The sequence below is a fragment of the Apium graveolens genome, chromosome 4 (genome assembly GCF_009905375.1).
Source record: "Apium graveolens cultivar Ventura chromosome 4, ASM990537v1, whole genome shotgun sequence".
NCBI lineage: Eukaryota > Viridiplantae > Streptophyta > Magnoliopsida > Apiales > Apiaceae > Apium > Apium graveolens.
The window spans coordinates 52,573,371-52,645,459 of NC_133650.1; the positions used below are offsets into that span (position 1 = coordinate 52,573,371).

Here is a 72,089-nt window from a genome sequence, read left to right on the forward strand (position 1 = left end):
AGATCTTACTTAACAGGTCAAATCAGTACTTAACTGGGAATTAGTACTTATACTGGAAGTCAAGATTTAAGGATATCAGTACTTATATTATCAGGAGATAATCATCAGAAGTTGGATATCAGAACTTAAGTGCTGAAGGACGATTAGATAAGGAAAGTAGATGATTAAAGGAAAGAAGATCAAGATAAACATAAGAAGAGATATGCATGAAGAAGGAGTTCCGTGAAGAATGGAATACTTGGAAGAAAAGATATCTGATTGATGTATTTTAGGAAGCAGAATTATATTCCATATCAATTAGCGATTATCTTGTAACTATGTAGTATATAAACACAGACATAGGGTTTACACTATAAGTGTTATCATATTCGAGAAGATTATTCATTGTAACCCTAGCAGCCCTCGTGATATTTGTTCATCACTGAGAGGTAACAGTTCCATACTGTAACAGAGTTTATTGTTTCAATAAAGTTTGTTTTCTGTTACTTAAGATATTAAAGTTCGATTTGATTGTATTATACACTATATTCACCCCCTCTATAGTGTGTGTGACCTAACAGATCACCTTCATTTATCACCTCTCACATACAATAGGATCCGCAGATTAAAACCAATGGTACTCCCCTTTAGGTAAACAGCTTCTCCCCTTATAAAAAATAGTGATGAATCAAATCATTTCTTTTGATCTCGAGGAAATTACCTTCGTGTTTACCACCACTCCCGTACAATAGGATCCGTAGTTTCAAACAAAAATGGTGTTGTGTGGTGTACATATGCTTTACCTTTTTCCTTCCACTTTCCATTTATCCCCCTTAGTTGAGGAATCCTCCAAACTTTTATCCAAACTTTTATGTAACACTTCTTCCCCTTGGAATAAAAGAAGGAATGTATGCTGTTGTCTAAGAAGTTCTCATATTTCACTTTGTTGGAAAAGAAATAACAAGTCATAGTCTGATCAATTATGTCCCTTTATATGCTGCAAGAATGGCTTTACCATTGATCATCCTGTTAACCAACCTTCCCAACATCCTTATACCTCTCAACTGTTAGATCACAATTGTTAGGCCCCAACTATTCGATGACAATCTGTTAACGTTAGATCCCTAAGAGTTAGGTTCCAATCATAAACAAATTTGAGGCGAACATTGTTAGTTCCCGAAGTATCAAGTTGGATCGTTAGGAATCATCTTTCGAAAGATTGAACAATACGAACCATATTTAGGGATAGGGAATGGGATTTGGTATTTCTCTTTCTTTCTCACTGTGAGTGTGTGATTCTGTTTTGTGTACCTCATAAGTGTTTCATTCTTCTCTCCACCCATGTTTATACTCATTCTCACAAGTGTATCACTCCTCTCATAGCTCCAAACTCCAACTATACCTACAAGGAAATGACCTTAGCCATCCGTAAGGAGGTCACATGTGGTGCAATGTGAGTTCGCAAATCCCCATCCTTGTTAGACTCGTCAGATGAATCTGAGTCATAATCTACAAGTTTCTAGTTTCCCTTTGAGGGTTCCACATTTGAACTCTGGGAAGGTAAATAATGATACAAAATTTTTAGCATAAAGATCGAAGTTTCCTTCTAATGTCTATAAAAACATTTCCTTGCGACTCATCAGGTAAATCTGAATCATTGTCAAATAGCTACCGATATGCGCCTATGTCAAACCCATTTAAGAACCTTGAGAAATCAAATCTAACCTTAAAATGGTCAAAACTTTTATTTCCGTCAACTCTTTCTTTGTGTGTGTAACTTCACCTTGTGCATCATGAATTGTTTGTGTTTAAGGTGGTGTCACTATATCGAATACCCTGGACGACAGGTAAATTTCAATAGATGCACCCTATTGAGATGATGAATCTAGTAACTGTTTTTGTGCCTTTTCAGCCATTACATCTTTTTGAGAAGATGTATGGGGGCTAGAAGTTGCCTCAGTTTTAATATTACCTAACTTTTTAGGAGACAGAGCTGCTGGGTTGACTTCAGAACCTTCCTTATATGGTGCACTAAAGCACTTTCTCCCTCACGCTTATTCATACTTCATTTTAGGGATAAGAGAGTGTTGGTTGGTTCTGTTATGTGTTTGTCTTTACAGCCTGTGATAGAAGTTTTGTGTTTTCAACCTCATGACTATCAAATGAGAGAAGGCCATTGGAGGCTGAACATGCATTACAGAACATATGGCAATGTAGAGATAAAATGCACTTAAAATCTATAATGAATGAAAATTATGCGTATAATCTTTGAGAAAAATGATGTACAATAGTGATTTCAAAAAGATTTTCATGAAATAAGTAATCACCATTGTAGAAAAAAGTTTAATTTTTCTCTTAAAACTGCTTGTGTGCAAAAGTATGTTTTTATGCATATAAAGATAATCATGTCTTTGATACAAGACACAGACTGATGACATAGCAGTATTAAAAAAAGAAAGAGAGATTTTGTCTTTCAATATGAATGAGTTTTTGTAAAAGCATTGACCACTTAGGGTAAAGTCTAAGCAATTCTCATTCATGTCATCCAGGATATATATTGTAATTATTTTTGTCAATAAATAAATGATTTGTGATTATTATGTGAATTTTTGGTGAATTATGTGTTGAGTGGTAATTGTGTTTGGATGTTTAAATGTGATAAAATTTGAGTATTTTAATTTTAATATGTCCAAAATAAAGTAGAGATAATTTTGATAATTTTATATTAAGTTTTATGTTGTTATATGATTTTATAAATGATTTATGGATTTAATAAATTATTTTTCCGAGTATTTATACACTATTTTTTATAATCGGGAATCGATCGACTTCAATCATTTTTGCGTTTTTGCAACCCGGAAGTCTCGATAAAACTCTTTTCTAACCTAATTTGGATATTCCAAGCATTTTCCATGTTTAGACTTTTTCGATTTGGAGTACAGTTTTGCCTATGCGGGTCACGGTGCAAAATTTTCGATACAATATTCGTTTCGGTAAATCGATAAAACCCGTATTTTCGAGAAACGAGATATTTTGATTAAACTATTATATTATCTTCTCATAATTCCTGTAACCAAAGCGCTGAGACCAAAATCGTAATTACAAAAAGCCTATTTTTGAAAATTATCCCAAAACCAGTACCGAATTGGATTTGTTCTATTAATACTTAGCGATTAAGTATTCTATTTTTATATCCGATATGATCCAACGGGGTACCAATATTTCGTAAATATAAATAGCCCTTACCGTATTTTATTTTGTACAGATAATCATTTGCAAACAGTAAAAATATTAAATTTTAAAACAAAAATCATAATATTCATAGTGTTCTTGAGAATCAAACAAACATTTGAAGGTGTTATCGAACTCGGAGTTCTGTGTTCTAGTAATCAAAACGAAGGTCTTGGAGAGCAGTATCAAGTTTCATAACCTATTTCACTGCAGAATCAACAGGTTAATTTATGTATATTTATTTATTTTCAAATTTATTTGAGTTTAATTATGAATTTTTTATTTTGATGTTGTTTGTATAATTTGAAGCTTGTATGTTGTAGATAATTTGATTCTGGTCATTCTGGTATGTCATAATAACAATTTGGAGTTCAATAATATGTTCAAAACTGGGTTTGATTTTCGAATTTAGGAATTAGGGTTGTTAATTCGTATGAATGTTTTTAATTGAAATTGGGGGTTTTTGACCAAGGGGTTATTAGTATGATTGGTTGATACCAACGTGTAGAGCTTGAAAAGAGAAATCAATTGGCGGTGGTTTAATGTACAGACGGTACCGGAGTCGAGCTGGCCGGAGCAACGAAGAACTCGCCGTCCAACGAGTTTTCTTCAAGTTTTTCAGGCCAACTCAGGGGTTATTTTACTGATTGGATTGCATAGTTAGATTCCTGGTGAATTGTAGATTATATCCGGAGCTTTTGGTGGCCGGAGGGTTCTGGGATCATGTTCTCCGGCGAACCCCGTCGTTTTTCCGGCGAGGGAGTGTAAAAATTGCAATTAGGCACTTGTACTTTTAAGAACGAAACAAATTGGTCCCTGTACTTTTTGAAAATTTCAAATTTTGGATTCCTGTTTTAAAAATTAATAAAAATCATATTTTATATTTATTTTAATTTCTGAAATTCATTTTTAATTATTAAAAAATCCAAAAATTATTTTTAATTCAAAAATAAATTTGAATTATTTAATTAATTAATTTTAGGTAATAATTAATTATTTAATTAGTCAATTAATTTAAATATTAAATTATTAATTGATTTAATTAGTTATTAATTAATTTTAATTAATTATTTAATTAGATTTAATTATTTCTTATTATTTAAAAATTCTGAAAAATAGTTTCAAGTTTTAAAATATTATTTTAAATTATGTTTAAGTCTCGATAATTATTATTAAATGATTTTAAAGTCAGATTCGGGTATTCGAATGCTTTTAATTGTTTACAAATGATTCATTGACCCGTTTTAATTTCAAAAAATGTTCAAAAATTCGTATTAAATACCTGAAAAATCATTTTAACCCCGAATCTTCTTTGAAAAATTAATTTACCAAATTTCTTACGTGCTATGTGTTATCTGTGATCTAATTGGTGAATAATATGCTTATATGTACATGTTTGATGGTTTTATTGTATCTTTTAATCCGTACATCGGATTTGGGTGAAACGAAGGGTACATAGAAACTTGTAATAAATAGAATAAAGTGAGAATGAGTATTGATAGATACTTGTGATGTCTAGCAGAGGAAGCGAGGAGTAGAAAGGGAAAACATATAGTCAGTGAATAAGACTTGGTGAACGAGAGCAAGTAAAGTGTTAGCAAAGTGAGATGAGGCAAGTGTTCTGAACCTTCTCAAATTATGTTTCAAGTAATTGAATAGTTCTGTTATATATTACAAGTGTTTTGAAGTATTCAAACCTAAACTCTGATTATTTATGTTGATCTTGAGCCATAAACTTTGTTCCTTGTAAACCATTGAACGTTGAATACCCAGCTACGAACCACAGATATACAATACTACTCCACAAATACGTAAACACCCTATACAGATCATTGCTTTTGATTTGCTTAACATACAAACCTTTATACCTAGTAATCATCAAACCGTTATGCTTCTATTATCTGATTCTTTTATAGACCGAAAGCCAGTCCTTGTAAACATCTTGTTATACCTTTATGGTGTTATGAATCACCGTATATTTTGAGATGAATGTTGTTTATGATTCTGTTTTTTGATTTACATTATTTATTATGTTATTGTTATAGAATTGGATTATTTTATAAATGTGGACCAGATTTGTGGTCAGACCAGATTCGTGGTCGTATTAGGCCAATGTGTGCCTTGGATCCAGTATATAGAGCAGAGCTGTGTGCCTTACTCAGGGTTAGTGCATGACTGATCAGCAGCCTAATCTTGGTTTTTAAAATAAAACTGAATATCCAATTATAATCACTGCTTATCAAGAAACTTAATTCCTTAAAAACATTTCATTTGATCAATATTTAATCTAAATATTGTCACTATGACTTGCTGAGCTAGTTAGCTCACTCTTGCGAATCTTTTTATGTTCTTTTCCAGTTAAGAAGGAAATCGTTGGTAGCAAAGATCCCCAAGCAAGTGTTCGAGCTAGGATTCCAAGTTGAGATGGAATAAGCTAGCTGAAGACTTTTGTTTTAGTTTGAGTTTGAGAGTTTGTAAGAATTTTTTACTTTCAGATGTAAGTTAAACTAGTTGGGGTTTTGTACGTTTGTAATATAAGTAAGGTTGTGGCTTGTGTGCAAACTTCAACCTGTTGCGATTCGTGGTTATGGTAAGTAGGGTCATTGTATATATATTATTGTTATAAGCAGGTTTATATATTGTGTGTGTGTGTGTTGTGAACCCCAAATTTCTGACCCGGGTTTGGAGGGCGTCACAAAAGCTCCATAATCTATCTTTATAAAATTATTACCAACAACATTGATTATTGATAAAAAAATCTTAATAAGAATGATTATGCTGCTTATTTTAAATTGTAGTGAATCTTACAGATATAGCAACATATATAAATTCACTAGAACTTAAAATCTCACAATTATCTACAATAAAATATTAACAATATATCATTATTTGATTCTTGTCAAGTACTTTAGATACCAATAATTATGTTGCACCTTATTTTAATATAATTTAAATCATGAAACTGATATGACATGGAATTGTCTAACATCATAATTCAAATATATTTAAAATAAGATATAATTGAATTAAATACTAACTATCTATCAGATAAGCATTAAGCATTCAATTTCATAAACTATACAATTATTAACTCCTAACAGTTGTAATATCTCAAAAAATATTGGTTCGATAAATAAAGCCACATTAACCAACATTGTCTTATTTTCAATCTTACAAAAGCATTCTAAGTTCCTTATACTTTGATCCACTGAGTATTGCATCTATATCAAAGTATTCAGGAATTTGCAGATAAGAGAGAGGAAAAAATTATTCTAATTGGACAACATATGGTTACTTTTAATACAGTATTATCCACATTGACCATAGTTGTACTTAAGAGAGATTTTTACACTTAATTTATTAGTATAAGTGATTGAGGATAAGCATTGATTAATTAGAGGAGTTCTAAGTAATGTCACAAATACTAATACTTCACAATTAGTTCATAGTTAAACTCTTAACTAAATATCATTAACTGATATATGCAAAAATTAGTACACAACTAATCATGCTGCAGTCATGATTTTGATTTCAGTGAATTCTTGAGATGTACACATTGCTAAATTCACTAAAACCAAAATCTCATAATTAAACTATAACACATAAGTTGCATTCAATATACTAGATATCAATTATTTATATATTTAGTTATAATTAATCATGTTGCTTATTTATTTTAAGTTAGTTTGAATTATGGAGCAAATAAAATCATTAAATTTCTTCAATTTCCATAATCCAAACTACCAAAAAGATAAATAATAAATAAATACTAAATATCTATGAGTTAGATACTAGCACTTATATACTTATAATTATCCTTAAATAATTACCAATAAAATTTATGACTTATACACATGGCAGTTATTCTACAAATAATAAACATTTAGAAATATTGAAGGTTTTGTACACATAACTTAGAAAATACTTCAACTTCTAATATTAGTGATTTTAGAAATGATCAATGATTACTCAGTAGAAACAGAAAGAAATGACAAGTGAGCCAACAAATCATCTATAAGATGATGCTCACTTGCTTTAGATTTTGGCTCTTCCATGAGTGTCAAAGATGGAGAATCGGGAATTGATGTATTTATCATGTCCACATCTAGTGAGTTTGTGGGAGAATTATGTATGTGAGGTGTTTCAGTTGTAAGAGATTTTGGTTGTGACTCCACATTTATTGGAGCCATATCAACCTGACTTTGTGATGGTGTGGTAACTGAGTCTTTGACTGTAGTTGGCACTGTGTGTGCACCCTGTGACTCCGCCATAGGTTTAGAGTTCTTCTTTCTAATGTAAGTTTGAGGTTGGTCTCTGTCCCTTCCCCTTTTGGCCTGTGCTCTGGGTTGAGAGCTTGTTTCAATAGTCACATCCTATTGGAGGATGCAACTAGTAATGAGCTTGTTTCCTTATTAAGCACCACAGTTTGTTGAGAAACTACAGTGTGGCTGGTTTGGGTCACACAAACATCACTCTCCTTATCCTTAGGGTTTTTTGGATGTTCACCCTGTCCCTCACCTGTCTCACCACCTTGCACAATCCCCTCTTATATTTTTGTAGTTTTTAAAACTAGTTTCTTTTGAGAGGAACTAGAGTGGGCTTTCTTTGACTTGGATTTAGAAATTTTTGATTTTGTGGCTTGGGTAGGCATCTATTTGGTCACTATCACAGATGTCATAGCCACAGTAGGTTGCAAAGAAACTAGAGGTTGGGAAATAGCAGAGACATAAATATTTACCTCACTTACCTGAGGTGCCTCCATGATTGGCAAGTAGTGGAGAGGCACTTCATTGTGGAGATTATTCCTGTTAAGATCAGCAAGAACCCTCTTTTCTTAAACCCAACAATCAAGCTTATTAATTGGGTTCTCAATTAAGAGGTCTTTAGAAACATGGTTTGCTATTATCATAATAAATCTAGCATAGTATATATTCTTAGACCTCTTCTTAATGTCTCCTAACTTATAACCTAGTTCATACATGACAAAACTACTGAATTTAAAGTATTTATCACTTAAAAGCATGTAAAGCATTTTAAACATAGAGTAACTAACTGAGCAAAATTGCAAATTTTTCCTGAAAATGCTTTAATAAAAGAGTCACAGAGAAAGCTCCACTATTTTCTAAGGCCCATTCTCCTAACCTCACCTAATTTGGCAGGGTTTAGAGAATAACCCATATACACAAGCATGGTGCTCACTTATGTGTCTGTGTATGGGACAAGTGTGTTGTTTTCAGGCAGTTTAAGCATGCTTGGATTTCATCATATTTAATGCAATATTCATTACCTTTGAGAGAGAAGGCAATGGTCTTATCTTTGGAATTATACACTGCAGTAGTCCAAATCTCTTACACAACTTCACAGTAGATGACCGGAGATTCAAGCATAGTATAACTCAGTTTGCAACTTCGAATGAAGTCCATCATCTTGTGATAGTCCTCGGAAGCAATAATATCTTTGTTCACCAATGCTACAAAGTTATTCTTTTCATACAAAATTCCAGATTGACACATGATTTTGACTACAGGTGTCATTGCTGTGATTGATAGTAATTACAGAGATAGGGTTTTTGCTTTGGAGACGAAGAGAGTAAAATGCATTGAGAAAGATAAAAGTAAAATAAAAAATGAAAGATGGCCTTTATACTTCTCAGAAATAAATAAGTAAAAATTAAAAATTACAGTAAAGTACCCAAAATTTTTTGCCCAAAATAGCTGTTTAAAAAAAAATAAACTGTAGAAATTTTAAAGATTATCCATCGACATATACTTACATACTATAAGTAAATTTGATGGATAAGGTATAGAATTAACGGCTATGATTAAAGCAATTCAATGGATATATATTAAACAGATATCCGTCGAGATAAAATGTACCCAAAAAAATATTTGATTTTCAATAGATAATGAAATTCAACGGATATTCATTTTCAATGGATAATGAACATCCGTCGAGAGGTAAATTTTGACTAAAGCCAAAATTTCATCTTTTTAAGAAAAATCAAATTTGTTTCTAGCTGCATTACAAATTGCTTAAACATCAAAACAATTTCAGAAATAATTTAGCATACCTAACTCACTTACCAACCTAGTGAAAGTTGACTAATAAAGTGGCTTGGTAAATATGTCTACAAGTTGCTTCTTGCTTGAAACAAAATAAAGTTCCACTGTACCATTCATGACATGTTCTCGAATGAAGTGGTACTTGATGTCAATGTGCTTTGTCCTTGAATGCTGCACAGGATTTTCAGTAATGGCAATGACACTTGTGTTGTCACAGAAAATTGGGAACTTGTCCACATGTAGACCAAAGTCCAATAGTTGATTCTTCATCCATAAAATCTGTGCACAACTACCAGCAGCAATATATTCAGCCTCAGCTGTAGACGTAGAGACTGAATTTTGTTTCTTACTAAACCAGGATACAAGCTTGTTTCCTAGAAATTGACAGGTTTCTGTTGTACTTTTTCTATCAATTTTACAACCTTCATAATCTGTATCTGAATAAATAATTAGATCAAAACCAGAATCTCTAGAATACCAAATGCCAAGTTTTGGTGTTCCTTTGAGATATCTGAAAATTCTCTTAATAACTACTAAATGAGATTCTCAAGGATCAGCTTGAAATCTTGCTCAAACATAAGTAGCAAACATTAAATCTGGCCTACTAGCTGTTAAATATAAAAGTGAGCTAACCATGCCTCTATAACTTGAAATGTCCACAGACTTTTTAGTAGAGTTCAATTCTAGTTTAGTAGCAGTGGCCATAGGAGTTTTTGCAGATGTGCAATCCATTAAGTCAAACTTCTTTAAAAGATCATAAATATATTTGGTTTGACTAATGAATATTCCATCACTCTTGTAAACCAAGAAAGTAAGTTAGTTCTCCCATCATGCTCATTTCATACTTACTTTACATCAATTTGACAAACATTTTGCAAAGTTTCTCATCCGTAGAGCCAAATATAATATCATCTACATAAATCTGAACAAGTATACTAGAGCCCTTAATATTTCTAAATAAAAGAGTTCTGTCAACAGTACCTCTTGTGAAATAATTTTCTAAAAGAAACTTTGATAAGGTGTCATACCAGTATCTATGTGCTTTCTTCAAACCATATAGTGTTTTCAAAAGATAGTAGACATAATCTGGAAAGTTGGGGTCTTCAAAATGAAGAGGATGACTGAATAGACTTCCTCCTCCAAATCTTCATTCAGAAATGCACTTTTGACATCCATTTGATAGACCTTGAAATTGGCATGAGCTGCATAGGCTAGAAAAATCATGATGGCTTCAAGTCTTGCAACAGGAGCAAAGGTCTCATCAAAATCTATTCCTTCTTGTTGACAATAGCCCTTAGCAACCAATCTAGCTTTGTTCCTGACTATTATGCCATTTTTATCCATCTTGTTTCTGAATACCCATTTGGTGTCAATAGGATTCTTTCCTTTAGGTTTGGGTACCAGTTTCCATACCTCATTTCTTTCAAATTGGTTTAGCTCTTCCTACATAGCTAAATCCCAATCAGGATCCAACAAAGATTCTTCTACCTTTTTGAATCTTCCTGTGATATGAAGCTGCTGTATAAACATTCTTCTTGAGTTGATTTTCTAGTTTACACTCCTAAAGTTGCATCACCAATATTTAGTTCAAATGGGTGATCTCTAGTCCATTTCCTTTGTTGTGGTAGATTAGTTTTAGATGAAGTGGCATCAAAGTTGTCTTGATGTGTGACTCAGTTTTGATTAGAAGAAACTCCCCCTGAGTTTGTGATTTTTGAATTGAAGTTGGGGTCCTTTCTGTATGTGATCTATATTGACTTTCAACTCCTATAGATGGCTCAGCGGATGTTGTTGAGTGTAACCTGTAGTATTTACAGATTCTGCCCAAAATTAAGTTGGTAACTTTGATTCTTCTATCATTGTTCTTGCAGCTTCAATAAGGGATTTGTTCTTCCTTTCCACCACTTCATTTTTTTTGTGGACTCCTTGCTGCTGAAAATTCATGCATGATCCCATTTTCTTCACAAAACAACCTCATAACATAATTCTTGAACTTAGTTTCATTGTTACTCCTGATTCTTCTAACCTTGAGATCAGGATGGTTATTGACTTACCTTATATGATTAATAATGATTTCACTAGCTTCATCTTTAGATTTGTGAAAATATGTCCAAGTGAACTTTGTGAAATCATCAACAATCACTAGGAAATATCTTTTCTTTGAGATTGACAATATATTGACTGGTCCAAAAATCCCATGTGCAGTAGTTGTTGAGGTTCTTCAATTGTAGATTCAAGCTTCTTTTTGAATGATGCCTTGATCTGTTTTACTTTTTGACAGGAATCACACAGTCCATCATTTGAGAACTCAACTTGAGGAATGCCTCTTACAAGATCTTTCTTGACTAATTCATTCATAGTCTTGAAGTTCAGATGGAAAGTTTCTTGTGCCATAGCCAACTTTCATCTTGACTTGCTTTGCTGAAAAGACAAGTAATATAATTTGCACTTGATGAGTTGAAGTCATCTAAGAACACATTTCCATTTCTCACTCCACTGTGAACCACTTTGTTGTCCTTCTTGTTTGTAACAACACAGGCTAATAATTGAATGTTACTAAGTTACCCTTATCACAAAGCTGGATAACACTAAAATGATTATGTTTGAGTCCATCCACTAGAGCAACTTCTTCAATGATGATATTGTCTTTAGAAATCAAGCCATATCTCACATTATATCATTTGTTATCATCTCCAAAAGTGATACTTGGGCCAGCTCTCTCCTTGAACTCAGTGAGCAGGGTAGAATCTCCAGTCATGTGCCTTGAGCAACCACTATCCAAATAAAAAATATTCTTTTTGTTTCCCTGCACATATCAAAACCAAATCAAGTTGATTTTGGTACCCAAGTTTCCATCGGTCCTGCCTTGTTAACCTACTTTTTAGGTTTCTTAGGCTTGTCCCCATTTGACTAAGGTGATTGAGATTCAACCTTGGTCAATAGAGTAGGGCTTTGAAAACCATTCATAATTGCAGAATTATCATGCACAAGTTGATTAACATGAAATGGCATATTATGTACAAACATGTTATTCCACTAACGCATGTTAAATGACATTTGAGGCATACTAAATGCATCATAGTAAATATTTTGTGCAAATGGCATATTAGTAAATTGTGCATTCAAATTCTATGCTGGCATAACATTCATAAGAATTATGGGCAAGCTAGAAAATGAGGGAGGTGCAGACATAGATGTAGGCATAACAGATTTGCAATTAACAGACAGATGATTAACACTACCACACTTAACACAGATTTTTCTAGGTGCATATTTATCAGGTGTGTCGTTTTTGTGTTTGTTAATTCCTACATTTCCATTCCTGTTATATTTCCTTTTAGATTCTGCCTTAACCTTAATTTTCTCCAATCCATCATTTAGTTGCTTCATTGATAGATGCCCCACATTGACTCTTTTGTTATCCTTGATTTGACTTGAGGTGCCTCCATGATTGGCAAGTAGTTGAGAGGCACTTCATTGTGGAGATTGTTCCTGTTAAGATCAACAAGAACCCTCTTTTCTTGGACCCAACAATCAAGCTTATTTATTGGGTTCTCAATTAAGAGGTCTTTAGACACATGGTTTGCTATTATCATAATAAATCTAGCATAGTATATATTCTTAGACTTCTTCTTAATATCTCCTAACTTATAACCTAGTTCATACATGACAAAACTACTGAAATTAAAGTATTTATCACTTAAAAGCATGTAAAGCATGTTAAACATAGAGTAACTAACTGAGCAAAATTGATAATCTTTCCTGAAAATGCTTTAATAAAAGAGTCACAGAGAAAGCTCCACTCTTTTCTAAGGCCCATTCTCCTAACCTCACCTAATTTGGCAGGGTTTAGAGAATAACCCATAGACACAAGCATGGAGCTCACTAATGTGTCTGTGTGTGGGACAAGTGTGTTGTTTTCAGGCAGTTTAAGCATGCTTGGATTTCATCACAGTGAATGCAATAGTCATTACCTTTGAGAGAGAAGGCAATGGTCTTAACTTTGGAATTGTACACTACAATAGTCCAAATCTCCTCCACAACTTCGCAGTAGATGACCTGTGATTCAAGCATAGCATAACTCAGTTTGCAACTTCGAATGAAGTCCATCATCTTGTAATAGTCCTCGAAAGCAACAATATCTTTGTTCACTGGTGCTACAAAGTTGTTCTTTTCATACACAAATCCAGATTGACACATGATTTCGACTACATGTGTCCATGCTATGATTGATAGTAGTTACGGAGAAAAGGGTTTTTGCTTTGGAGACGAAGAGAGTAAAATGTTTTGAGAAAGATAAAAGTAAAATAAAAAATAAAAGAGAGCTTTTATACTTTCTCAAAAATAAATAAGTAAAAATTAAAAAGTACAGTAAAGTACCCAATAAAATTTTCACAAAACACCCGTTTTAAGAAAAAGAAATAAACTGTAGAAATTCTAAAGATTATCCATCGACATATACTTACATACTGTAGTAAATTCGACGGATAAGGTATATAACTAACGGCTATGATTAAAGCAATTCAATATATATATATATTAAAAAGATATCCTTCGAGATAAAAAGTATCCAAAAAAATATTTGATTTTCAACAGATAATGAAATTCAACAGATATTCATTTTCAACGGATAATGAACATCCGCCGAGATGTAAATTTTGACTTAGCCAAAATTTCATCTTTTTAGGAAAAATAAAATTTGTTTTTGGTTGCATTACAATTTGCTTAAACATCAAAACAATTTCAGGAATAATTTAACATACCTAACTCACTTACCAACATAGTGAAAGTTGACTCATAAAGTGGCTTGGTAAATATGTCTATAAGTTGCTTCTTGCTTGAAACAAAATAAAGTTCCACTGTAACATTCATGACATGTTCTCGAATAAAGTGGTACTTGATGTCAATGTGCTTTGTCCTTGAATGCTGCACATGATTTTCAGTAATGGCAATGACACTTTTGTTGTAACAGAAAATTGGAATCTTGTCCACATGTCGACCATAGTCCAAGAGTTGATTCTTCATCCATAAAATCTGTACATAACAACTATCAGCAACAATATATTCAGCCTCAGCTGTAGACGTAGAGACTGAATTTTGTTTCTTACTAAACCAGGATACTAGCTTGTTTCCTAGAAATTGACAGGTTTCTGTTGTACTTTTTCTATCAATTTTACAACCTGCATAATCTGCATCTGAATAACTAAATAGATCAAAACCAGAATCTCTAGGATACCAAATGCCAAGTTTTGGTGTTCCTTTGAGATATCTAAAAATTCTCTTAAAAGCTACTAAATGAGATTCTCAAGGATCAGCTTGAAATCTTGCTCAAACACAAGTAGAAAATATTATATCTGTCCTACTAGCTGTTAAATATAAAAGTGATCCAACCATGCCTCTATAACTTAAAATGTCCACAGACTTTTTAGTAGTGTTCAATTCTAGTTTAGTAGCAGTGGCCATATGAGTTTTTGCAGATGTGCAATCCATTAAGTCAAACTTCTTTAAAAGATCATAAATATATTTAGTTTGACTAATGAACATTCCATCACTAACTTGCTTAACCTGTAAACCAAGAAAGTAAGTTAGTTCTCCCATCATGCTCATTTCATACTTACTCTACATCAATTTGACAAACATTTTACAAAAAATTTCATCTGTAGAGCCAAATATAATATCATCTACATAAATCTGAACAAGTATAATAGAGCCCTTAACATTTCTAAATAAAAGAGTTTTTTCAACAGTACCTCTTGTGAAATGATTTTCTAAAAAAAACTTTAACAAGGTATCATACCAGACTCTATGTGCTTGCTTCAAACCATACAGTGCTTTCAAAAGATAGTAGACATAATCTGGAAAGTTGGGGTCTTCAAAACCAGGAGGATGACTGACATAGACTTCCTCCTCCAAATCTCCATTCAGAAATGCACTTTTGACATCCATTTGATAGACTTTGAAATTGGCATGGGCTGCATAGTCTATTAAAATCCTGATGGCTTCAAGTCTTGCAACAGGAGCAAAGGTCTCATCAAAATGTATTCCTTCTTGTTGACAATAGCCCTTAGCAACCAATCTAGCTTTATTCCTGACTACTATGCCATTTTTATCCATCTTGTTTCTGAATACCCATTTGATGTCAATATGATTCTTTCCTTTGGGTTTGGGTACCAGTTTTCACACCTCATTCCTTTCAAATTGGTTTAGCTCTTCCTACATAGCTAAAACCCAATCAGTATCCAACAAAGATTCTTCTACTTTCTTTGGCTCTTCTGGTGATATGAAGCTGCTGTATTAACATTCTTCTTGAGTTGATTTTCTAGTTTACACTCTTAAATTTGCATCACCAATAATTAGTTCAAATGGGCGATCTCTAGTCCATTTCATTTGTTGTGGTAGATTAGCTCTAGATGAAGAGGCCTCAAAGTTGTCTTGATGTGCGACTGAGTTTTGATTAGAAGAAACTCCCCCTGAGTTTGTGGATCTTTGACTTGAAGTTGGGGTCCTTTCTCTATGTAATTTATATTGACTTTCAACTCCTATAGATGGCTCAGCGGATGTTGCTGAGTGCAACATGTAGTATTTACAGCTTCTGCCCTAAAGTAAGTTGGTAACTTTGATTCTTCTAGCATTGTTCTTGCAGCTTCAATAAGGGATTTGTTCTTCCTTTCCACCACTCCATTTTTTTGTGGAGTCCTTGCTGCTGAAAATTCATGCATGATCCCATTTTCTTCACAAAATAACCTCATAACGTAATTTTTGAACTTAGTTTCGTTGTTACTCCTGATTCTTCTAACCTTGAGATCAGGATGGTTGTTGACTTGCCTTATATGATTAATAATGATTTCACTAGCTTCATCTTTAGATTTGAGAAAATATGTAATGTCTGGGAAATTTACGTTTGTATTATATCATATTTATAATAAATAAGGTGTGTTGATGTGTCATTTATGTGTGATTATCTGTCAAACCCTAATTGTTACGTGTTATGTACATTCTGTGTCATTTCTGTATTTTTAGGATATTTTTCAGATGATTTATTTTGCATTCATCGCTTTCATTTCAAACGTTTTACGACCCAAACCATGATTTTAAAGCCAGTATTTCAAATAAAATAATGGGCCTTATTTTTCATCAAACGGCTTTTACCATCACATTATTCTGAACATCTAGACATTTTATAAATTTTCTCGTTTACGAAAAATGACTTTTCCAGGCTCCATTGGGTGTTAAAACCCCCACAAAAATCACATTTTTATTTTTATAAAATTATAGGACTTTCATTTATATTATTTGTTTGCATTTTTGCATTATTCACAATTTTCGGGAAATTTTGGCATATATATTGCATATATAAAATATTTATAAATTAAATTTTAATACTAAAAAATTATAAAAATTAGGGCCAAATATTTTTATTAGATGTATAATTAGCCCCTTAATTTTATTTAGGAGTATTATTTTTACTACTATAAATAGCCTAATTATTATTTAATTATAATTAATAAATCATTAAAAATCAGAATTTTCTCTGAAATTCGGGTCGGGAAGAACTTGAATCGGGTCGAGAATCAAACCGTGATTTCCAGCTGATTTCTTCATCAAATCGTGTAATTCCAGTAACCAAATCGAAGGTTTTGATCTGTTCTTTCCATTTCTAGCATCAATTTCACGTTTTAATTCGTAGTTTTTAATTTGCAAATTCTAGGGTTTATGTTCGAATTAGGACTTTTTGATTGCAGGGTTATTTTGATGTTTTGATGATTGATATAGCTTTGTTAGATGATTTACAGCCGATTCATGGTGTTTAATTGAACGAACGATGTCTGTATAGTGATTCACGATTTCTAGGGTTTATGTCAGATTTTCAAAACACAACTCGATGATTTCTGTGCATATTTGATTCTTGATATGTTAGGGCTTTGATTGTATGAGTTCATAGCTTTAATTTCCACTATAGAACGTTGAGTTTGGTTTACAGAATAAAAAGATAGGTTTTTGGCCGGAGTTGAGTTTGATTTTGATCGGAGATGAAGTTTCAGGGATGTTTTTGGTTTGTTTTGGCCGGGAACAGATTGAGGTAGTTGCCAGGAATTGAAACCCTGTGAAAAACGAACCAAACGGTTCCGTTTTTGGCCTGAAAATGGCTCACCGGAATCTGCACCGGTGGCCAGATTCTGGGCAAAATCAGGCGTGTTCTTCACGACCCGGATTTTGACTCGTATAAAATATCCGGTTTTGATGTGTTTTGTCAGATGTTTGGTTTCTGACAGATGTTTCTGGAATTTTAATTTTAATTTTATTTTTATTAATTTAAAAAATCAGATTTATTTATTTTATAAATTGATTAATTAATTATTTAATTAATTGATTTATATTATAAATAATTCTGAATTATTTTCTAAAAAAACATTAGATTGAATTATTTTCTTAATTATTTATTATTTATTTATTATTTATTAACTATTTATTAATTATTTAAAAATGATTAGTTATTTTGATAATTAATCAAATAATTTTCAATAAATCATAATAAATTTATTATAATTTCAAAAATTAAAGAAAAATCATTTTTACTTCTGATTTTTCTTAAATAATGATTTAAAAATTATTTTTGAGTTTTAAAAATTAGTAATAATTATTTATAGTGAATAATAAATTGAATTATCAGTGTTTAATTGATAATAATTAGACAGTTAGTCCGATTTGAGTAAAACGAAAGCATGTTGACTCAGAAAAATGAATTCTTTCCATTAAAAATAATATTAAAGCTTAATTTCTTCTAGAAATTAGTTGATTTTGTTTCTTGTTTGATTATCAGGCGAAATACGTGCCGAGACAAGTCCGAAAAATTCCGAAAAATGGGAAACGAGTCAGATGACGATCAGTTGAGCGACCAGCGAGTCGATTTTGGTTCTAAAAATTATTTTAACTATAAAAATGATTGTGTGCTTATGTGCTTATGTGTATTACGTGGTTAATGGAGTCTTATTTGCTAATAAGTAATACATGAGTCAGTCATAAGCGCATGGGTAGATGTTAGGAATGGTGTGAAGTCGATTCAAGATGCAATTGAAGTACGAAATGACGTAATCAGTCTATTTCTCTAACAGAAGCTAAGCCAGCAAGGTAGGTTGAGTCGGTATTAGATGAAGGTGACATATTTGCAGTGAGTCACACATAAGGCAAGTTTTTCCCCTATTCTACTTTCAGAATAGTGACATTTCTTCAAATGCTTATCACATTTGCACTCTTTTGATTCTTGTTCTTAATCACTGATACACACTTGCTATTCCTTTATTCATATTTCATTTCGATTCTTGATTTCTCCGTTTCTTTGGATTCCTAATTCATATTCCATTGGTGATACATTGAGATTGATATATTCTGGTGTTTAGAATATATCAAAGCATACCGATTGTTCCAGTTGCTAAGCGATGGACTGGATAATGATATTTTTGGGATTGAGTGTGTCTTAATCCTGAGGACCGGGATATGACTGGTGCCTCGACATGGGTCGTAGTGCCTGGGTACCTGACTAGATCTATATATTGAGATATATATCTGCATTATATTTTGACTGATCAGCAGAATATAGATACGAACTTGTGTCCAGTTTAGTTCATTTGTACTCGCCAGTAATGGCCTTCTTTCTATTCTCGTGGGGTTATATCTTTGCAGATATACCCGAAATTATGGATTCATTTAAAATGCTTTAACACTGTTTATAATTTGTGGACTTGTTGAGCAATTTTTGGCTCACTGTTGTTATTCACCTTATTATTTTCAGTTAAGAAGGAATATGAAACCCATCAGGACTCGAGTGGTAAAGAAGCGGGTCAAGCCTCGGGATCCTCTCATACCCAAGGTGTTGATCCCAATCCAGGAAGAAAGCTTTGAGTTTCCCGAACAGGTGGAGTGTTGATAGATAGTGTGTTTGAATAAAAGCTGAACTTAGTTTAAAATGAATTAGACAATGGTTTGTTATAAAGAGAGCTTGTGAGATTTTGAATTTGGTTTTTTAATAAAGTAGTTAGTGGTTCTTGTTTTCATACTTCAACCTAAAAAGATCCTGGTTAGTATTAAAGGGGTTTAGTTTCATTTCTTTATTAATTGTTAATCAGATTGTACAGGTTTGGTGATTAGCTAGTAACCCCCAGACTTATACCCCGGGTCTGGAGGGCGTTACAAAATATGTTCAAGTGAACTTTGAGAAATCATCAACAATCACTAGGAAATATCTTTTCTTTGAGATTGACAACACATTGACTTGTCCAAAAATTTATGTGCAGTAGTTGTAGAGGTTCTTCAATTGTAGATTCAAGCTTCTTTTTGAATGATGCCTTGATCTGTTTTCCTTTTTGACATGAATCACACAGTCCATCATTTGAGAACTCAACTTAAGGAATGCCTCTTACAAGATCTTTCTTGACTAATTCATTCATAGTCTTGAAGTTCAGATGTGACAGTTTCTTGTGCAATAGCCAACTTTCATTTTGACTTGTTTTGCTGAAAAGACAAGTAATAGAATTTGCACTTGTTGAGTTGAAGTCAGCTAAGTACACATTTCCCTTTCTCACTCCAGTGTGAACCACTTTGTTCTCCTTCTTGTTTGCAACAACAACAAATGCTTGGGAATTGAATGTTACTAAGTTGCCCTTATCACAAAGCTGGATAACACTCAAAAGATTATGTTTGAGTAGATCCACTAGAGCAACTTCTTCAATGATTACATTGTCTTTAGAAATCAAGCCATTTAATCCGTGAAAATAGCCGTTTAAAAAAAAATAAACTATAAAAATTCTAAAGATTATCCATCGACATATACTTACATACTGTAAGTAAATTCGACGGATAAGGTATAGAATTAACGGCTATGATTAAAGCAATTCAACGGATATATATTAAACAGATATCCGTCGAGATAAAAAGTACCCAAAAAAATATTTGATTTTTAACAGATAATGAAATTCAACGGATATTCATTTTCAACCGATAATGAACATCCGTCGAGATGTATATTTTGACTTAGCCAAAATTTTATCTTTTTAGGAAAAATCAAATTTGTTTCTGGCTGCATTACAAATTGCTTAAACATCAAAAGAATTTCAGAAATAATTTAGCATACCTAACTCACTTACCAACCTAGTGAAAGTTGACTCATAAAGTGGCTTGGTAAATATGTCTACAAGTTGCTTCTTGCTTGAAACAAAATAAAGTTCCACTGTACCATTCATGACATGTTCTCGAATAAAGTGATACTTGATGTCAATGTACTTTGTCCTTGAATGCTGCACAGGTTTTTCGGTAATGGCAATGACATTTTTGTTGTCATAGAAAATTGGGATCTTGTCCATATGTAGACCATAGTCCAATAGTTGATTCTTCATCCATAAAATATGTGCACAACAACTACCAACAGCAATATATTCAGCCTCAGCTGTAGACGTAGAGACTGAATTTTGTTTCTTACTAAGCCGGGATTCTAGCTTGTTTCCTAGAAATTGACAGGTTTCTGTTGTACTTTTTCTATCAATTTTACAACCTGCATAATCTGCATCTGAATAACTAATTAGATCAAAACCAGAATCTCTAGGATACCAAATGCCAAGTTTTGGTGTTCCTTTGAGATATCAGAAAATTCTCTTAATAGCTACTAAATGAGATTCTCAAGGATCAGCTTGAAATCTTGCTTAAACACAAGTAGCAAACATTATATCTAGCCTACTAGCTGTTAAATATAAAAGTGAGCCAACCATGCCTCTATAACTTGAAATGTCCACAGACTTTTTAGTAGTGTTCAATTCTAATTTAGTAGCAGTGACCATATGAGTTTTTGCAGATGTGCAATCCATTAATTCAAACTTCTTTAAAAGATCATAAATATATTTGGTTTGAATAATGAATATTTCATCACTAACTTGCTTAACTTGTAAACCAAGAAAGTAAGTTAGTTCTCCCATCATGCTCATTTCATACTTACTTTACATCAATTTGACATACATTTTGCAAAGTTTCTCATCTATAGAGCCAAATATAATATCATCTACATAAATTTGAACAAGTATACTAGAGCCCTTAACATTTCTAAATAAAAGAGTTTTGTCAACAGTACCTCTTGTGAAATGATTTTCTAAAAGAAACTTTGATAAGGTGTCATACTAGGCTCTATGTGCTTGCTTCAAACCATAGAGTTCTTTAAAATGATAGTAGACATAATCTGGAAAGTTGGGGTCTTCAAAACTAGGATGATGACTGACATAGACTTCCTCCTCCAAATCTCCATTCAGAAATGCACTTTTGACATCCATTTGATAGACCTTGAAATTGGCATGGGCTTTATAGGTTAGAAAAATCCTGATGGCTTCAAGTCTTGCAACAGGAGCAAAGATCTCATCAAAATATATTCCTTCTTGTTGACAATAGCCCTTAGCAACCAATCTAGCTTTGTTCCTGACTACTATGCCATTTTTATCCATCCTGTTTCTGAATACCCATTTGGTGTCAATAGGATTCTTTCCTTTAGGTTTGGGTACCAGTTTCTGTACCTTATTCCTTTCAAATTGGTTTAGCTCTTCCTACATAGCTAAAACCCAATCAGGATCCAACAAAGATTCTTTTACCTTCTTTGGCTCTTCCTTTGATATGAAGCTGCTATATAAACATTCTTCATGAGTTAATTTTCTAGTTTACACTCTTAAAGTCGGATCGCCAATAATTAGTTCAAACGGGTGATCTATAGTCCATTTCCTTTGTTGTGGTAAATTAGCTCTAGATGAAGAGGCCTCAAAGTTGTCTTGATGTGTGACTGAGTTTCGATTAGAAGAAACTTCCCCTGAGTTTGTGGATTTTTGACTTGAAGTTGGGGTCCTTTCTGTATGTGATCTATATTGACTTTCAACTCCTATAGATGGCTCAACGGATGTTGCTGAGTGTAACATGCAGTATTTACAGCTTCTGCCCAAAAGTAAGTTGGTAACTTTGATTCTTCTAGCATTGTTCTTGCAGTTTCAATAAGGGATTTGTTCTTCCTTTCCACCACTCTATTTTCTTGTGGAGTCCTTGCTGCTGAAAATTCATGCATGATCCCATTTTCTTCACAAAACAACCTCATAACAGAATTCTTGAACTTAGTTTCATTGTTACTCCTGATTCTTCTAACTTTGAGATCAAGATGGTTGTTGACTTGCCTTATATGATTAATAATGATTTCAATAGCTTCATCTTTAGATTTGAGAAAATATGTCCAAGTGAACTTTGAGAAATCATCAACAATCACTAGGCAATATCTTTTCTTTGAGATTGACAATACATTGGCTGGTCCAAAAAATCCATGTGCAGTAGTTGTATAGGTTCTTTAATTGTATATTCAAGCTTCTTTTTGAATTATGTCTTGATCTCTTTTCCTTTTTGATAGAAATCACACAGTCCATCCTTTGAGAACTCAACTTGAGGAATGCCTCTTACAAGATCTTTCTTGACTAATTCATTCATAGTCTTAAAGTTCAGATGAGACAGTTTCTTGTTCCATAGCCAACTTTCATCTTGACTTGCTTTGGTGAAAAGACAACTAATAGAATTTTCACTTGATGAGTTAAAGTCAGCTAAGTACACATTTCCTTTTCTCACTCCAGTGTGAACCACTTTGTTGTCCTTCTTGTTTGTAACAACACAGGCTTCATAATTGAATGTTACTAAGTTGCCCTTATCACAAAGCTGGATAACACTCAAAAGGTTATGTGTGAGTCCATCCACTAGAGCAACTTCTTCAATGAAGACATTGTCTTTTGAAATCAAGCCATATCCCACAGTATAGCAATTGCTGTCATCTCCAAAAGTGATACTTGGGACAGCTCTCTCCTTGGACTCAGTGAGCAGGGTAGAATCTCCAGTCTTGTGCCTTGAGGAACCACTATCCAAATACCAAATATTCTTTCTATTTCCCTGCACACATCAAAACCGAATCAAGTTGATTTTGGTATCCAAGTTTCCTTTGGTCCTGCCATGTTAGCCTACTTTTTAGGTTTCTTAGGCTTGTCCCCATTTGACTCAGGTGATTGAGATTCAACCTTGCTCAATAGAGTAGGGCTTTGAAAACCATTTATAATTACAGAATTATCATGCACAGGTTGATTAACATGAAATGGCATATTATGTGTAAACATGTTATTCCAGTAAGGCATGTTAAATGGCATTTGAGGCATACTAAATGCAGCATAGTAAGTATTTTGTGCAAATGGCATATTAGTAAATTGTGCATTGAAATTTTGTGCAGGCATAACATTCATAGAAATTATGGGCATGCTAAGAAATGAGGGAGGTGTAGACATAGATGTAGGCATAATAGATTTGCAATTAACAGACAGATGATTAACACTACCACACTTAACACAGATTTTTCTAGGTGCATATTTATCAGATGTGTAGTTGTTATGTTTTTTAATTCCTACATTTCCATTCCTGTTATTTTTCCTTTTAAATTCTGCCTTAACCTCAATTTTCTCCAATCTATCATTTAGTTGCTTCATTGATAGATGCCTCACATTGACTCTTTTGTTATCCTTGATTTGACTTGAGATGCCTCCATGATTGGCAAGTAGTTCAGAGGCCCTTCATTGTGGAGATTGTTCCTGTTAAGATCAGCAAGAACCCTATTTTCTTGGACCCAACAATGAAGCTTATTTATTGGGTTCTCAATTAAGAGGTCTTTAGACACATGGTTTGCTATTATCATAATAAAACCAAGAATAGTATATATTCTTAGACCTCTTCTTAATATCTCCTAACTTATAACCTAGTTCATACATGACAAAACTACTGAAATTAAAGTATTTATCACTTTAAAGCATGTAAAACATGTTAAACATAGAGTAACTATCTGATCAAAATTGCTAATCTTTCCGGAAAATGCTTTAATAAAAGAGTCATAGAGAAAACTCCACTCTTTTCTAAGGCCCGTTCTCCTAACCTCACCTAATTTGGAAAGGTTTAGAGCATAACCCATAGACACAAGCATGGTGCTCACTTATGTGTCTGTTTGTGCTCACTTGACGGATGTGATTCTTTGTCTTTCGATGTATAACTCCTTTTATCTTTCGACGAATAATCTTCATTATCCGTTGAATTCACATCCGTTGAAAGTCCTTCTACCAAGCTACGATCCAGTTTCTCTTTACTCTTTTTCCAGGCTTCCTCACAGAAAGGCTCTATTCCTTAAACTTTAGTAATTTGAGTATGGATATCTCTAGATGATTTCCAAGCATTAATTACATCATGTTCTCGTTCAAGTTGCTTTCTTAAAATCTCCTCTTTCTTTAAAGATTCAGTAAGTTCTTCTTTAGCAATTCTACACTCTATTTTCAGTTTCTCAAACTCAACAAATTGAGTTTCTACCACATAATTTCTTTCACTTAAAAACAAATTATTTTCCTTAATTTTTTTGTTTTCCTTAGTGAGAGATTTGAGTGTAACACGCAAGTGATACAATTCTGTAGACATGTCATTTATAGCATCATTACACTCATATTTAGAAAGATGTGCTAGGTTAGTGGTGATTACCTGATTGCTTGAAGAACTGACTTCTGCTTCATCTGATTTGGCCATCAGGGCTAGGTTGACATAGCTAGTTTCTTCATCTTCATCTATCCCATCAGTAGCCCAGTCATTTTCCCGAGTCAAGAAAGCCCTTTTCTTTTGTTTGAGCAATTCAAAGTATTTTTTTTTGTAATCCACAGGCTCAAACTTCTTTTTCTCAGAATCAGGCTTTCTGCATTCACTAGAAAAATGACCACTCAAGCCACATTTGAAACACTTGAATTTGGTTTTATCCACCATATTTCTATTTGGCTTGGTTGCTCCAAAATTCTTTTTGAATTTGAGCTTGGAAAACCTTCTTGACAGGAAAGCTAGATGTTCATCTATATCTTCCATTTCGTCTTGACTAAGATGATCTTCATGCTCAGCTACTAGCCCTTTTCCTTTGCCTACACAAACCCTGGAGTTTGGTGCAGATTCCACAACTTCAACCTTCATCTCTTTCACTCTCTCTTGCTCAGCTACCAGAGCTATAGATCCATTCTTCTTTCTTCCTTTCTCTATCTATTCATCTTGTTCCATTTCAATCTCACAAGTTTTTAGAATGCTATATCCTCTTTCCAAAGTAAATTCCTTGTAATCTTGAGAATTTCTGAGAGAGACCGTCATAGGCTTCCACACTTTTGGTAGATATTTAAGGAACTTCAGGTTTGAATCTTTTTTCTGATAGACTCTTTCATGCAGTTTTAGTATATTTAGTATTTTTTGAAATCAACTAAAGATGTCACTCAGAGATTCACTGTCTTCACAATGAAAGTGCTCATACTGCTGAATTAGAAGTTGTATTTTGTTTTCCATCACTTGTTCAGTTCCATCACATATGATTTGAATTGTATCCCATATATCTTTAACAGTCTTGCAGTTGATGACATTGTCAAATATATCTCCATCAAGTTCATTGAACAGAATGTTCATAGCCTTCTTGTCTTTGTGTACTTGCTCAATATCTTCATATGTCCATTCAGCTTGTGGCTTTGGAACAGTTTTCTCATCACCTACAGCTCCTTCAGTATCTGTAGCAGCTTTTCTAGGAACATGAGGGCCTTTCTCAATGCAATCAACATACCTTTCATCTTGAGAGAGAAGATGAAGGTGCATTTTTACCTTCCAATATTGATAGTTGTCTTTATCCAACAACGTGATCTTTACTCTAACATCCTTCCTGCTCATGTTGTTAGTTGCTTTGATCTTTAAACTCTTAGTGTGTCAAGAGCTTGCTCTGATACCAATTTTTAGTCCCAAACAATCTAACAACTAGAATTACAGAAGGGGGGTTGAATGTAATTTTTATTTTTTTTTATTTTAAGAATATCTCACAAATATAATTATATCAGTGTTGAATATGCAAAAGTGTGGAATGAAAATAAAGAAGTATTCAAACATAAAGTAGTTAAACACAAGGATTAAAAACTTTTTGGTGGATTGAAATTACCCACCAGAGATATATATTTATGAGAACTCTGTGTTGCAAAGATGCACACAACTACTTACAAGTATGAAATACTAAGAACAAAGAAATTCTTAACAGATACAGCTTTTTCTATTTCTCAGTTCTTGCTTACTTGCTTAATATTCAACTTGCTACTACACTTGGTTTATATACATGATAAAAAGAAAAACTAATAAGACAAAAGTATCTTGGTCTAATTTAATGCTGCTCCATTTCTCCATCCAGCATATTTGAATATCTTCAATTTAGCATGGAAATAGAAATGCTTATTTGTTCTCTAAAACATGTTAATAGGCTGCCACATTCCATTTGCATACAATCAACCCATGTGACTGCCAAGTCACTATCAACTGCTTTTTGAATTTGATCATCCGTTGAAACTCTATTGGATCATCCGTTGAGACTTTGTTGGATCATTCGTTGGATCATTCGTTGAGAGTCTGGTTGATCATCCGTTGAAACCTTGTGGAACATCCGTTGAGAGTATCTTCAGAGCAGTTAATTCTATTTCACTTATGCAAGATTATAAGGCATCTAATATTTTTGCAATTAGCCAACCTATTTTGCATATCAATCTAGTAGTCAACATAATATAAAATATCTTACATCTTCTAGTTCTCTAAGACATTACAATATGCAGAAATGCGCTACTAAAATTTATTTAAACATAAGCTACTCTCTCACCGGATAACTAATAAAATTTTCTGTTGAGAGCTACAATCACACTTAATCAAATTTAATAAGATGTTTTTTAGCATATCATCATGTCTACATTATATTCCTAACAACAAACGGTTTTGATAGCAGTGTTATTATGCATTCTCTGGTTCTCTATTTCAAAAAACTCTGTAGTAGCTGAAGCCGAAGACATTATAAGAGCCACGCAGATAATTAGAGCTTGGCTTCATTAATATTGGAAGTTGTACAAATCCATACGTTGGAAATCTTGTTATTCTACATCATTTTCTTGAAACTTAAAAAACAATGGAAATCTTGTTATTCTTACTGAATCTGATAATATATTTTGGTCATCAAACTCTTAACAATTATGTGGAGCAGCTGTTGGATTCAGGGAATCTTGTTATAGAGATGAAGATGAGAGTGATTCTGTTAAGCAAAGTTTTGGTATTCCTCCAAATACTCTATTACCGGGTTCTAACTTCTAAGCTCAGCTGGAATTTGGAACCTGGGCTTGAGAGATATCCCACCTCTTGGAAAAGTACAGATGATCCATCTCCAGGTGAATTTGAAAATTGTACTGATCACAATAGATATCCACAGCTTATGCTGAAGAAATGTTCTTCTATACATTAGCCTAATGATGAGGAGTTGTAATTTCATTACAAGTTGTTAATAGATCAGTTGATACGAGGCTTGCATTGGATCCGCTTGGTAATTTGAAAAACTGTGTATGGATTAAAAATCTCAAATTTGGCAAACTTTTCTTTCTTATCAAATATATAATTGTGACCATTATGGGATATGTGGAGCTTATGGGAGCTGTAAGGTCAACAATTCTCTTGCTTGCAATTGCTTTAATGGATTTCGGCAAATTGATTAAAAAAAATGGGATGCTGCAGATTGGTCTAGTGCATGTGCGAGGAAGGTACAATTGAGCGGTGTAATTGGAGAGTGAATTTTTGAAATTCTCCTGGTTGAAATTACCAGATACTCAGTGTTCTTTGTTTCATAAGTAAACGAGCTTTGATGAGTGTAGGAGAGCGTGCTTGAAGAATTGGTTGTGTACAGCTTATGCAGATACAGATATTAGAGGCGGTGGATGTGGATGCTTGTTATGGTTTGATGAGCTTATTAATATTATACATCAGAAAGAATATCTTAACATAAGAATGGCTGCATCTGAATTAGGTAAACTTTATTTGTCTTCATTACTCCCAACTCAGTATGTTATAATCTGTTTTATGGCAATTAGTATATTAATATTACTTTCTGCCTAAATATGAAGCTAAAAATGGGAGATCAAAACTTATAAGGATCATAAGTATACCTATTCTTTTGACCGTGACAATGATGTGAGTATGCCCGTGGGTAATCAGGAACAATAGAGTTCCATTGTTTTACTTCACAACCTTAGCTACCCAACCAATGGGCAATGGCTTCTCAAGAAACTCTCTTTCTTGGAGAAGGTGGTTTTGGACCTGTCTATAAGGTAAGTGTCATGGCTGCACTAATCTAGGTGCAAAGTCTAGACAACTTATAGGCACAGAACGCAAGAGTTAGAATTACTGTTTACACACTTGAAACAGAAATATATCATGTTTGAGTTGAGCACATATGTTCAACACCGTAACCATACATTCTTTTCCCCTAAATGCAAATGGTCAATGGTACATGTCATTTGTTCCTAGTGCAGAAAATGACTCTGTCACATTAACGTATTTTAGGGTATGCTCGACCAAGGAAAAGAAATAGCAGTAAAGAGACTTTCAAAAGATTGGAGGCAAGGGTTGAGATAGTGAATCTTCTTGGCTGCTCTAAATCCATATCACCCTTCCAGGTGCCAACATATAACTAGAGTGCTGATTGTATGGGAAGTGAAGCATTCGCAACCATGACGAATTGACGATTATTCTTCACCAAGCAATCAATTTCCACTGCAAAGTTTTCCATTGCAATTGCTGGTAAGGAAAGTGCCATAACAATCCCAGTCTCGCCCTTTCTGTTCTTATGCGGTATGTAAAAACACATCCCGCAAATGCCATAGCCTATTACACCAGTGGGCGGACCACCATAATCAGCTCTGCCCCACCCGAAATCAATGTCTTCAAATCCGGCATGTGTTAAATCGGATACATTAAAGGTTCGAGCCAGTCTGAAAAGAGGTCGTCCTTTTAAAACCATAAGGTCAGCTACCGATCTCATGTACTCTTCTGTAACATCTTCTTTTATTTTCTTTACAAGTTCCAATGCATATCCAAATGGATTCTCACAAAGTTTTCCGACTGTTGTTACAACTGCTGGGTTCACGAATGCATTCCCATAGTATCCCTTGGGCAGGATGGGAGGATTAAATTTTGTGCGTGCATTGACATGATAAGAAACGCGCACCTCCTCTTGGGGATCAAGCTGCAGGGAACGAGTACGACATCTCCATAAGAAAGCTGTGAGAAGCTCCAAGGAAGAACATTTGCCAAGGTGCGGAGGAACCAATTGACGGAGCACACGAATCTCACTAGGACCAAAGAAAAACGAACGATTAACTATGTTATCAAGATTTATGTTGATGAAATCATCTAACTCATCAAACTGATGATGTGTGCACGTAACACGGGGTGGGTCCCTTGCATTAAGTAGTTCTCTTTGCCACACTGGAAAAACAGAAGGGGCACTTGCACCTCTAGCAATTTCACCTAAAGCAGTTAGAAACTGCACAAGTCCGGAAGCATCACACATTGTATGGTTAATCCTCGAGGCAAATATGAATCCTCCGCACTTAAGTCGAGTTACCTACAGACGTTAATTGTTACCAAACAGCCTAAAAATTATATACACATGTCGATACTGCTAGATCATAGCTAAGCTAACCGACTAAATGCATAGAAGAGAGAAAAAAAAAACCTGAATATGGACAAGAGGAGAATCTGTAATTCCAGAAGAGTGAGGTACTTGAAAAAGAAGCTCCTCAAAACATGGAAATGGAGGCTCAAGTGTATCACCAAATTGGTCAACTGTAACATCTGCATCAGCTTCAACGAATATCACTCCTTCCCCGGTGCATTCTACTGCCAGTTTGCGGGCCGCACCTTCTCGTAGCCGGCCCGCCAGCGGATAGTAGAACACAAGCGTTTTGGAAAGTGCTTCTCTAATGACTTTCACGGGGTCCTTTTTTCGTACATCAATTAAATCATTTTTCTTTCGATAAAATTGGATGTTCGAGATTTGTAAACGGAAACCGTCTTGATCATCTATGTCGGAGAGGAATTTGTACTCGTGTGGAGTCGGTTTTGCTGGAGTTATTAGCTCCGGTGAACGCCTGTTTACTGCGAAAACCAGGGGCTGTTGTGTTTCCATCGAAGATAATTGTGATCAAGTTTGAGAGATAGCTACAAACTAGATAAGTGTACAATACTTGATGTAGTGGTAAGCAGAATATAAGCTAAGCCCATGTATTTATATGTAGTATCTTTTGTAATTAGCGTGTGAGAATTTTAATCGAATTACGACGTTTTGACGCTTGTTTTAGAATCTATACATCTGTCTATACATATACATGATCTGTTTGCCACTGTTTTTGCTGAAAAATAATTAGTATCAATTATCAGCTGATCAAACACATGCATAAGGACATAAAACAAAGTTATAGTAAAAATATTTGATGGGACAGCTTGGATTCTTATCTGTTTTGAAAATGTGCAATAGTTGAATGGACATTTTGACCTGGAGTAGAAATGTCCGGCCATGTAGGGTGACGATGATATTAATAAGTTTTAACTCCAACTGCTTATAGATAACTTCACATATGAAGAAATTAGAAAAATAAAATAAAAAAACTTCACAAATGAAGACAAGATGACGATAATCAGTAATGAATTGGAATCTTGCACACGAATATATTTATGTAAATTCCAGGAATAGATTAGGTCAGAGTTTATACACAGATATATTTGTTACATGACTCATGCATGTATAGAGAGTAGGCCAGCTCCTTTAACTACCAGACTATGATCAACCGAGAAACTCCTGAAACTCCATGTGCTCGTTGTGATCTAGCAGCTACACCATTAATCTATATAGCAAATTGATACATTTAACAAAAAAACAGATCTATCTGCTGTTAGAGATAATGATCCTAAAAGTTATACTCCCTCCGTCTCTTTCAATTGTTTACATTTTTTAGAGAGTGGTCGACATGCATTTTAAAGTGCATATAAACTATATTTCTGTAAATTTTTTTTACAATTTTGTTTTTCTAAATAAAAATTAAAACATTCAACTTTTATTCAGAAAAAGAAAATTATAAAAATAAGTTACATAACTATATTTTTTATGCACCTTAAAATGCGTGCCGGACACTTATTCAGAAATATAAACTATTCAAAGAGACTGAGGGAGTATATATTATGCGTACGTGTGGTCTAAGAGTTAAAGTTTCACCAACAACCTAAATTTAAAATTAATACTCCAACTTAATTAATTCTAACTTAAAAATGAGCATGCTATGGTAATTTAAGTAGTTAAAACTTAAGAATTTATTCTTTATGGTCCACATCGAAAAAATCCAATATATCATCATTTCACTTCATAATGGCCAAATTGTCACTATTCAAAAATATGGTCAATAATATCATTTTAAAATGTCATGTTTGGAATACAACCCAAAAAAACATTTTGTACCTTTTTTTGTCAATGTCCACACGGTACATCATGTAGTGTTGTTTGGTTACACATTTTTTTAAAAATTATATTGAGCTTCTGATTGTCATTTTGGAGGCCGAAAACACCACTTAATATAAAGTTTTCGATATTCCCTTTTCTTTTTTAATTTAAGAGTCTACGCTAATTTAACAAATTTTAATTTTTCAAGGTTCAACAATCACTTTTGGGTTTTAAAAATATTAAAATTTGAATTAAAGGTTCACCGATTTAGGGTTTAGGATTTAGTAAATCGTAAAACCTAAACCCTAATTTAATTCCTATGAACCAAAAATGTAAACTCTAAATTTAATAATTTTAAAATTTAAGGGTGTTACCTAATTTAATTGACATTTAAAAAGATGCAATTTTATATTTTTCTTTTGATCTTTTCTCCTGCAGCTTGATCAGATTTGCAACCTCTCCAGGTATTGACGTTCATTGTTCAAGAGACATTTATTATTTAGACATTCCTAAAAAGCTGTCTTGTCTATTGACATGAGTTATATGGTTTAAGGTATGTCTGTTAAACATTTCTTTCTTTAAGTATTCTTGATTCGCTTTTCATTATTGATATGGAGGACATAACTCATGTCATGAATAACATAATCGAGGAGGAGGAAGACGAGGGGGAGGGGAGGAATTGCTCTCGAAGAGGACAATGGACTCGAGAACATGGATATTACGTATGTATGCGATGCAAAACTCTGTCTTGTTGGTATATTTCTTACTGAAGGTGTTAGATATATTTGATAATGTCATGTGTAATATGATTTGTGTTTAGTTTTCAGATCTTACTTAAACAGGACAAATCAGTACTTAACTGGAAATCAGAACTTATACTAAAGACAGAACTTAAGATATCAGAATTTAAGTTATCAGAACTTAAGATTCAGAAGATATTTATCAGGAGATAATATCAGGATTTAAGATGACTTTCAGATAAGAATCGGGTCTAGAGTAAATCGTGGAAAGAAAATCTTGGAGAGACACGTAAAAGGCAAGAATCTCGTGAATTCAAAGGCCCCAATCATTGGAGAAGCGGGTGAAAAAGGGGGAAACATTTACAATAATAGAAAACAAAAAAGAGGACATATATATGCCAAACATTGGGCTTAAACACGGGGGTGGGAGTGGACTCGGATGATGAGGATTTCACAAACATGGATCAACATACGAATAATGGCCCAGAATACTTATATGTGGCGGGTTTCGGGGATCAGGCCCGCCTAGCATTGTGAGCATGTTGAGCTGAAATTGCCACGGGCTAAGGGTCTCGCGGGCCTTTAATTTCTCAAAAATTTAGTGTCCCAAAATAAACCAAATATTGTTTTTTTATATGAAATATTATGCACACAAGAAAAAGTGGAGAAAGTTAAAATTTTCTAGTGTTTAAAGGCATGATTGCAATTGACTGTCAAGGTCAAAGCGGTACTTTAACTCTTTATTGAAGAAATAGGCATAAGGTTTCGCTCCGCTCTTTAAAGTATAACCACATTGATGCATAGTTAGCATTTAAGGCTGGAGTACGTTTCGTCTTACTGGCATCTATGGTGAACCAAGCAGAACCCGAAGAAGAGCCATTTGGGATCTTATTCGATACCTAGCAATGGATAATTGAAAGGCATATGGCATAGCCTATTTGTATATTCGAGGATTTAACTCAACTCAAATAAGAATGTAATAAGTAAATAGTGGATCTATCGTCAGAGAGATCTCACAAAGTAACATCTGTCAAAGGGTTAAGAAACATTATTCATCTACAGACTTGAAGACTTAATTCACTGGAAGAAGCTCAAGAAATTGATCAAGCCTCAGTGATATAAATCAAGATTGTGGATTTAATCAAGTGACAGAGATCTCGTCAGGGTATCAATTAATTACAAGGATTTAGTCTGAAGAAAATCAAGAGTATCAAGGTCAAGGCTTGATGAAACGTCACGAAAGTTAGTCACTCATGAACCAGACAGTACATCGAGTGTCAACAGTGAAGTGGTGGAATTGATTCATAATTGACAGTAATTTTCAGAAGATTTTCAGAAGAATGGATGCTGCTCAGGGTTAGTGTTAATTCTCTATTAATTAATTAAGTCATATAATTTAATTAAGAAAATAAATTATATCTGCAAAGATTAATTTATTGATTAATTAAATTAATTGATTAATTAATTCAGAATTAATATTAAGGTTTTTCAGAATTTTAATTGATTTAACATCTGTTATTAATTCAAAAAGACAACTGATTGTATTAGTATGACAATCGGTATGACAATCAATAGTCATACCGAAAGTCATGCTAATTCAAAAGGATTGTCTTATCATATTTTTTATTACATTAAAATCTATTATTAATTCAGTAAGACAATCTGATTTTGAACTACTATGACAATCGGTATGACAATTGATAGTCATACCGAAAGTCTTGCTAGTTGATTCTGATTGTCTTGCCAGTTCAAAGAGATTGTCATGCCAGTACATTCTACTCGACTGTTGGATTAAAAGAAGCAGAAAAAGCAGTTCATTCAGATATCATACAGAATACACAAGTCAAGAACACAGCAGAAATAAAAAGCAAGACATATCATTTTTCATCTGCTTTATTCAAGATCAAAATTCTAGATTGTAAAGTTAAATCCAAACCACTAGAATTATTTATCTTGTTCTTGTGTAACAATCTAGCCGATCAAAATCCCTAGAACTTAATCTCAAATCGCTTATAGCATTTGATCTTTTTATTGCAAAAATAGAAAAAGTTCATGTTGAATTTATTCTAGATTTGTGATAATTGATTTGAGATTAATCCCTTGTAAACGATACCGTTGTTGTAACACCTTTCAAGTTTAATATTAATTTTATTTAACTTGAATTTTGTTTCACATTTTTATTCCGCATTTTATTCGATTAAACGGTATTGTTTGTATTCAACCCCCCTTCTACAAACATATTGAAACCTAACAATTGGTATCAGAGCCTTCTGATTAACGTACAAATCAAGATCCTAGACTTTTGTGTTTCTTTCAGTCCTTGATTTTTTTTATTCACTCAAAAAATTCATAATGACTACACAAAAAGTTGGAACCGTTAAAATTCCACTTTTCGATAAAGAAAATTATGTTATATGGAAGAAGAAGATGCTACTGTTTTTACAAGTTGTTAATCACAAATATCTGCAAGTGTTAAAGAAGGGTCCAAAAATTCCTATGGTTATTGAACCAGAGGTAATAGAAAATGATGTGGTGATCACCAAAGCGAGAACTTATGTGAAAGATCCTGAGGATTTCTCTCCTGCTGAAATAGAAGAAGCCTCCCTGGATGCTAGCCTTCAATTAATTTTAGTAGATTCCCTTGATCCCTTGATGAATAGACATGTGATGAATTGTAAAGATTCCAAACATATCTGGGAAACTATTGAGGTTATTAATGAAGGCACAGAGGAAGTTAGGGAGAACAAGTTAGAAATCCTAACCTCTGAGTATGAATACTTTAAATCCAATCCAGGAGAAGGAATCACTGAAGTGTTTGAGAGGTACAATGCATTGATCAACAACCTGAACATTAATGGTAAATACTATTCCATCAAGGAGGTCAACAAAAAGTTCCTTTTAACACTGCCAACTCATCTTGAACATAGAATCACTGCCATAAGAGAAGCAAGAGATCTGAGTGAGATTTCTTTGGATAGGCTCTATGGTGTGTTAAAGACTTATGAGTTGGAGCAGATTCAGCAGAAGGAAGTTTACGGGAAAGGAAGAGTGGTCAGCACGTCTACTGCTCTAGTAGCTGATGAACAACAACAACAACCTCAATATCAACAACAATCTCAACAGTCAGAAAGAATGGTACAGTTTTCCAAGGTTGAAGAAAATGTGATAGTAGCAGAATTTGATCCTCCTACTACAAATCAATCAGGAGATGATTTTTATTCCTTGGAAGAACTGGAGCAATTGGAGGATGCGTCAATGGCCCTGATTGTCAAGAGATTCTCAAATGTCAGATTCAAAAGGAATCCAAAGTTCAAGTACAAGTCCAACTACAACAGATTCCAGAAAGGTGGATCTTCATCCTCTAACACCAACAGTGGTGGGTACAAAACATGGATGGTTGATCAAAGCACCATTCGATGCTTCAACTGTAATGAGTTGGGACACTTTGCCACAGAATGCAGGAAGCCAAAACAAGTTAGGAAGAACTCTTACGATTCTAATCAGAAGAGTAAATCTGAAAAGGCTTACCTGGCAAAGGGAAGAAGCTGGGATGATACTGACAGTGAAGATGAAGAAGTTGGGAATCTTGCTCTCATGGCTAGTGATGCAAACACCTCATCGTCAAGAAAAGAGGTAAAATTTACTGATGCTGAATTAGTTTATCATCTAGGAGGTTCCTTAGATTGTGCTCGTCGTGATAATGAATTGTTAAATCAACAAATCAAAGACCTTGAGAAAGAGGTCAATGAATTAAGACTTGTGCATATTAATCAAGATAAATTAAAAGAACAGGTACCTTTTCTAGAGAATAGAGTTGACTGTTATAGACAACTTGAAACTATTCTCAAAGACAAGATCACCGGTCTTGAGGCTAAGGTTAAAGCTTACTTTAATTCTTGTTCGAAGTCCAAAGAGTTTTACAATAAGCAATCTGTTAATTAAACATCTGGAATAGGCTATGATTACAATGCTGCTATTGGAAAATTAGGCATAAACTCCCCTCCTCATGTCTGTGCTAAAGGCAGGGAAGTACCACATGTGCTTAAGGGTGTTGATGAACCCCTCTATAAAGAATCAATTGCTGAACCATTTGATGAGACCTCATTTATTATTCAAGAAGAAATCCGTGCTGAAGATAATGCTAATGAGAAAGCTGTCTCCAAGTCAAGTGTGTCAAAAGTTCCAGTCAAGGTTGTGAAAGCAACTGAGACTAACTCAGACACACATGAGTTGGATAACACAAATGCCATGTCTACTATGCATAAGTTGACTATTGTTAATCCCTCTCATAAAGCATGTGGTGTTCCTGATTGTATGTCTTGTGCTTTTAATCTGATGTATGCTTATTTTAATGGTAAGCATGTTTCTAATGATAAGACCACTCCTCGTCAGCATGTGAATAATAGAAAGCATGATAGGCCTGAGACTGCTAGTCCTCCTAAAGCTAGAAAGGAGACATTTGTGCCTAAGTCTAAACAGAAATTTGTCAAGGCTGTTCACAAGGTCAAATGTCCAGTCATTGAGAAAGTTGAGAATATTAAAATTAAGAATGTTGTTTTGCCTGATAAAGGCCAATTTTACAAATATGCCGGACCCAGCCAAGCTTGGGTTCTGAAGAAGGTCTAATCCATTTGTATTGCAGGGCATTAAACAGGTACAACCGGTAGTGTGGATTCTTGACAGCGGATCGTCAGGACATATGACCGGAGATAGAGCCCTGCTATCAAATGTGGTTGAGAAAGCTGGCCCAGTGGTTACCTTTGGAGATAACAGCAAAGGTTTAACGGAGGGATATGGCTGTTTGCTAGCTGGAAATGTTATCATTGAAAATGTGTATGTTGTGCAAGGACTTGAACACAATCTGCTTAGCATTAGTCAGTTCTGTGACAACGGCTACAATGTTTTATTCGACAAGATGAAGTGTCAGATTCTGCACAAGAAAAGTGAAAAACCCTCCTTAATGGGAATCCGAAAAGGAAATCTGTTCGTAGCTGACATGAACTCTGGAAGCAATCCTGAAGTCAATTGTTTCTATGCAAAGGCATCGTCAGATGAGAGTTGGCTATGGCACAAGAGACTTTCTCATCTCAATTTCAAAACAATGAATTCTCTTGTAAAAAGAGAATTGGTAAGAGGTCTGCCTCAGCTGGAATTCTCTCCAGAAGGACTATGTGAGGCTTGCCAGAAAGGAAAGTCAAAGAAAGCAAGTCACAGAGGCACTGCCACATCTTCCATAACTGGTGTTCTGCAATTATTGCACATGGATTTATTTGGACCAGTTAATGTCCTTTCGATGTCAAAGAAGTGTTACTGTCTTGTGATAGTTGATGACTATTCCAAGTATACGTGGGTTTTATTTCTTCACTCTAAGGATGAAACACCACAAGTTGTGATTGATCATATCAAGATGATTGAGTTAGATTCTAATGTCCCTGTTGGAGCAATAAGGTCAGATAATGGAACAGAATTCAAGAATTCACTTCTCAATGGATTCTGTACAGACAAAGGGATTACCAGACAATTTTTAGCTCCTAGAACCCCTCAGCAAAATGGAGTGGTAGAAAGGAAGAATTGTACATTGATTGAAGCTGCAAGAATGATGTTAAGTGAATCAGGTCTTCCAATGTACTTTTGGGCTGAAGCTGTCAATACTGCATGTTATACTCAGAATCGAACTCTAATCAACAAAGACTTCATGAAAACTCCTTATGAGATTCTGAATGAACAGAAACCTTCTATCAAATACTTTCATGTATTTGGTGCCAGATGCTTCGTGCTCAAGGATGGAGATGATCGTCGTGGTAAATTCGAGGCAAAGGCATATGAGGGTATTTTTGTTGGATATGGAAGAAGATCATACAGAGTGTATATCATTGATCAACACAAAGTAACTGAAAGTGTCAATGTTACATTTGATGACACTAAACTCCCTAGTATCCAAACTGAAGATCCTTCTGAGAAACTGAAGTTTGATGATATGACAGATTCAGAATCAGAACATGGTCAAGAACCTGAGTTTGTTGCTGGTGAAGAACCTGTTAATCATGATGATACTCAAGGTAATAGTGATGGAAACTTTGGCAACAATGGAGATACCACTGCTACTGACGGAGAATCTTCAAGTCAACATGACAACAACTCAGGGGGAGATGTTGAAGGAACATCTAGTAGGACACAACATCCCAATGAATTTCAAGGCGAATCATCAAGATCAAATCTTCCAAGACAGACTGTCTGGAATAAAGCTCATCCTTTTGAGTTGATTATTGGTGATCCAGATGTTGGAGTCAGAACTAGACGTGCTACTCAAAATGAGTGTCTGTTCTCAGGATTTCTTTCTGAGATGGAACCTAAGAAGATTGAGGAAGCACTGACTGATCCAGATTGGGTGATTGCTATGCAAGATGAGCTCAATCAGTTTGAAAGTCAACAAGTCTGGAAACTGGTACCTAGACCTACACACAAGAAAGATGTTGGTACTAGGTGGGTATTCAGGAATAAACTAGATGAAGAAGGCGTGGTTACAAAAAACAAGGCAATACTGGTAGCAAAAGGGTATTCTCAAGCTGAAGGCATTGATTATGATGAAACCTATGCTCCAGTGGCTAGACTTGAGGCCATCAGGATATTTCTGGCATTTGCAGCATTCTCAAACTTTAAAGTTTATCAAATGGATGTCAAGAGCGCCTTTCTGAATGGAAAGCTGGATGAAGAGGTATATGTAGAGCAACCTCCTGGTTTTGAAGATCCAGATCATTTGGATTCTGTCTTCTTTCTTTTCAAGGCTATCTATGGGCTCAAACAGTCTCCAAGAAAATGGTATGACACTCTCTCTGAATTTCTTTTTGAAAATAGCTTTATTAGAGGTGTCATAGACAAAACTCTCTTTTCTAAAAAACATAAGAATGATACTATATTAGTCTAAGTCTATGTGGATGATATAATATTTGGGTCTACTAATGATAATCTCTGTAAGACATTTGCTAAGTTAATGCACAACAAGTTTGAAATGAGCATGATGGGAGAGCTGAAGTTCTTTCTTGGATTACAAGTAAATCAAAGGTTAGATGGAACATTTATTTATCAGTCCAAGTATCTCAAGGAACTCCTCAAAAAGTACAATCTAGAGGATTCTGCATCAGCAAGGATTCCATCAACTACAGCTGTCAAGCTTGGACCATGTGAAAACTCCATTAAGGTAGATGTCACAAGCTACAGAGGTTTGATTGGCTCGTTACTCTATCTTACTGCAAGTAGACCAGATATTATGTATGCTACATGCTTATGTGCAAGGTTCCAAGCGGATCCTAGAGATATTCATCTCGTTGCTGTTAAACGAATCTTAAGATATCTTAAGGGAACACCAAATCTAGGTATTTGGTACCCTAAAGAATCTGGTTTTAACCTTGTTGGATATACAGATTCAGATTATGCTGGAAGTGTTGTTGATAGGAAAAGTACCTCAGGGAGTTGTCAATTCCTAGGTAGCAGACTAGTCTCATGGTACAACAAGAAACAGCAAACAGTTTCCAAACTGAAGATCCTTCTGAGAAACTGAAGTTTGATGATATGACAGATTCAGAATCAGAACATGGTCAAGAACCTGAGTTTGTTGCTGGTGAAGAACCTGTTAATCATGATGATACTCAAGGTAATAGTGATGGAAACTTTGGCAACAATGGAGATACCACTGCTACTGACGGAGAATCTTCAAGTCAACATGACAACAACTCAGGGGGAGATGCTGTAATAACCCCAATTTTTGAGAAATTTTGAAACCCTTATGAATAGTGTTTTTGCTGAACGAGAAAACTTTTCATGCCACGCTATGTAGGGGTTCTGTTATTGATCTTATGGGATATTATTAGTACTCTATGAAGTATATAAGTGTATGTAAAGATCGTCAGAATCCAATTCCGAACACTTTGGTTTTTCCCGGAAATCCACAAGATACGGAGAGAATTGAGAAAAAGGTAACAGGATAAAGAGGATTTAAATTAAAGGATTATAAGAGAGGATCATAGAAGGAATACAATATATTAAGAAAGGTTAAGGGAACCTAAGTAATAAGATCCCGGGTATGATCCCTCAAACGATAAACGAGAACGAAAGTTAAGCGAACCGTATAACAGATCAGCGGTCATTAGGCAAACAATTAAAAGCTAATCAAAGGGATTAGTGGGGATGATGTCATCCAACCAATAGAAAGAGGACAAAGGAGGGGTGATGACATCACAAAGTGATGTAGGCATGACATGGGAAGGAAGGAGGTGTGGTTGAATGAGAACCACACAAATTCAAGGGCAACAAGGTAATTGACTAAATCAAACAAAACAAAAACCTAGCAACCAAGCAAAACAAATCACAAAACACCAAATCCTCCATTTCTTCATGAAGCTCTCGGCTTCTTTCTTAAGAAATGGGAAGTCCAAGCTCCTCCACTTACTATTTAGCAAGGTAATTATCTAAGATTCCCCATGGATAGTTACATACTTCCTATAAGTTTAAGCTCCTAATTCCAAGCCAATCTTTTTCTATAAATCATGAAAGAAGATGGTGAATAGTGTTTTCAAGAACTAAAATTTGTGTTCTTGAAGTTTTGTTTAGATTAAGCTTGGATAAGGGCTTTAAAGGTGATTCCAAGCCATTCTCTTGATTCTCCACTCTCCAAGGAAGGTATAAACTACAAACCCTAGCTTTAGTTTTGAGTAATTAGGATTGAATGTGTTTGATATAGCATATGTGAAGCATGATGCTTGATTGGTTGAAGTTTGGTTGAGTTTGTAGAGATTAGTTGGTTTTGTTGCATTGTTGGAGTTGTAAATCTTGGTAATTAGTTAAAGAACCTAAGTAAAGCTTTTAGTTCATGTGAGGAATAAGTATAAATGGTCAATGTGGATTTGTTGGGGCTGTTATGATGTGGTTTGGAGGGATATTGGTTGTATGATTGATTTGGGGTTGATTTGTGGTTGGTATTGAATGGTTTAAAATTTGGGAAATCGCGTAAACATAGCCGTCGTAACGTCCGATTTTCTGTAGACTGTTTTTGTGCATAACATTAGGACCCGAGAACCCCCTGCTAGATTATGACCACTGCCATGTTTAGATAGCTCATGTTACGAGCTTCGTTTTGATATGTAGTTCGTTTGATTCCGATGCACGGTTTAGGAGAAACGACCGTTTCAAGTAACGGCATTTCGCGAACGAAACTTTTCCCCTCGCCTTACTTTGAAGCATAGGTTAAAGACCAAAAAGGGTTAATTAATGTATGAAACATTTATGGTAAGTGTTTTAGGCAGTTGGTAAGACACTCGCGAAGGAATCGCTTTAAAACTCGTAAAGGTTAAATTATTAAAAATGGTGGAGCCGAGGGTACCCGAGTGACTTAAGCGAATCAGTGAGCGCAAAACAAGCGTTAGAGTCTAAGTTAGTTAAAGTATAGATTTACAAGTGATTTTGGTTTAATTCCAACTTACTTGTTGTTTATAGGTTACCAGACTCGTCCCGAGCCATTCGTAACCCCCAGTCGCTCAGGCAAGTTTTCTACCCGTTATACTGTTGTTGTGATGTAAATATATGTATATGCATTATCTTGTGATATTGCATGATTGTTATTAGCAAATTTTGCGATATATTGGAGCATGCTAATATGGTATATATGCATGTCTGTTTTGTAATCTGGTTATCTATCTGTTGATTTCAATGCTTATAGTTGCATAATACCTATGCTAGAAATAAGCAAGTAGTTGCGTATACCCTTAGTATAGGGGATAAAAGGTGAACATATTTCTAAACCGGGAGTCGATGTTCCCGAGTATTTTATATATATATATATATATTTATTTTTATATATATATATATATGGATATAGTTTTTAAAACTATTAATCGAATAAGGTTTATTCGATAACTTTAACTTTATTTTATTATTGAATATTATTTTGAATATTATTCGAAGGCCTATGACTCCTTTATATTAAATGAATATTATTTTGAATATTCATTCGGGGACTTATGACTCCTTTTATTTATTTATCTGAATATTATTTGAATATTCATTCGAGGGCTTATGACTCTTTTATATTATTTATTGAATATTATTTGAATATTCATTCGAGGGCTTATGACTCTTTTATATTATTTATTGAATATTATTTGAATATTCATTCGAGGGCTTATGACTCAGTTTATATTATTTAATGAATATTATTTGAATATTCATTTGAGGATCTATGACTCCGATTATTTGCTGAGCTATATTCTTTATTTTATTAAAGAATAAGGTGTCAATAATCAAACTTATTTTCGATTATTCAAATAAAGATAATACTTTCATATAAGTATATCTTTGGTTATTTAATACTCGTTTCAAGTATAAGTTTTAATACTTCTACTTCAATTATTTTTATAAAGATTATTCTTTATGGGAATATTATTTAAATAATAGTATTCAGTCATTTTCTAAATATTCTGGGGACTGATTTACTTCATTAAATCAGCTTTACTCCAAACACTCTATAAAGTGTTTTCGAGTCTTCAAAATGATTTTTAAAGTCAGAGCGGATCCCAAAACTCATTTTTATATTTAAGATCTTCCTTTTTAAGGGGATTTAAATACTCGCTCAAAACCTGGGGAATCCGGCTCTGTGGTGTATTTTATATTCGCAACGAGGTTGCAGTTTTGGTAAATGAATTGATTACTTGCCCAATGTTCGGGAAGTAAGCCCATCTAATTGAGTCGGCATAAGCGACAGGCCGGGGTACGGTCTATGAATTGTGTAAGTGGCTGGGTGGCAGTCCATCAACGCGTAAGAGGCCGGGTGGCGGTCCAGCACAAGGTCCTTATGAGGCCAGGGTGATGACCGGTGGGGGATTCATCCATCTACTAGTAGAAAAGGTTACTTATTGGTATCTTTGCCTGATCAGCAAGATATCTGGTTTATACCAAAATTCTTTTCCTTCCAAATTTATTGGATATTGCAACTCTGTTCATACTTTACATGACAGAGGTTTTCAGGAAATGTATAAAGAAGATGTATATGTGGATATATATATATATCAGAACTTAATGAAGTATATCCTAACTTCATTTCCTTTAATAATATTTCAAAGATTGAATCTATTCAAGTCTTATCTTGTGGTCTCATCAGTGGGATGAACTTTTGAAATTGATTATAACTTGAACGGTGGTAGTTCAAGTAGTATTTGGGAATGATATAAGTGTAGTGAAGTATTTGGTAACTTCATCTTTTAAACTTATATCTAATTAATAATTGTCTTATGTATGACAAAGATTTTCAGAAAAACGTTGAGACAAGGTTAGATATATGAGATCACCTTGCAACGATATTTTTTTTATACAGTTATACACTAGGACTTTGTGTATATTATGCATGGAAGAGGACTTCCAATATTTTGAAAAGTATATATGTATATATACTGAATATTTTGCGACTTCATCGCATTAAGTTATCAACTTGGTTCATTTCTTTTGACCAAGACTTTCATGAGTATTATGAGTAGGCTCATATATTGTAAATCATTATACATATTATTTTGGTGGGCTTGCTGCTCACCCTTGCTTTCTTCTTTCATCACACAACAACAGTTAGGAAAGATGGCCAGACTCCAGCAGACCCAGCGCAAGCGCGTGGGAAGCGTCCCGCGTCTTCCCGTTGATGTTGTAGCTGCTATAGCTGCAGAGGTAGATCTATTGTAGATCAGACCATCTACTTTTGAGAATCAATTATGTATAATTATAACTTGTGGCAGATAATGGCAATTAACTATAAATTTATCAAGTAATCATTTTGGGTTGTAATAACTTTTAAATTGTGGATTCAAAGACTTGTACTTATTTAAATTTCATCTCTGAGACTATAACGGGTTGTGGTGTGTGTTAGTGTGGGGTCACAGCATAAGGTTATTTATTATTAATTAAGTGAAGTGATATTGTGGAAAGAAAGACCGTGACGACCCGGATCCCCGACCCCGGATCTGGGGGTGTTACAGAAATGGTATCAGAGCTAAGCGTTATAAACCTCAGAGATGATGGGACGTTAAGATAATAAGTTCACTAAGATAATAAGAACTCTTGCCAAGTTCATAGTCGGACTACCTAACGTAGTACTGACAGTTAAAACCCTTATGGGAACCCTTATAAATGTAGCGATAGAAGCGTAGTTCGTTATCGTATATGGTAGCGGGACTCCGAACCCTGAAGTTGAGGAACATCAACGCGATGATGTTTTATTACTAATTGGAGATCAGATTGTGGATCCAATAGAGCGTCCTAACGCAGGACCGGATGATGTTGATATTGAGGATGTAGCGGTTGAGGATGTTGTCCTAGAAGGGATAGTTGCTGAGGAGGATCCCATGGAGGATCCTGACGAGATTGGATAAAGGACCACTGATGAATTGATGACCCTGGTTGGGTCGACTACCAGAGGTAGGATTGGCCGGTCACTACCAGAGGTTCGTTCAAGTTTGTAAAGATAGTAGCCCCTTTAACGTGGCTTACTCATAAGACTGAGAAGTTCGAATAGACAGAAAAATGCGAGAACAGCTTTTAAGAACTGAAGCAAAGGTTGGTGACGACCCCTATGTTGGCGTTGCCGGATGGAAAAAGGAGATTTTGTGATTTGTAAGTGACGCTTCGCATAAGGAATTAGGGTGCTTCTTAGCACAGCAAGATAATCGCGTCCGCGTCAAGACAATTAAGGTAATATGAAATTCGATATCCCCGCCCATGAGCTTAGGCTCGTGGCAATAGTTTTACCCTAAAGATTGGAGGCACTACTTGTATGGAGAGAAGTGCGAGAATTACCTAAGCCATAAGTGCTCTAGTACATTCTTACGTAGAAAGAGCTCAACATACGCCAGAGGAGGCGGTTAGAGCTAATCAAGAATTATGATTGGGAGATTCTTTATCATTCGGGGAAAGCCAATGTGGTGGCTGATGCCATTAGTAAAAAGGAGAGACTCAAGATGATAATGTCTTTGGGAGAGTTGATAAGAGATTTTGAGAAAATGGAAATAGTAGTGAAGGTAACCGGAGCCGGTACCGAAAAGCTGTTTGAGATTGCAATAGAGACCGAATTATTGGAAAAGAGCATATTGTGCCAGAAAAAGGTGATGAATGAAGGCAGAGAGCCAACAAATAAATATGAGATTAATACTGAGAAAGATGATAAGGGAATAATGAGGTATTCCTATAGAATTTGGGTTCCGAAAGTTCAAGAGCTTAAGGATGAGAACTTAGATGAGAGCCATAGTTTGAGGAATAGGATTTAGGACAAACCCAGAGTGTGATAGTCAGGGAGGTTGCCATCAAGAAAGAAAGAACCCATAACATAATAGAGTGGAAAACAAGGTTTTTAATGTATAAGATAACCCCGATTATGGGAGAAGGTTGAAACATTTCATACTAAGGAAACAGAAAGTCGAGTAAGGAAAGGAGACCCGAGACGGTACTCCTATATGGTAATTTATGGACCTGTCTAGACAGAACTTAGACTATTATCCCCAACCACCACCCTGAGGGGACAATGCGGCAGGAAATTCTTTCATGACCTTTAAATCGTTAAGCTCTCAGAGTTCCAAGGAACAGGTTGACCTAGTCGAGGCAAGAGCCAGGCTAAAGGAAATATAGGAATCATTTGAGATTCTAAATGATTGACGAATCACAAAAGACTGTTTTTGTCACTTACCCTCCCAAGAGAGAGACCACCCGCTGGTGAAAGGCCAAGGAAGGCACGGAGCAAGAGATTATAATAAACTGATTAAAGTTCAGCCAATTATTTTCGGGAAAGTAATTCCCAAGGTTATGGAATAGTGTAAAAGCTTTAGAGCCAGAACAAAGGCAGACGAGTATGATGAATTATGAATCTAAGTTGTAAAAGTTGTCAAGATTCGTTCTGAGGACACGAATCCAGAATGACGGGATGTTTGAAATCAATGCTTATGTTGTGTTAGTTCATGAAATAATGATAAGGAAGTTGGGTATGAGGAAACCCTAAAGACTCGTAGTAATAGAAATAAAAAAAAGTAAGTAATCGTCAGGATGAGGGCGATTCACCATGAGTTAAAATTGATGGTTGAGGGCATAAGAGATACATATATATTATCCCCTGTAAGTTGGGAGGATTCGAAGAAACCTTGAGATAGTTCGAAGGATAAATAATGAGACGCGGATAGACTGAGGAGACAAGAAAGTAAGAAATTAAGAAAATTGGATGAAGGAAGTGACCTTCAAGAATGTGAAGTGTAAGACCGGTGGCTTGATACCCAGGAAGGGAGACGCCAGGTATGAAAGATATCCCAATATTGAGATGACTGTTGAGATAAACAACAAAAGTAAATAAGGATTTATTAAGAAGAAGTTCACGTTGAACACGACCAATATCTTCCAGATCATCCATGTGATCATTACCAAATCAGGAAAGAAAAGCGGATAACCATTTTTATCTTTTGGAGGCCATGTGGATTGACCTCAATTTGAATAAGGATGCTATTATGAAGTTAGGTATAGACTATCGAGGTGGGAATGATGAATAAGATAATCTATCAAGGATATATGAATTGATTTATCCATGGAAGGATGCATGTACCTTTTTAAAGGTGGAATTAAGAATAAAACATCGGTAACTTAAAATGAATCCTAGGGGAATGCATAAAGGTTGGCATTTCACCCTTAATAGGGATAGTATGAGTTTTGACAGTATGAATTGGAAAGGATTAAGGTAATAATAACCTTTAAGGATCAGTGGAGAAATTTTTCAGAAGTATATAGACAATGGTTCTAGTATTAGTAAATGGTATTTTGATATGCCCTGTATATAGGGAATACAGGAGGAACGATTGAACGATAACCTTAGAGGTTTTACAAGGAGAAAGGAAATATTCGAAGTTCTCAAGAATAAAAATGTTGATAAAGGAAATATGACATAATTATAATGTTGCCAAGTGAGGCACGTGCTAAACCACGAGAAAGTATGGATCGAACCAGTAATGGTCGAAATTGTTCAGGGCAATTAGGACTTAAGATAAAAGATGTTCTAATTATGATTGAGCGTCAGTCATGACAGTGATTAAGCTCTAAAGACTGAGGCAACAACTTATGGAAAAATGGTGATTTTTTTTTACTTATCAGATGTTAAGGAAAACATCTTCACATAAGCTGTGATTGAAATGAGGTAGAAAATTTAGTTGAAGGTGGTTAAAAGACATTGATTATAAGGAACTATTACTATCAGGGAAGGCCAAAGAGGTGGCCAACACTTTAAAGGTAAGAGGATAATTATAGGCGCTGGTGCCAAAGGAATACAGTAATGATGGTTAAAACTATGAAGGTTGTATTGTGGTTTGGAAGATTGACATTCCTTCTGATGACTGTGCAATACCCAACCGTAATAGTAGTTCGGTAAAGGTTTAATTCGTGTAATCACCAGGAGTGGGCTATCTATCTTAGAAGGTACCATCTTGAGAATGAGCCAGGACTATATTTCAAAGAGGACTAAACGAACCTTTGAGTTAAGTCTTCTATTTAAGGCATATGACTAAGAATGGTATTAACCTGCTATCGTTGCTTTGATTGAAACTCTTCTGCAATTTTATCTACTTCATGTCATGAAAGTACGTCAGAGTTTGGAGTGTTCTTCATGAATTGTGATTGGTGGTTATGTTAACTCCTTAGGAGAATTAGATACGAGATGTATGGACTCCGTATGGTTAAATATTAAGATTTTATGGAAAAGTGAATGATGACAGTAGGTCAGTGGTGGACCATAGTAAGGCAGCAATGATTTTGCGAGTAATGAGCTGATTACAACCGTGAGAGTTGTATTGGAATGGGTGTTGAGATTGAGTACCACTAATCGGGTCGTGGTAGTGTATAAGTTATCATTGATAAACTAATTAAGTAGAGTATCTACCTAGTGAATTATTATTCTTTCTTATCAATAGAAAGTCGTATTATTATACGAGGAAGGTTGCGGTGCAAGGATAGAATTCTAGTAGCGATGATGTATAGAATGAGATCCCAGATTCGATTTTCGATGTCGATGGAGTTTCAAAGGTGATTGTGTATAAGCTCGAGGAAGAGCATGGGTCCATAGAATGATGAACGGAATAGAAATATTTAGGCATGTGAAATAGGATGCTATAATACTTGATGTTGATATAAATACATATATATTTTGTTCTCCTATGACAAACCTCTATAGTTCAGAGGTAGGTTCCAAGCCAGATATTTTGTGACAGTATATTTTTTTCATATATACAATTCTCTTCAGTTCGTTCTTTTCTCTTCTTTTCATTTCATGTAAGCTGAGAAGAACAACCCTTCTAGAAGGGGAGGTATTGCCGAATGACTATCTATCTTTGTGATAGAAGCCTAGTAGGATACCACATGTTGTTTAATTGCTTGTCAAGTACTAAAGGCTGGCCACCTTCTGTACTAACTATGCGATATAACAAGTGTTCATGATCATAGTGATCTCTCAACAAATTCCTTTACTTCTATTTGATTGATCAAATTTTGGAAAATAGAAACAACTGAAAAAGGAGTAATAAAGTGGTGGTAGTATGCGGAATGGGAACACATTCGTGATACTAAGGTTGACGTGGTTATTAAAAGGTTATAGAACGCTAACGAGCAAAAGTATAACCAGTATAATATTAGGAACGGAAGGTAGTAGCGATTACGAACTGGAAAAGAATGGGTATTAAGAAGCAAAAGCTATAATGCTAGAAGCTATAATGAGAGTCTGTGCAATAGACTTGAAAAGAATTTGGAATGATCACTTAATTCGGATTGAGTTATCTTACGACAATAGATCATATGTCATTATCGAGATGTCACCTTATGAGATCCTTGAGGGAAGATAATGTCGATCTCCCTTATGTTAGGATGAAGTTGTAGAGCGCAAGATGCTCGGACCCACAGTAGTCCAAAGGACCAAGGATATGATAGATCTAATCAGAGGACGGCTGGTAGTAGCCTAAGATGGACATGATAAGTATGTTGATTTGACACGAAAGGATAAAGAGTATGAAATAGGGGACCTAGTAATGTTATAGGTATCCCTTGGAAAGGATTGATGAGGTTCGGAAAGAAAGGAAAGCTAAGTCTACAATTTGTTGGACCCTTGGATATATTAAGACGTTTGGGAAGTTAGCATATGAGCTAGCCCTAACCCAGAACATGTAGCGAGTCATAACGCGTTTCACGTATCAATGTTAAGGAAGTGTAATTCAGATGCCAGATAAATAGAGGCATATGAGCGCATAGATATGCAACCCGACGTAACCTATATGGAGCAACCAGGAAGGGTTATAGAGTGAAAAGGAACAAGTGCTTAGGAGAAGGATTATCAAACTAGGCAGAGTTTGGTGGTAGAACCACAATGTGGAAAATTGACTCGAGAGTTAGAAAGTGTAATGCTAAGAAAGTATCCCCATTTGTTTTCTATCTGATTCCGGGACGGAATCCTTTTAAGGAGGGGAGACTGTAATAACCCCAATTTTTGAGAAATTTTGAAACCCTTATGAATAGTGTTTTTGCTGAACGAGAAAACTTTTCATGCCACGCTATGTAGGGGTTCTGTTATTGATCTTATGGGATATTATTAGTACTCTATGAAGTATATAAGTGTATGTAAAGATCGTCATAATCCAATTCCGAACACTTTGGTTTTTCCCGGAAATCCACAAGATACGGAGAGAATTGAGAAAAAGGTAACAGGATAAAGAGGATTTAAATTAAAGGATTATAAGAGAGGATCATAGAAGGAATACAATATATTAAGAAAGGTTAAGGGAACCTAAGTAATAAGATCCCGGGTATGATCCCTCAAACGATAAACGAGAACGAAAGTTAAGCGAACCGTATAACAGATCAGCGGTCATTAGGCAAACAATTAAAAGCTAATCAAAGGGATTAGTGGGGATGATGTCATCCAACCAATATAAAGAGGACAAAGGAGGGGTGATGACATCACAAAGTGATGTAGGCATGACATGGGAAGGAAGGAGGTGTGGTTGAATGAGAACCACACAAATTCAAGGGCAACAAGGTAATTGACTAAATCAAACAAAACAAAAACCTAGCAACCAAGCAAAACAAATCACAAAACACCAAATCCTCCATTTCTTCATGAAGCTCTCGACTTCTTTCTTAAGAAATGGGAATTCCAAGCTCCTCCACTTACTATTTAGCAAGGTAATTATCTAAGCTTCCCCATGGATAGTTACATACTTCCTATATGTTTAAGCTTCTAATTCCAAGCCAATCTTTTTCTATAAATCATGAAAGAAGATGGTGAATAGTGTTTTCAAGAACTAAAATTTGTGTTCTTGAAGTTTTGTTTAGATTAAGCTTGGATAAGGGCTTTAAAGGTGATTCCAAGCCATTCTCTTGATTCTCCACTCTCCAAGGAAGGTATAAACTACAAACCCTAGCTTTAGTTTTGAGTAATTAGGATTGAATGTGTTTGATATAGCATATGTGAAGCATGATGCTTGATTGGTTGAAGTTTGGTTGAGTTTGTAGAGATTAGTTGGTTTTGTTGCATTGTTGGAGTTGTAAATCTTGGTAATTAGTTAAAGAACCTAAGTAAAGCTTTTAGTTCATGTGAGGAATAAGTATAAATGGTCAATGTGGATTTGTTGGGGCTGTTATGATGTGGTTTGGAGGGATATTGGTTGTATGATTGATTTGGGGTTGATTTGTGGTTGGTATTGAATGGTTTAAAATTTGGGAAATCGCGTAAACATAGCCGTCGTAACGTCCAATTTTCTGTAGACTGTTTTTGTACATAACATTAGGACCCGAGAACCCCCTGCTAGATTATGACCACTGCCATGTTTAGATAGCTCATGTTACGAGCTTCGTTTTGATATGTAGTTCGTTCGATTCCGATGCACGGTTTAGGAGAAACGACCGTTTCAAGTAACGGCGTTTCGCGAACGAAACTTTTCCCCTCGCCTTACTTTGAAGCATAGGTTAAAGACCAAAAAGGGTTAATTAATGTATGAAACATTTATGGTAAGTGTTTTAGGCAGTTGGTAAGACACTCGCGAAGGAATCGCTTTAAAACTCGTAAAGGTTAAATTATTAAAAATGGTGGAGCCGAGGGTACCCGAGTGACTTAAGCGAATCAGTGAGCGCAAAACAAGCGTTAGAGTCTAAGTTAGTTAAAGTATAGATTTACAAGTGATTTTGGTTTAATTCCAACTTACTTGTTGTTTATAGGTTACCAGACTCGTCCCGAGCCATTCGTAACCCCCAGTCGCTCAGGCAAGTTTTCTACCCGTTATACTGTTGTTGTGATGTAAATATATGTATATGCATTATCTTGTGATATTGCATGATTGTTATTAGCAAATTTTGCGATATATTGGAGCATGCTAATATGGTATATATGCATGTCTGTTTCGTAATCTGGTTATCTATCTGTTGATTTCAATACTTATAGTTGCATAATACCTATGCTAGAAATAAGCAAGTAGTTGCGTATACCCTTAGTATAGGGGATAAAAGGTGAACATATTTCTAAACCGGGAGTCGATGTTCCCGAGTATTTTATATATATATATATATATATATTTATTTATATATATATATATGGATATAGTTTTTAAAACTATTAATCGAATAAGGTTTATTCGATAACTTTAACTTTATTTTATTATTGAATATTATTTTGAATATTTTTCGAAGGCGTATGACTCCTTTATATTAAATGAATATTATTTTAAATATTCATTCGAGGACTTATGACTCCTTTTACTTTATTAATGAATATTATTTTGAATATTCATTCGGGGACTTATGACTCCTTTTATTTATTTATCTGAATATTATTTGAATATTCATTCGAGGGCTTATGACTCTTTTATATTATTTATTGAATATTATTTGAATATTCATTCGAGGGCTTATGACTCTTTTATATTATTTATTGAATATTATTTGAATATTCATTCGAGGGCTTATGACTCAGTTTATATTATTTAATGAATATTATTTGAATATTCATTTGAGAATCTATGACTCCGATTATTTGCTGAGGTATATTCTTTATTTTATTAAAGAATAAGGTGTCAATAATCAAACTTATTTTCGATTATTCAAATAAAGATAATACTTTCATATAAGTATATCTTTGGTTATTTAATACTCGTTTCAAGTATAAGTTTTAATACTTCTACTTCAATTATTTTTATAAAGATTATTCTTTATGGGAATATTATTTAAATAATAGTATTCAGTCATTTTCTAAATATTCTGGGGACTGATTTACTTCATTAAATCAGCTTTACTCCAAACACTCTATAAAGTGTTTTCGAGTCTTCAAAATGATTTTTAAAGTCAGAGCGGATCCCAAAACTCATTTTTATATTTAAGATCTTCCTTTTTAAGGGGATTTAAATACTCGCTCAAAACCTGGGGAATCCGGCTCTGTGGTGTATTTTATATTCGCAACGAGGTTGCAGTTTTGGTAAATGAATTGATTACTTGCCCAATGTTCGGGAAGTAAGCCCATCTAATTGAGTCGGCATAAGCGACAGGCCGGGGTACGGTCTATGAATTGTGTAAGTGGCTGGGTGGCAGTCCATCAACGCGTAAGAGGCCGGGTGGCGGTCCAGCACAAGGTCCTTATGAGGCCAGGGTGATGACCGGTGGGGGATTCATCCATCTACTAGTAGAAAAGGTTACTTATTGGTATCTTTGCCTGATCAGCAAGATATCTGGTTTATGCCAAAATTCTTTTCCTTCCAAATTTATTGGATATTGCAACTCTGTTCATACTTTACATGACAGAGGTTTTCAGGAAATGTATAAAGAAGATGTATATGTGGATATATATATATATATATCAGAACTTAATGAAGTATATCCTAACTTCATTTCCTTTAATAATATTTCAAAGATTGAATCTATTCAAGTCTTATCTTGTGGTCTCATCAGTGGGATGAACTTTTGAAATTGATTATAACTTGAACGGTGGTAGTTCAAGTAGTATTTGGGAATGATATAAGTGTAGTGAAGTATTTGGTAACTTCATCTTTTAAACTTATATCTAATTAATAATTGTCTTATGTATGACAAAGATTTTCAGAAAAATGTTGAGACAAGGTTAGATATATGAGATCACCTTGCAACGATATTTTTTTTATACAGTTATACACTAGGACTTTGTGTATATTATGCATGGAAGAGGACTTCCAATATTTTGAAAAGTATATATGTATATATACTGAATATTTTGCGACTTCATCGCATTAAGTTATCAACTTGGTTCATTTCTTTTGACCAAGACTTTCATGAGTATTATGAGTAGGCTCATATATTGTAAATCATTATACATATTATTTTGGTGGGCTTCCTGCTCACCCTTGCTTTCTTCTTTCATCACACAACAACAGTTAGGAAAGATGGCCAGACTCCAGCAGACCCAGCGCAAGCGCGTGGGAAGCGTCCCGCGTCTTCCCGTTGATGTTGTAGCTGCTATAGCTGCAGAGGTAGATCTATTGTAGATCAGACCATCTACTTTTGAGAATCAATTATGTATAATTATAACTTGTGGCAGATAATGGCAATTAACTGTAAATTTATCAAGTAATCATTTTGGGTTGTAATAACTTTTAAATTGTGGATTCAAAGACTTGTACTTATTTAAATTTCATCTCTGAGACTATAACGGGTTGTGGTGTGTGTTAGTGTGGGGTCACAGCATAAGGTTATTTATTATTAATTAAGTGAAGTGATATTGTGGAAAGAAAGACCGTGACGACCCGGATCCCCGACCCCGGATCTGGGGGTGTTACAGATGCTGAAGGAACATCTAGTAGGACACAACATCCCAATGAATTTCAAGGCAAATCATCAAGATCAAATCTTCCAAGACAGACTGTCTGGAATAAAGCTCATCCTTTTGAGTTGATTATTGGTGATCCAGATGTTGGAGTCAGAACTAGACATGCTACTCAAAATGAGTGTCTGTTCTCAGGATTTCTTTCTGAGATGGAACCTAAGAAGATTGAGGAAGCACTGACTGATCCAGATTGGGTGATTGCTATGCAAGATGAGCTCAATCAGTTTGAAAGTCAACAAGTCTGGAAACTGGTACCTAGACCTACACACAAGAAAGCTGTTGGTACTAGGTGGGTATTCAGGAATAAACTAGATGAAGATGGCGTGGTTACAAAAAATAAGGCAATACTGGTAGCAAAAGGGTATTCTCAAGCTGAAGGCATTGATTATGATGAAACCTATGCTCCAGTGGCTAGACTTGAGGCCATCAGGATATTTCTGGCATTTGCAGCATTCTCAAACTTTAAAGTTTATCAAATGGATGTCAAGAGCGCCTTTCTGAATGGAAAGCTGGATGAAGAGGTATATGTAGAGTAACCTCCTGGTTTTGAAGATCCAGATCATTTGGATTCTGTCTTCTTTCTTTTCAAGGCTATCTATGGGCTCAAACAGTCTCCAAGAAAATGGTATGACACTCTCTCTGAATTTCTTATTGAAAATAGCTTTATTAGAGGTGTCATAGACAAAACTCTCTTTTCTAAAAAACATAAGAATGATACTATATTAGTCCAAGTCTATGTGGATGATATAATATTTGGGTCTACTAATGATAATCTCTGTAAGAGATTTGCTAAGTTAATGCACAACAAGTTTGAAATGAGCATGATGGGAGAGCTGAAGTTCTTTCTTGGATTACAAGTAAATCAAAGGTTAGATGGAACATTTATTTGTCAGTCCAAGTATCTCAAGGAACTCCTCAAAAAGTACAATCTAGAGGATTCTGCATCAGCAAGGACTCCATCAACTACAGCTGTCAAGCTTGGACCATGTGAAAACTCCATTAAGGAAGATGTCACAAGCTACAGAGGTTTGATTGGCTCGTTACTCTATCTTACTGCAAGTAGACCAGATATTATGTATGCTACATGCTTATGTGCAAGGTTCCAAGCGGATCCTAGAGATATTCATCTCGTTGTTGTTAAACGAATCTTAAGATATCTTAAGGGAACACCAAATCTAGGTATTTGGTACCCTAAAGAATCTGGTTTTAACCTTGTTAGATATACAGATTCAGATTATGCTGGAAGTGTTGTTGATAGGAAAAGTACCTCAGGGAGTTGTCAATTCCTAGGTAGCAGACTAGTCTCATGGTACAACAAGAAACAACAAACAGTTTCCAACTCAACGGCCGAGGCTGAATATATTGCTGCTGGAAGCTGCTGTGCTCAGATCTTGTGGATTAGGAACCAGCTACGAGACTATGGCTCTGTATTGAACAAAATTCCTATTTTATGTGACAATACAAGTGCAATAGCCATCACCAACAACCCTGTGCAGCACTCGAGGACATTGACATCAGGTATCATTTTATTAGAGAGCACGTCATGAATGGTACTGTTGAACTATTTTTTGTTCCAACAGAAGAATAAATAGCAGATATTTTCACTAAACCACTTGATGAATGCACATTTACCAGATTAGTTGGTAAATTGGGCATGTTGAATAGTTTTAGTGATTAATTTAGTTAATATCTGAGATCTGTTCTTGAATGAATTTACAAATGAATTTTTCATAAATGAAAAATTCATTTGCAAATTTATTTTATCATTTTATCATATTTCTTGCTTAATTCTATGTAATTTATATTATCTTATCTGTTTTATTTACTCTTCTTGTTAATTTCAAATATCTCAGAATATTTTATTTTCTCTAAAAATATTTTATTATGAATTTTATTTGCTAAAATTCAACAGAAATCTATTTTTGGAACAAAAATAATTAATTCTGAAATACTGTCTTTGTTTTTATAAATATTTTCTATAAGTATATAATTGTCTTTCTACTGGAATGACAATCGGCAAGACAATTAAAATTGTCTTGCTGAAAATCATTTCAGTATATATTTATATATAAATAGGTTAATACTAATTCTGCTTATAATTGCTTTATTTCCAGAATGACAATCGGCAAGACAATCGAAATTGTCTTGCTGAAAGTTATTTCAGTATATAATTGTGTTATTTTGGTTATCAGTATAGTTTTATACTGGCAAGACAATCGGTATGACTATCAATTGTCTTGCCAGTTATAAACCTTATATATAAATATTTTCCTTTTATTTTATACTGGTATGATAATCGGTATGACTATCAGATTGTCATACCAGTTATATATATTTAGTGTTTATTAATTTTGTTTCAATTATTTTTTTGTCTTTAAGCTGGTAGGACAATCGGTATGACAATCGGTATGACAATCCGATTGTCATAACAGTTATACTACTTAATCATTTTTGTGTGTGCTTTCTTTTCATCAGTTCAGTTCTATAGTTTTTTTTTAAATTTTCAACAGTCTTTCAGTTTTTTTTTCTCCCTTCTCTCTCTCTCATATTCGAATCAAACTCAACTGCTTCCTTGTCTTCCTTGCTCGAGTTTTTACTCAGCATACAAAAATCATCACTCCTGTGATATATACATACAGAAGTGCTGTTGGATTTTTGTTAAAAAAAAATCAGTTTGTGTTTGGTGTTTTTGGATATTTTTAATTTTAATTTTAATTTCTGTTTTGTGTCTTTTGGCTTTTCAAATCTGCGTTTGTGAGTTAAGAATTTTAACGAGATACATTTCTGTCTAAATTTTTTGATTATAATTAATTTAATTCGAATTATTAAATTAATTTAATTAATTCGAATTTTCTTAATATTATTCTTAAAATTCTGAAAGTGTGTGTCTTATTATTATTTTAAATGGCTCTCAATTTCCAAATTGTTGCGCATAATCAGGTTGGTTATTTTAATCCAGAAAAATGTGATGTGGAAATATTTAAGCCATGGATTAGATTTTTAAATGACCATTCGATTGTTAGCTCTGCTATTAAATCAAATGTGATTTTAAATGTCGATCTGCTTAGACTGATTTGCACAACCTCTACTGTGGCCGATGATTCAAAATCTTTTTCATTCACAGTGGAAAACACACATTATGTAGTTGATGAAACAGTCGTCAATCAAGCGTTAAATTTTCCATTGAACAATTTCTGTAATTTACCCTCTGAAAATGATATCACAAACTTTTTCCATGCTATTCACTATCAGGGGGTGATCAATTTAACCAAACTTTCAAAATCCAATTTGGTGTCTGAATGGGACATTTTCTTCGATACACTTTCTAAAGTGTTTGCCAACTGCACTAAATCCAACTTTCACAACATCACTTCCACTCTGCAGTATATTGGTCTTGCGGTTGTTTTCAATCAAAGGATCAATTTTGGCAAACTACTTTTTCCCATTCTCTTGAGACGTCTCACTACTGCTTTACGTGATCATTCTACAAATCGTAGGGTCTCGTGCTACTACGCTCATTTTCTCATGCTCATAGCAGAACATCTTCTCTCACCTGAGCATAAAGCTCTTTTTGCTAACTCTTCAGTAACCGAACCCCATCCTGTAAGCAAAAAGATTTACACCCGCCAAGACACAACCTTCAAATTCATGCAAGTTCCAGTACTTGTATCTGCTTTCATGGCCACTTATATTCCCTTACCTATTTTCAATCTTCCTGGTCATGAACAGCAACCTCAACCTCCAGTGGTTCAAGCCACCCAGGCTCCTCCAACATCAGATGCTCTTCCATTACAGGTAGTAATTCCTCACTCTCACTCCATTCCTACTTCTGTTGAAAGACCCCCAGTGGTCGATAGGACTGACCATGAAGTTGTAGAACCACAGCTTCAATCCCAGGTCATAGAGCCAAACACAGAGTCACAACCTATCTCAACCTCTCCCCCACTGTCTAAAATGTTACCCAGAAGATTAATAGGAAGTAGTGTAATGTTAAATGTGAGTGAACCCTCAGCTCTGCCTCCTCCCAAGAAAAGAAGAACATATACTGAGGCATCTGAAAGCCCATCCTTGTCCTCCCAACAGGACATGGACTTTGAAATGGCCAATGAACAGTTACTAGAGATATTCTCTCAACATGATGAATCTATTGAAATTCGCCATAGGGCCATGGCATCTTGTACTGAGTCAAGCACAATTCCATTACTCACAATGGAACCATACATACCCACAGATGATACTCAGGACACAGAGCAAGGAGTGCACATAGAGTCTGTTACAGTGCCTGCCATAGTTACGGCAGAAGAGCAGTCACATGCTTCTGAGGGAAAATCTGATTCTCAGCCACCCTTAATAGAGTCATTTTCTCCCCTCCCAGATCAAACACCTCTGGCTCCCTCACGGGATTCTCCATTCGTAGATTTATCTGGAGAAAGTGGAGGGCAACTCGGTCAATCTATCCCTGAAGCAATTCAGACATCTATTTCACATGAAATGATAGGTTTGACTGAGGATCGGGACTCACGAATTCCCATTGCACCACCATTGACCTCTCTTGAAGAGGCTAGGGTGATTTTAACTGCAGGTACAGAAGAACAGCAACAGGAAGACTCCTCACGAGCAATTATATTGAGAGAAACACAAGCACGTGAGGTGAGTGAACCAAACACGAGTGAAATTCAGGTGAGAGCACACACAGACACAGATACTGAAAACCTGTTAGCTCAAATTGCTGTTCTAAAAGAAGAACTTGCTAAAAGCCAAGCTGAGACTCAAGCATTCAAAGCACAAGTGGTTGAACGGTCTTCTTCTTCCACCTCTGTCAACAATCAACTGGCACTCATCAGGAATGATATCTCAGATCTCAAGACCACTGTCATACCAAAGCTCAATTCCATTCAGGAAACTCCAACTTTATCAGCTGATGACATTTCTAACTTCTGGTCTCTATATACAAGGATGACTTCTCTTGAAGATTTGGTTGAAATGAACCATTCACTGGATTCCTCCAGATTTCTGAAGATAGAGACAGGTATGGAACATCTGAATGAAGGGATGAAGCACTTGTACTACATGATCAAAAATTCTCACTGTCCCAATGAAGAACAAAGGACTTACTTTGAAGGGCCGTCTGGTGGAGGCTCAGGCTCTGGAGGTGATGGAGGTCATGGAGGTTTTAAAGGAAAGTCAGTAGAGGATCCCTCAACTAAGGGGGAGAAGAAAGGGAGTAGTGGAAAGGGAAAAGAAAAAGATACCTCTGCTGGAGACAAAGGAAAGGCTGATGATGTCTACTACAGTGGAGACCATGATGACTTTGATATTTTTGACATTCCCACTGAACCAGTCTTGGAAGATAAAGATGGTTTATTTGAAGCTGAAGAGGAAAGTGATTTTGGAGAATGGGAAGAGAAAGCTACAGTGGATCCTATCTTTGAGAAAGAGTTTCAGCAGCAGCAATCAGAGATGAAAAGAAAAGGAGCTGAACTCAAAAAGGTCTCCCAGATCATTGACATGAGGAAAGATATACAAAGAACAGAAACTCTTCAAAAGCAACGTCTTCATGACATTAAGGCTCAAGAAAGGAGAAGAGATGTCAGACTGAAGATTGGTGAAAAATGGGATGAAGCTAGGAGAGTACTTGATATGCCTCAGTTGAGCACTAACAATGATAGGCAGTTCCTACATCTTCTTGACAAGCTAGAAATCTCAAATCCTAACAATGACATGTACATGAATGCTATCAAGACTGAAGTCTCAAGGATCACAGTTGCTTTTGACAGATCCCTAAATGAGATAAACATTTTTGTATATTATCAGAGTGAAGGATCTTTCAAGGTGTCACTTCATCTGTTTGAGAATCGTTCTTTGTCAGAGATTTGGGTTCTTCTCAACAAAGTAAAAAGAAGTTCAGAATTGAATGAAGTTCTTCGAGAAAGGCTTAAAGAGTTTGCCAGCAGGGCTAGTCCTCAAGTGGTCAACAATCCTCATCAGGTGAGATTCTTTAAGTCTGATTGTCTTCAAATCTGTCAGCTAGATGTACAATCTCTTAAAGATTACTCAGCTAAGCATCTGGTCTGGATGGAACATCATTTAAGAACTGCTGGATACTCATCCATGTTGAAGACTCAAGCTGCTGATTTGATTCAAGCTTATTGTGAAAAGAATATTAAAAGGTACAATCAAATCAAGAATAAGCTGAAGTCAGTTGGAGTTCAACCAGTCAGACCAGCAAGCTTCACTTTAGAAAAGGATCGTGTCTTTGACAAGGAGTTGCTTCAAGATTTAGAAGAAGGTGAAGTCAGAAGAGAAGACAACTGAAGTCAATTAGCTCAAAACTCAATGTAATATAATTAGAGCTTTATGAATCAAGATAGTCTAATGTAGTTATATGTTCAGGCTAGAGGAACATCTATCTTGTATTCACTTGTAAATTTCTTTTGGAATCTGGAAAATGTTAAATGTAATCCAGAACTTTTCTACTATTTACTTTGCATTACTGTGTATATCTTTTTCTTATTTTTTAGTTGAGTTATCCTCTAGGTATTTGTTGTTATTGTCTAACAAGCAAATAGGGGGAGATTGAACGGCATATGTCATAGCCTATTTGTATATTCAAGGATTTAACTCAACTCAAATAAGAATGTAATAAGTAAATAGTGGATCTATCGTCAGAGAGATCTCACAAAGTAACATCTGTCAAAGGGTTAAGAAACATTATTCATCTACAGACTTGAAGACTTAATTCACTGGAAGAAGCTCAAGAAATTGATCAAGCCTCAGTGATATAAATCAAGATTGTGGATTTAATCAAGTGACAGAGATCTCGTCAGGGTATCAATTAATTACAAGGATTTAGTCTGAAGAAAATCAAGAGTATCAAGGTCAAGGCTTGATGAAACATCACGAAAGTTAGTCACTCATGAACCAGACAGTACATCGAGTGTCAACACTGAAGTGGTGGAATTGATTCATAATTGACAGTAATTTTCAGAAGATTTTCAGAAGAATGGATGCTGCTCAAGGTTAGTGTTAATTCTCTATTAATTAATTAAGTCATATAATTTAATTAAGAAAATAAATTATATCTGCAAAGATTAATTTATTGATTAATTAAATTAATTGATTAATTAATTCAAAATTAATATTAAGGTTTTTCAGAATTTTAATTGATTTAAAATCTGTTATTAATTCAAAAAGACAACTGATTGTATTAGTATGACAATCGGTATGACAATCAATAGTCATACCGAAAGTCATGCTAATTCAAAAGGATTGTCTTATCATATTTTTTATTACATTAAAATCTATTATTAATTCAGTAAGACAATCTGATTTTGAACTACTATGACAATCGGTATGACAATTGATAGTCATACCGAAAGTCTTGCTAGTTCATTCTGATTGTCTTGCCAGTTCAAAGAGATTGTCATGCCGGTACATTCTACTCGACTGTTGGATTAAAAGAAGCAGAAGAAGCAGTTCATTCAGATATCATACAGAATACACAAGTCAAGAACACAGCGGAAACAAAAAGCAAGACATATCATTTTTCATCTGCTTTATTCAAGATCAAAATTCTAGATTGTAAAGTTAAATCCAAACCACTAGAATTATTTATCTTGTTCTTGTGTAACAATCTAGCGGATCAAAATCCCTAGAACTTAATCTCAAATCGCTTATATCATTTGATCTTTTTATTGCAAAAATAGAAAAAGTTCATGTTGAATTTATTCTAGATTTGTGATAATTGATTTGAGATTAATCCCTTGTAAACGATACCGTTGTTGTAACACCTTTCAAGTTTAATAATAATTTTATTTAACTTGAATTTTGTTTCACATTTTTTATTCCGCATTTTATTCGATTAAACGGTATTGTTTGTATTCAACCCCCCTTCTACAAACATATTGAGACCTAACAATAATAATTTAATGTGGAGTTTGATTGGGGATATGAATAATGTTATGGGGAAGGCAGTCAAGAGAGGGGGTAGTTTATATCCATCATGGATGATTCAAGTTTTTCATCATGTTCTCGATGACTTTGACCTAGGAGAGAGACCATAGTACGGAGGACTGGATTGAGATAAGATTAGACAGAGCTGTTGTGTCTAAAAGATAAGATCATTGTCTTATTCTACTTGAACCAATATTTGAAAAAATTATGTTAAATTCAAAGAGATTTAAATTCGAGAATGTGTGGCTCGGAGAACCAATGTGCAAGAAAATCGTTGAAGATTCATAGGAAAATAACAGTGCGGATAATATTCATGAAAAAGTCAAGCATATAATATTAACAAAAAACTCAGTGTGGATTGAAGAGGAGGCAAGGTGGACTTTTTGATTTTAAAAAGATAATGAAAAAGCTTAAAAGTCGGAAGGTACTTTTTCACGGGGCAACAGGCCAGGAACCAGGAAACCCACTTAATAGAGTTCGGGGCTAGCTGAGTGAAAGTATCCCGTAGACGTCACGGCACAGGGACTTGGTAAACTGGTGGAGATTGGGTCTCATGCTACGAAGATGCTCTAAGGGAATCCCTACCCAACCACCAGCAGGACGGTGATAAACTCTCTCGTGAGGCTCGGGCCACCTCCACTCCATATCATCCCCGAAGTGAAATACAGCCTTCACCAGATCGTCTATCTGCTGGATGGTGTACTCGGAGAGGTCAGGATGACGGGGGGCAGGAACATATCTTGTCCCGGGGGCATTATAAAAAAATTGATCCATGCGGGCCCCATCATAAGGTTCTAAGCCCCCGGGCCTATAAGCAGTGGTGAGATCCCTAAAGTAATAATCATGGGGAGGGCTGTTCTCACGAGTCCGAACAAAGTAATGGTCTATATCTACCCAGGACCCATCTCTCCTATCCAAAGTCTGCCCGGGGTTTAATAGGAAAGTAGGCAATTCCTCAACTATGGCTTGGCGACGGGGAGGCATATTTTCTGGTTCCGGGGAAGAGTCACTCGAAGAATGTTCAGGAAATCCAAAGTGGGGACGGTCAGGTCTACGTTTCAGGTTAGCTAATTGTTTCCTTCTACCCCTCCTAACCATATAACCCCGGAGTCTATGCCATTTCGGGAAGAAAAAGAAAAAAAGAAAAAAACACAGAAGCTACTCAGAAACAGTTAACCTCAAAATCAAAACACCAAAATACATCATACAACCTATACATACATATATACACCCATAACAAATGCTATGAACAGTCATAAAAGCAAAGAACAAACCCAGTTTTGCATAGATCGAAACCCTTATTCGCACATATGTGTATCCCAAAACACAAACCCAAACTCAGTACAAACATCAACTTTTTAGTCGCAAAAAAAGCCATAAATCTAAACAGCAAACAACATGTTTTGATTCATCAAAACTCGACACAATAGAAATAAACAAACTCAGATAATTGGGCACACATGCATTCTAAAAGCTCAAACTACAAGTACTCGCTAAACAATCATGAAGAAATAAAAAGAAGAATGAAGACAAGTTCGAGAACTTACAAGAAAGCAGGAGAATAAATCGGCTTCAAAAAGCAAAGGAGCTCCCAAATTCAACTTGGAGAAAAATGGCAGAAAGATTTTGTGTTTGCAGTTGCGTAAAGAAAAAAGAAATAAGAAAGGCGGAGTATTTATAGGCACAGAGGGAGAGTTAACCCACTCAACTACCCCGTAATCTGGTCCGTTGATCGAAGACACGTGGCACAATCCTGAGCATCCAGAAAATAACCGCTGCAGTTAATGATTACATCGCTGTAACTATTTAACAGGCGCAACTTTTGAGGCAAAAAAGGGGGGAAAAACTGCAACATTTCGTGCATACACATGTACTTACACATATATTCGTGCAAGAAGCTCAACCGCCACCTGACACTCCGGGAAAAGCGCTACAACATTAACCACCTGTCACATCTGCACCAAGACCCACCCAAACACAACCCCAGGGACATGTACCCAACAACACCCCGGGGCTAGGGGCCACAAGTCAAAAGAAAAATGACAAAATTTTTCCAAGCGCCAAGAATTAAAAGGCCGACCCAAACACAACCCCGGGGACTTGTACCCAACAACACCGCGGGGTTAGGGGCCACAAGTCAAAGGAAGAATGACAAAATTTTTCCAAGTGCCAAGAATTAAAAGGCCTACCCAAACACAACCCCGGAGACTTGTACCCAGCAACACCCCGGGGTTAGGGGCCACAAGTCAAAAGAAAAATGACAAAAATTTTCCAAGAGCCAAGAATTAAAAGGCCTACCCAAACACAACCCCGGGGACTTGTACCCAGCAACACCCAGGGGTTAGGGGCCACAAGTCAAAGGAAGAATGACAAAATTTTTCCAAGTGCCAAGAATTAAAAGGCCTACCCAAACACAACCCCGGAGACTTGTACCCAGCAACACCCCGGGGTTAGGGGCCACAAGTCAAAGGAAGAATGACAAAATTTTTCCAAGCGCCAAGAATTAAAAGGCCTACCCAAACACAACCCCGGGGACTTGTACCCAGCAACACCCCGGGGTTAGGGGCCACAAGTCAAAGGAAGAATGACAAAATTTTTCCAAGTGCCAAGAATTAAAAGGCCTACCCAAACACAACCCCCGAGACTTGTACCCAGCAACACCCCGGGGTTAGGGGCCACAAGTCAAAAGAAGAATGACAAAATTTTTCCAAGCGCCAAGAATTAAACGGCCTACCCAAACACAACCCCGGGGACTTATACCCAACAACACCCCGGGGTTAGGGGCCACAAGTCAAAAGAAAAATGATAATTTTTTCCAAGTGCCAAGAATTAAAAGTCCTACCCAAACACAACCCCGGAGACTTGTACCCAGCAACACCCCGGGGTCATGAGACAAGTCAAAGGAGTGAACTTTTTCCTACTCCCCCATCCGGGAAAACCCGCATAAGGGAGTGGGAGGCAAATGATGGGCCAGAAATAATCAGGCCCAGGTAGAAGAGCAGGGGCCCAAAAGAGATGCCACCCCAGGCCCAAGCCGAAGTGGTCCCCGGTGCCACGTGGCACAGGACAAAAGAGTCAACTGTCTCATGTTACCCAAAATGGAACAATTGCATCCTAGCCATTCATAGGCAACCATCCCAAGATAGCTCTGATGGAGAAAGGACACCTGACCACACAACTCATCTGGACCGTCCAACCTATCACCACACAAGAATGATCAAAGGCCTGGATGAAGAGGTACAAACCCCAAAAACCCTAAATCGTGGGACCTATAAAAGGCCCCAAAAAGAGGGTTTTAGGGGTTGGAAAATATTTGACTGCTATACTCACATACTCACATACACACACCCTCACATATTTTTGAATAGCTCCCTCTTCCCTCTTCTTCTTCTTCAAGAAAGCCCATTTCTTATTCTCACACCGGAGTTGCCGCGGGATAAAACCCCCCTCCGGTTCTGTTTTGCAGAGACCCCTACCTAGCAGGTTAACCGCACCCAAACCGCTGCGCAGACCGTGTCCCCGCACGTGAGAGAAAGGAGAAGACCTGGGAAGAAACCGAGTTATCATGGATAATATTGGGGTAAAGACGTTATAGGTAACTTTAAAAATGTAAATCACAGTGCAAGAAGATTGTTAAAACAACGAAGGGGCTTAGTGGTGGATACTCTGTGAGAAAATTTCAGGAGGAAAATAAGAAGCTTACCGTGGTTCTAACGCAACAGGAATTTTTTTAGAAACAACGATCAAAGCAGTTATGGATTAGAGAGGGTGATCCAAATAGCAAGTTCTTCTATCAAAATGCTAAAATGCGTAAAAGATCAAATCAAGTCAAGTCTCTATAATATGAAGAGGGTGTTAGTATGGGATGGGAAGATAGGTTACATGACCTTAAGGTTAACTATTTTGATTCTTTGTTTGAGGCATCCAAAATATATTGGGAGCATGTGGTAAACTGCATGCACAAATCAGTTACAGCTGATAACAATTCATAAATTTTGAAGACTGTGGAGAAGCAGGAAGTAAAAAGTACCATTTTTATATGCACCCTAATAAGTCTCCCGAACCTGAATGGCATGAGTTCAGGGTTTTATCAGAAATATTAGCACACGCTTGGGGAAGATGTCACAAAGCTAGTGCAAAATTTTCTGAAAACTAGTGTTTTTGAAGATAATATTACGGATACAAATATTGTCCTGATTCCTAAAGAGCAATCTCCGGTGACGATGGAGGACTTGAGACCTATATCACTATATAACACAGTATATAAAGTGGCTTCGAAGGTCCTTGCAAACAAGTTAAAAGAAGTTATTGATGTGTGGCACCTTCATCCCAAAAAGACTAATTTCTAACAATATTATGATAGCCTACGAGGTGACACACTATATGAAGAGAAATAACTCGGAAAAACAAGGGTGGATGGCCTTGAAACTCAACATGAGTAAGGCCTACTACCAGGTTAAATGGGGATATCTTCGGGCTGTTTTACATAAAATGGGTTTTAGTGATAAAGTGGTTAATTTATTTATGCAATGTGTGACTAATTTTCGATATAGAATTTATCACTCAGGATGGGAGTTCGAAAATATTAAACTAGGTAGTGGCCTTCACCAAAGGGATCCCTTGTCATTATATTTGTTTCTCATTTGTATAGAAGGTTTTTCAGCAGTTATGCAAAATTTTGAAGCTCGAGGATTTCTCGGAGGTATAAATGTCGCTAGGGGAGCTTCTAGTATCTCTCACATGCTTTTTAAGGACGATTCTTATATTTTTTTGTAAAGCATCTACAGATAAAGTAAGGAAATTTATTGATATACTTAGGATTTTTGTAAAAGCATCTGGGTAGAATATCAATCAGCAAAAAATAAGTGTTTTTCAAGCCATAATGTGAAAACTGCTTGCAAGAATGAGATATGCAAAGTCTTAAAATTTTCTGAAGTAGATAAAAATACTCACTACTTGGGTCTCCCAAATTTTATTATCCATAAGAGACCTACAATGCTTGGCTACCTGAAAGAAAGAGTTCAATCTTGGGATGGAAAGCTTATAACAAAAAGGGGAATAGAGATTCTTTTGAAGAGCGTGGCACAAACATTCCCCAATTATGTTATGTCCGTATTTTTACTTCCTCTGGATATGTGCAATGAAAAGGAGCATATTATGTGTAAATTTTGGTGGTGGACATCTGTTAAAAAGAATATGAGAATTTATTGGATGTCATGGGAGCGAATGTGCAGACCCAAGTCTGAAGGATGCATTGGATTTAGGCATCTTCATGATTTTAATGTTGCACTTTAGGGAAAACAGGGATGAAGATTGGTTTCGAAAATGGAGAGCCTCGTGGCAAAAGTCTACAAGTCTAGGTACTATCCTCAGAATAGTTTCATGTCTGCAACAATAGGAAGCAACCCTAGCTTCATTTGGAGAAGTATCCTAGAAGCTCAGAGTAATTAAGGAGGGAGTGTCTTGCAAGGTGGGTTCTGGTACCTCGATAAGTGTCTTGAACGACCCGTGGCTTCCAGATAGCCATAATCCTTATATTTCTTCAATGAACACAGCTATGGAAGGTGCTTCTGTCTTATCGTTATTAGTTAGAGAGGAAAATATATGGGATAAGGATCTGTTACATAACATGTTTGAAGAATGAAATGTGAATTTTATTTTGTGGATCCCTGTCAGTTACATTAAATATGACTTTTAGTATTGGAGGAAGGAAAGGTTGGGACCCTACTCTGTGGAATCGGCTTACGTGACGCTACAAACAATGAATAATACATATACTGTAGATGCAGGCTTGAAGTGTTAGAAGATACCCTGAGCTTTAAATATTCCACCATAAGTGAAATATGTTATGTGACGTGCCGTTACCGGATGTTTACCCACAAAGTCTCATTTACATCAAAAGCATATAAACAATAACATGATTTGTCCAATGTGTAACCAGGATACATAAACCATCACCCATGTTCTATTGAAGTGTTCTTTTTCTAGTGAATGTTGGAGTTCTTTAGGATATAGAATTACTACAGGTGCTCATGACTCTATCATAACATAGTTCACAGATTCATATGAAAGTTGGGATGTGGGTTCAAGATTGTAACGACCGGTAATTTCGTGATGTAATTAAGTGAATAAAGTATGATTTCAGTGGTATGATTATAAATTATGTGACTAAGTGATGGTTAATTGTCTTTATTGTATAATATTATCTGGGAGCGTAAATAGATGCGTTCCGATTTAAAGAGTCAGCTAAGGGGTTAAGCTGTGTTGTCGGGCCGTCAGGTAGAACGGAACCCGTCTTAAAAAGGAATTAAAGTGTTTAAATGTGAAATATGTGTTGATATGTGAAAAGGAATGTTTCAGTGAGAATTATGTTCTAGTGATGTGTCGGTTAGTAAAGATAATTGATTGTGAAGCGTAAGTGAAACGCTGAGCGTCAGACTGTCAGGTAGAACGTGACCCGATACGTGAAAAAGAGAAATAATAATAAAAAGGGGAAATTGTAAGGTCAATTATGAGTTGTGATGTGTGGATTATATGTGCTTGCTTTCCTGTATGCATGATTACGTGATCTATTAATTTTAAATGGATATAAGGGATTTATTCAGATTAAAATAAGGTTTATTGAACTTTTATACATTTTTATAAAATTGTTCGAGAATGGTCAAGGCATGAAATTTGTTTTGTTATCTTCAAAATAGTCCTAGAGACTTCCTAAAAATGATAGAAGGATTAATTTCGTGATCGTTGCATTTTAAAATGATTTTAAGGAGTTAAAATGCTATTTCCAGCATAATCTTGTAAAATCCGTATTTAATCAACAACTCGCTCAAAAATTATTCTGAAAATATGGTTGGAAAGCTAATTTCGAAATCTATGCTCTAAAATTTTTGTTCGTTCCATTCTCATATTTTCTGAGAGAGCTATTTCTTGAATAAATCCATTTTTAGATTGAAATAAGAAAAAAGAGAAAAAGAAATTTAAAGGTATGGTACAATGACCATACTACCCTTCCAAGCTAATATATATACCCCTTTCCTCCCCCTTTTTCTTTCTCTTCACCCGGCTTCACTCTCTCATCTCTCACATTCTCTCATTTCTCTCTTTTTCTCTCTCACTCTCGAAGTGTCTCTCTCTTTTGTTTCCTCTCGGTACACCTCTCTTCTTCACTTAATTTCTATGGATTCTTCCATAAACTTCATTCTTAATCCATGTAACACCCCCAAATCCGGGGTCGGGAATTCGGGTTGTTATGAGTTCCATTTCCCTTAATAACACCCAATCTAAATAAACAATCAACTACTCCGTACTGTGACCCTACAATATACACACGCCACAAGTTATAGTCTCAGAGATGAATACCAAAAAAATAACACAAGTCATTTTATTCCACATAATAAGCCATTACACCTCAAGAAGGTTCTAAATAAATTTACATTTCTTTGCCATTATTACAATTCATATTATACATAAGTCTGGTTCATCAATAGTTGAAAATCTAGCCTATTGGTAGCTCCTACCTCAGCTACGGTGGCATCAACGCTTCCAGAAAACTGCGGAACGTTTCCTAACCGCTTGCGAATCGGGAGCTTGGTCCTGTTCATCTTTTCTATCTGTTGTTGTGTGATAAAAGAAGAAAGCAAAGGTGAGCAACAAGCCCACCAAAATAATATGTATAATAATTAACAATATATGAGCATTCTCATAGTACTCATGAAAGTCTTGGTCAAGAAGAAATGAACCAAGTTGATATCTTAACGCGACCAAGTCGCAAAATATTCAGTATATACATATATACTTTTCAAAATCTTGGAAGTCCTCTTCCATGCATAATATACACAGAGTTCCAGTTTATAACTATATAAAACTATCATTGCAAGGTGATCTCATATATCTAACCTTGTCTCAATATTTTTGTGAAAATCTTTATCATGCATAAGATAATCATTTACTAGATATAAGTTGAAAAGATGAAGTTACAAGATACTCCAATATACTTATATCTTTTCCGAATACTACTTGAACTACCACCGTTCAAGTTATAATTAGTTTCAAAAGTTCATCACATAGATGAGACTAAAGGACAAGATTTGAATAGATTCAATCTTTGAATATCATTATAAATAATAAAGTTACGAGATACTTCATTAAGTCCCGATATATAGATACACCTATATATATATATTTCGTGCACTCCTTGAAAATCTCTGTTATGAAAATTATAAACAGAGTTGCAATATCCAATGAATTTGGAAAGGAGAAAACCTTGGCATAAACCTGATATCTTGCTGATCAGGCAAAGATACCAATAAGTAACCTTTTCTACTAGTAGATGGACGAATTCCCCACTGGTCATCACCTTGGCCGCAATAGGACCTTATGCTGGACTGCCACACAACCATTTACGCATTTGATGGACTCCCACTGAGCCACTTACACTTTCATGGACGCCCACTGAGCCCATGTTGCTTATGCCGACTCAAATAGATGAACTTACTTCCCGAACGATGGGTAAGTAATCAAGATGTTTTCTCAAAACAACAACCTTGTTGCGAATGTAAAATACACCACTGAGCCGGATCCCCCCAGGTTTTGAGTGAGTATTTAAATCCCCTTCGAAAGGAAGATCTTAAATATAAAAATGAGTTTTGGGATCCGCTCTAATCTTTTAAAAATCATTTTGAAGACTCGAAAACATTTTTAAGAATGTTTGGAGTAATGCTGATTTAATGAAATAAATCAGTCCCGATATATTAGAAAATATCTGAATATTATTATTTAAATAATATTCCCATAAGGATAATCTTTATAAAAATAATTGAAGTAGAAGTTTTAAAACTCATACTTGAAATGAATAAAAATAATATTCTTTAATATTCAATAATTAAAGAATATTATATAATTAAATAAAATAAAGAATATTATTTAATAAAAAAGTTTGATTATCGAAACATTATTCTTTAATAAAAATAAAGAATATTATTTAATAATTAAGCGGAGTCATAAGTCCTCGAATGAATATTCAAGATATTATTCATACAATAGAATAAACGGAGTCATAAGTCCTCGAATGAATATTCAAAATAATATTCATTAAATAAAATAAACCGAGTCATAAGTCCTCGAATGAATATTCAAAATAATATTCATTAAATACAATAAAGTTATCGAATAAACCTTATTCGAATAATAGTTTTGAAAACTATTCATATATATATAAATATATATATATATATATATATATATATTATACTCGGGAACATCGACTCCCGGTTTTAGAAAAATGTTCACCTTTGGGTCCCCTATACTAAGGGTATACGCAAATACCGCTTATCTCAAGCATAGGTATTATCAACGGAATCAACAGATATATGTATCAAGATTACGAAACAATCACGCATATATACCATATCACATGCTACAATATATCGCAAGAATTTTCTAATTAACCATCATGCATCTATCACAAGATAATGCATATACATATATTTACATCACAACAACAGTATAACGGGTATAAAACTTGCCTGAGTGCTCCCGGATAGACTTAAGCTTAGAGTGGGTCTGATAACCTGTGAACAACAACATAAGTTAGAATTAAACCCCGGTCGCTGAAGAAACTAGACTTTAACCAATTAGACTCTAACGCTTGCTTTTGCGCTTAATGATTCACTTACGTCGCTCGAGTACCCTCGGCTCCACCATTTTTAATAAATTAACCATTAAGAATTTTAAAGCGATTCTTTCGCGAGTACCTTACCAACTGCCTAATCCCCTTAACATAATTGTTTCATACCCCAATTAGTCATTTAAAGTCCTTAACCAAGGTTTCAAAGTAAGGCGAGGGGTAAAGGTTCGTTTGCGAA

At 35.2% G+C, this 72,089-nt stretch overlaps 1 protein-coding gene across 1 annotated transcript; it reads right to left on the bottom strand.

Moving 5' to 3' along the window:
• Positions 1-28,626: 28,626 nt before the first annotated feature.
• On the bottom strand, positions 28,627-30,396 carry LOC141716740 (benzyl alcohol O-benzoyltransferase-like). The gene is made up of 2 exons (XM_074518927.1): positions 29,896-30,396; positions 28,627-29,784 (listed from the first exon to the last, which is right to left on the bottom strand). The coding sequence occupies exons 1-2, from the start codon at positions 30,346-30,348 to the stop codon at positions 28,849-28,851; spliced, it is 1,389 nt and encodes a 462-aa protein (XP_074375028.1). The 5' UTR covers positions 30,349-30,396; the 3' UTR covers positions 28,627-28,848.
• Positions 30,397-72,089: the final 41,693 nt, after the last annotated feature.

What these genes read in the sequence shown, in the direction of transcription:
- LOC141716740 (XM_074518927.1), bottom strand. Translation starts at nt 30,348, where the DNA reads ATGGAAACACAACAGCCCCTGGTTTTCGCAGTAAACAGGCGTTCACCG. An exon ending in CTCCTCTTGTCCATATTCAG is followed by an intron (nt 29,785 to 29,895) that starts GTTTTTTTTTTC and finishes TAACGTCTGTAG; the next exon opens with GTAACTCGACTTAAGTGCGG.